This window comes from Lithobates pipiens, unplaced genomic scaffold (assembly GCF_037356315.1).
Source record: "Lithobates pipiens isolate NorthernLeopardFrog02 unplaced genomic scaffold, aLitPip1_a1.2 Scaffold_28, whole genome shotgun sequence".
Lineage (NCBI taxonomy): Eukaryota > Metazoa > Chordata > Amphibia > Anura > Ranidae > Lithobates > Lithobates pipiens.
The window spans coordinates 62,472,165-62,544,253 of record NW_027507789.1 but is presented as its reverse complement, the minus strand read 5'-3'; the positions used below and the strand labels follow the sequence as shown (position 1 = coordinate 62,544,253).

General features: G+C 44.9%; 1 long non-coding RNA gene across 1 annotated transcript; it reads right to left on the bottom strand.

The window, feature by feature from the left end:
- Nucleotides 1-12,501: 12,501 nt before the first annotated feature.
- LOC143935431 (uncharacterized) lies at nucleotides 12,502-60,078 on the bottom strand. Its single transcript, XR_013263521.1, has 3 exons — nucleotides 60,055-60,078; nucleotides 16,447-16,496; nucleotides 12,502-12,742 (listed from the first exon to the last, which is right to left on the bottom strand). It is a non-coding gene; the product is annotated as an uncharacterized LOC143935431 (long non-coding RNA).
- Between the last annotated feature and the right edge of the window lie 12,011 nt (nucleotides 60,079-72,089).

Below are 72,089 nucleotides of genomic sequence, written 5' to 3'. Positions count from 1 at the left end.
CGTCTGAAAAAATCAGACGGATTTTGTGGTCGGAATTTCCGACCGTGTGTACAAGGGCTTAGTGTGTTTGGATGCCTTTGAAAATGAATGGCACCGCAATGTATTAACAAATGCATGGCACATTTCTGTAAGCCCTTGTACACACGGTCGGACATTCCGACGGAAAATGTCCGATCGGACTGTGTTGTCGGATATTCAGACCATGTGTGGGCTCCATCGGACTGTTTCCGTCGGAATATCCGACCGACAAAGTTTTAGAGCTGGGCTATAAAATTTTCCAACAACATTGTATAGAATTCTGATCGGACAAAGTGCCACGCATGCCCAGATCAAATTCCTAGACCAAAGCTATTGGCTACTAGCCTGAACGTAGTCCCGTTGTAATGTCATCACGTTACGAACGATCGGATTTTCCGACAACTTTGTCAGACCATGTGTATGCAACACAAGTTTCGGACAAAATCCGTCAGACAAAATCCGACGGATTTTGTTGTCGGAATGTCCGACCATGTGTACAAGGGCTTACATTCACATTAATGCATTGAAGACCCTTTGTGCTTTTTTGTAGCTTTTTAAAAAAAAAAAAATTGTTATTAGTGTACTGTCACTTTACAGAAAGAGGCAAACTAATGAGGCTAATGAAAAACTGTCTTTTGGCACAAAAACAGGTCCAACGTAGTTTAAAGACCATTGCACCTTTAACCCCTTGAAGTCACTGTAAAGTTTATTATATATATTGCTTTAATTAAAATAACAAACATGTTATACTTACCTGCTAAATCAGCTAGAGCGGTCCTGAATCTCTTTTTGGGTCCCCTGCCAGTGCTCTAGGTTCCTCCTCTTCTCAGTGCACCACCATAGCAAGCTGTTTCCTATGGTTGCACACCTGTGGCATTGGGCAGCTCTGCCCTAATCCCCCTGCCAATAGCAGCAGGAGCCAATGGCTCCCGCTACTCTCACTGAGCCCTGTGAGGAGAATAAGAGAGGCTGCACTTGGGCACAGCAATGGATTTAGATAGAACTCAAGTAACTATAAAGGAGTGTGCACGGGCGATATATTCAAGGGTACATTTTTTATAACCTTAATGCCAGGGAACGCAAGATCACGTAGTTAGAACAACTTTACAGATTTTAAATATATGACATATGCCATAAAAGAACTTCAACAAAGTTTCTAGGGCTTATCTACATTCCGCCCTCTCCCCCACTAATACTACTGGCTAATACCAGCTGTCTAGCTGACATCCAGGAATTGCTATATAATACAAAGTTATTGTAAAATTACAATATAGTCTGCAAATGTCTGCATGGAACTCTTATACGAAAAAAAAATGTATGCCTATTTTTTTTAACCCTTTGCTAACTCTAATAAACACCCTCCATCTCTTGGTTTGTGAGTTTTTTTTTAGAAATCATAGTTATTGTTTTTGCATTATGCTAGGGCATTGTTTTTATAAAGGTTTGCTCACAACTTTCACCAAGGATCCTCACATTTTATCAATTGAATCTAATTACAGGGGGTCCCCTACTTACAAACATCCGACTTACAAGCGACTCCTACTTACAAACGGAGGGAGATAACAGGAAGTAAGAGGAAGTCTACCTCTAGGAAGGGAAATTCTCTCCTGTAAGCCCTTGTACACACGGTCGGACATTCCGACAACAAAATCATGTGGCATACACGCGGTCAGACAACGTTGCCGGTAAATCTGATCGTTCAGAACATGGTGATGTTTGTTCATTATGACGGGACTACGTTCAGGCTAGTAGCCAATAGCTTTGGTCTCGTAATTTAATTTGAGCATGCGTGGCACTTTGTCCGATCGGACTGATCACGTTGTCGGAGAATTTTATATCCAGCTCTCAAACTTTGTTGGTCGGACATTCCGCCGGAAAAAGTCAAATGTAGCCCACATGTTGTCAGATTATCCGACAACATGGTCCGATTGGACCTTTTTCCGTCGGAATTTCCAACTGTGTGTACAAGGGTTAATATGGGGAAAAAGGTGTCTCCACTGATGCTTTATCACCAATCCTTGTTTCACTAACAGCCCAAAATTTTCGAAATCCAGTTATCATTGGGACAGAAAGTGAGGTGAAATCTTCTGTACAGGGGCACAGACAGCTAAACAAATGTTACAGGGGTGATAATCCTTCCTTATGTTATCCAAAAAGCTTAAAAATAGATTTTTTGGCTGGAGCTACACTTAAAAAATGTACCTGTTCTGACTTACAAACAGATTCAACTTAAGAACAAACCTACAGTCCCTATCTTGTTGTAACCCGGGGACCCCCTGTACAACAATGGGAGAAATCTTTGGGAATATTCTGTGAAAACATTTATAAATTGATCCTTTAATCATTATCATAAGGAAAGCTCAGGTGAGCCCATGGTTGTTATACATAGGTCATACACGGGAGGAAGGAATCGGCCTGATCTTCCACAATGATCAACCCAACTACAAACTCAGTAGGCTTATCATCATGCAAGAGTGCATTTTATTTTTCCCTTGTTTTCAGTAGTCTTTTGATGCTGTGTATTTATCCTTATTTAGTACTTCCCTGCCATAAATTCAAAGCTCCTTACATTGCATAAATGACTGAGTTGTAGATTTTGTCAATGTGATGAAATGAATTTAATTGCTGCCAAATGCCTGGCTGAGCAGATGTGTTTGAGACTTCTTTTGAACACTTCCAGAGAGGGTGTCTCTCAACTCCTGCCACACAGAAATTTCTATAGAGCCACTCGAGCTAAGGATAAGAGGATCACAGTATCACATAGATTCTGCAGTCCTGTGGGTCTCACTTGTAGCCATTTAGGTGCCATGTGCACTGGGTGTTTAATACCAGCTCTGGCATTTCGTTGTTCGTAGAGGGCACAGTTTAGCACTGATTCTGGCAGACTCTACGTGAGGCTGACAGCTGCAGTGGCTGAACGTTGCACCTAGTGCTAGGAACATTTTGGACAGTATGCACTCATGGAAGAATGCCTGGAACACAAGAAGTCTGCGTTCTTGGCATCCGTCCCTGGACACATATTACCCTAAACACTTGTACCACTAGGTGCATTGTCCAGCCACAGCAGCTGTAAGCCTCTCATAGATCTTGATGGGCTGCCAGTAGTGGGGCATGTCAGTGCACCTGTGCTTCCTGCCTGCAGATAACTGCCCAATGTGCATGTGGCAGGTGTAGAAAGTTAAATGTCTATTTTTACATTGCCTTTTATTCTAAACTTATTGGGTTGACATTTAATTAATATTCTTCTTTCCAGTGGAAGGTAGCAATATTTTTTTTTTCTTCTACGTAGGGAAGGGTTAGACGCTTGGTCAAATACTGCCTGTGTTCCCATCTGGGGAGATCCACTCTCTGTTTTTCCTGGTGATAATTGCTGCTGAGATTGACAGAAAGAAAAAAATCATAATTTTGAGCTGTATCCAAAAAAGAAATAGATGGGAAATCTTTCAATGGAAACAGAAATTCCAGCGACAACTGTCTAATGCCGCGTACACACGGTCGGAGAATCCGTCGGAATGCGTCTTATTGGACCGTGTCTTCAGATAATCCAACTGTGTGTGGTATGCATCGGACTGATTCCGTCCGAATCTTCGTCGGACCCAATTTTCAACATGTTGGAAATATTTCCCGACCAACTGGGCTGGTCGGACGTAATCCGATCATGTGTAGAGAATTTTGATCGGACCAAGTGCCACGCATGCTCAGATCAAATTCCTACATCAAAGCTATTGGCTACTAGCCTGAATCTAGTCCCATCGTAACAAAATTACGTCATCACGTTCTGAAAGATCGGATTTTTCGACAACTTAGTCCAAACGTGTGTATGCAACAGTTTCGGGCACAATCCGTCGGACTAAATCCGACGGGCAAAATCCGACGGATTTGGTTGTGGAAATCTCCGACCGTGTGTACAGGGGCTAAAACGGGATTTTCCTCACCTTTGAGAGATTCCCTCTCACTTCCTGTTCCTGCATGATAAAGGGAGATGAGAGTCCAAAAAACCTAAAAGGGTTTTTTGCAAAATAGTAGATTTGTATTTTTCAACCTTTGCATTCTCTCCAAATGGACTATTTTAAAAGCCATAAACCTAACTCACTGCCATTTCTTCATATGTATAATTTCTCCCATATTTAGCCATGGTTCACGCTGACAGCGGAAATCTCGCACAATTTCATTCCCGCATATCAGGCCCGACTTCGGGGGCGTTTTCAGAGACATCTCTGTGGGTTGCTGTATAGATGTCTATGGAAATCGCACCCTGAAGTTGCTAAAAGCAGTACAGAAACCACTTTTGGGAATCGGTGCAGTGCCACAAACGCGGCGTTGCACCGATTTGGACGGTGGCATTGACATGTCAAATCGCATGCCAAATCGCTCCAATGTGAACCAGGGCTCACAGGTTTCTTTTTAGGTATGTTTTCTTTATTGATGCAAACAAGTACACTTTAAAGTTTTATTAAAGCTTTACTTTTTTTCTAAAAATTCACCTGCTAAATGATGAACAGCTGCAGGAGGCTGTACAATATGTTACACAGTAAGCCCCCATTCACATTGGAGCGATTTGACATGTGAAATCGCAGACATTGTCCAAATCAATCAATTGCAAAGTCAGCATCGCACCGATTTCCAAAAGTAGTTCCTGCACTTCGGGAGGGGGCGATTTCAATAGACATCTGTGCACAGATGTCTTTAAAATCGCCCCCTGAACTCACAATGAAATGCAGGTTTGAAATTGTGTGAGTTCAGTTGAACTCGCACGATTTCAAACCCTTCTCCAATGTGAACGTACCCTTAAGCCCCATAAACACTCTCAGATTTTCTGTTGAGTTTTTCCTTCAGATTTACCAAAACCATGTAAGGCCTGCCTGATTGCATACAAATTGAAACTTCTAAGGTTTGACCTCATATTATATGGTTTTGGTAAATCTGAAGGAAAGGTCTGTATGGTGCTTAAATGTGCTCTCTGACTTGAAAATCAGCACCAGTGGACCGTGAAAATTGAAAGTATTTGGTCACAAATTTGAACAAAATAATAAATAGGGAAGTGTTGCCCTGGTCAGGGCCGCTGATAGAAATCATGGGGCCCCGTACAGCCTACCTGATGGGGCCCCCTTCAGTTCCACCCTTGGCCCTGCCCCTGGTCCCTCCTTTAGCCCCACCCCTGGCCCCTCCCCAGACCTCGCCTTTGTGCAGGCTTGTCTACAAGTGATATTTATTTTCTTGTGGTGGTATTTGGTCACCTCTGTGGTTTTTACTTTAAAAAAAAACAAAAAAATAAAAACTATTTAAAAAAAAAAACACATATACATATATATATATATATATATATATATATATATACATATATATATACATATATATATATATATATATATATATATATATATATATACACACACACACACACACACTATATATATATATATATATATATATATATATATATATATATATATATATATGTATAGATGCTGCTGCAGTAGTATTAGTAGATCTCGAATCCCACCCCCCCCCAAGCAAGCACACACCTGTGTTAGCCTGGCCCCAGGAGTCACTTCTTCCCTGATCCTGCTGCTGCCTAGAGTGCCGGTGTCCATAAACTACTCCAGTCAGATGCCAGCTGCTTCTTTTTTTTCTTCTGCCACTGGCAGCCCCGCTCGCTTCACTGCTTCAGAGCAGAGGGAGAGCAATCACTCTGTGGCGCCAGGAAACGACATGCTGGCCGGGACTTGAGCCAGCATGAGGAGCATTGGAGAAATAGAACAAATAGTCCCTCCCCCTGTCGCCACCTGCAGATATTGAGCTCAAAATAAAAAAAATAAAAAACTCAAAAAGTAACCGGGGGGGAAGGGGAGGATGACTCCGACAGACAATGTTTGGTCATGGTGGCTGGAGGATTTTTTTTTTTTCACATTAATTAGTTCTGTGGACAGGTTTCCCGGGCCCCCCCTGCTGGCCAGGCCCGGTACAACAGGGCCAGTTGTACTGGCCTATCAGCGGCCCTGGCCCTGGTTATTGGGAATACATTTTTGTAGGTTGAGCATTTAAAGTGGTTGTAAACCCTTACAAACCACTTTAATCTACAGGTAAGCCTAGATTAAGGCTTACCTGTAGGTCCAAGAAATATTTCCTAAACCTACACGGTTTAGGAGATATTTGCAAAAAGACAGGCACTGCTGTCTACGGCGCATGCGCTGTAGGCAATGGCGCGCAGGTACACTGAGCATGCCGCTACTAACTGCGATTAGCCATCAGTGGCAGCTCCCGTGTACATGCGCGGGAGTGACGTCATCGCGGCTCCGGCCAATCACAGCGCCGGAGCCACGATACCCGGAAAGAAGAGGGATGCTCCGTGGAAGAGGGGACAGCGGTGACATCGCTGGCTCCTGCGTCAGGTAAGTGACACATAATGGACTACTATGCGATGTATTGTAGCCCATCAGGGTTTACTTCCTCTTTAATACTACTTCTGCATGACACGCCTTCCTTGACAAAGCCATGTAAACCAGGCCACCAGTAGGTATCATAGGACCCCGTATAGCCTACCTGACAGGGCCTACATCTCTTCAATGACCTACTCACAGGCCCAGTACAACAGTCCTGCCTTTCCCATTTATTGGTGACCCAACATGGCCCTAAAAAACCCATCAGCCTAACACCTCTTAACTCATTTACTGCATATATGAAATAACACATACAACTATAATGAAAACAACAAAACTGAACTTCCTACCAGATAACTAAAAATTTTATATATTGCAGCTTTCCATTACTTAAAGCGGAGGTCCACCCTAAAATGGACCTCCGCTCATCGGAATCCCCCCCCCCTCCGGCGCCACAATCGGCACCTTTCAGGGGGGAGGGGGGTGCAGTTACCTGGATAATCCAGGTAACTGCACCCACTTCCGGGCTAGCTCTCTGCGGAATGAGCGTAGGTTACGCCCCCGTTCCGCAAGCGCCCGCCCCCTTCAGCAAGTGCCCCGCTGCCTGCTGGGAAACACACAGCTCCCAGAGGCAGCGGGGACCGTCCGGATTGCGCCGCGCGGCTCGCGCATGCGCAGTAGGGAACCGGGAAATGAAGCCGAAAGGCTCCATTTCCTGATTCCCATACCCAAGATGGCGGCGGGACCCGGCAGCCGAGCGAGCGATCGGCTTCGGGTGCCGACATCGCGGGCGCGCTGGACAGGTAAGTGTCACTATTTAAAAGTCAGCAGCTGCAGTATTTGTAGCTGTTGGCTTTTAAAAAAAAAACAAAAAAACGCGGAGTCCCGGTGGACTCCCGCTTTAATACAGCTACATTAGGTTCAGGCGAAATAGGTCTTCTTCCCATCCAAAAAAAAATACTATTGATGCTGCCAGAACACCAATGTCCATGTAACTTCATATACATTAAAGTGAAAACTGTTTTTTTTTCTTTGGGCTTTCTCAGCTATTTTCTGTGAACTACAATTCCCCCTTCAACTTTTGCATTAGACATGAGGCGAAGAATAGAGTTTTGTTGTCCAAACTATGAGAGGAGTCTAAGGTAACAAACGCTGCTCCTGAAAGAGTAACTCCACTTTTGTTAACAAAATATTTCTTTCTGCGGGATCAATATACATTGAAAGGATCTTAGAAGACATTGTTGCAGTTTCATACCTATTGATTTTCTGAAGAAATTGTTGTTTGTGCAGAGTGAATCTGTAGGGGAGTGGTTTTATAATTATCAATCAGCTGTTTCACCTGCAGGGCTTTACTAAAGAAAGATGCAGGGTCTGCATCCCTTTAGACATGATTTCCCTTTTCGGAGTATCTCACCAAAAAGGATATTTCTGTTGCAGAGAATGCCCAGAATTTGAATTGTATCTTTGTGCAGACTTCTGGGAAAATTAATAAGCCAATCACTCAATCAGAAAATGAGATATCTGGGGGGAATTCTGTACATCATCTGTGTACAGAACACCTCTAGGTAGCCATACTGCATTGCATTTTACAGATAATGGAAATGCAATTTTTCCAAAACATTCAATTACTTCCTGCTGTCTAACATTTTCTTGGCAGTTACCAAAAAATCTTTTTACGCTATGTTTTGTACGTAAAGTGGACATTTAGTAATTTTTTCATCTTTCCATCTGTTAAATCTTCTGTTATAACATTGGATAGTAAAACATTTTTGTTCTGCCAGTAAATACCTTATACAGCCCACTTCCTCTTCCTTGTCTGGTCATTAGCCTAGGCTTATGCACAGCTCTCTCTCACTCTGGTGAGAGTTTGCCAGGAAGGGAGGGGGAATGAGTCATAAGAAGGCCAATGAGAGATGCAGAGCTGGAGGTGTGTCTGTGTAAATCCAGGAAGTGAACAGGCAGCAGCATCAGCTGCCCACAGTTAAAATGGATGCAACCAGACTTAGTGGAGGGAGATTTCTGCAGCATATTTGGCAATTACAGAATCACAGTATATATAAAATAATATGCAAAGTGGTTGGAGAGAAACTTCCGAATGGCAAAGATGTTTTTATTACAAATTATGTGAGCAGACTGTAAAAAAGTCCAGGAAAGCCACGGGGAAGTCACTGTGCGTCGGGGCGGACGGGGTCACCCGGGAACGTCACCGCGTGGCCCGCCCTCAGTTATAAAAGAACTGTCACCTGCGCGGACGTGTCATAGGCGGCTTTGTTTTGGTTTTTTTCTATTTCAGTCCGTCGGCGGAGAGAGAGAAGAAGATGAATGGTCTTCGTGGGACATTTTTATCTTTTAATTTTTTTAATAAAGGACTTGTCCCAAGTTGTGTCTTGTCTTTTGTACCATTTTGACACTTTTTTTGTGAAATTGTAGGGGTACAAATGTTTTTCATCATGCACATGTCTATTTCATATTAAATTTTAAATTAACCACTTCAGCCCCGGAAGAATTGGCTGCTCAATGACCAGGCCATTTTTTGCGATATGGCACTGCGTCTCTTTATCTGAAAATTGCGTGGTCGTGCGACGCTGTATGCAAACACAATTGATGTCCCTTTTTACTACAAAATAGAACTTTCTTTTGGTGATATTTGATCATCTCTGTTTTTTTATTTTTTGCGCTATAAACAACAAAAGAGAGACAATTTTGAAAAAAAATATTTTGTAATTTTTGATGTAATAAATAGCCCCCCTTTTTTTTTTAAAGCTATTTTTTTCCTCAGTTTAGGTCGAAATGTATTCTAAATATTTTTGGTAATAAAAATTGCAAAAAGCTTATATTGATTGGTTTTCGCAAAAGTTATAGAGTCTACAAAATAGGGGATAGATTTATGGCATTTTTATTATTTTTTTCTTTTTACTAGTAATGGCGGCGATCTGCAATTTTTATCGAGATTGCGTCATTATGGCGGACACATCAGACACTTTTGACACATTTTTGGGTCAATTGACAATTATACAGCGATCAGCGCTATAAAAATGCACTAATTACTGTATAAATGTCACTGCCAGGGAAGGGGTTAACACTAGGGGCAATCAAAAAGGTTAACTGTGTTCCCTATGTGTGTTTTAACCGTGGGGGATGGGACTGACTACAAGCGGTCCCCTAGTTACAAACATCCGACTTACAAACGATTCCTACTTACAAACAAAGGGAGACAACAGGAAGTGAGAGGAATTCTACCCTTAGAGCCGGTTCACACAGGGGCGACTCAGATCTGACTTCAAGTCGCCCCAAGTCACCTCAGGTCGCACAACATGTAGAAATCAATGTAAGTGAATGAGAGCTGTCTAAGGGCCGGTTCACACTGCGGGCGACTGCGATCCGACTTCAGGTCGGTCTAGGTTGCCTCAAGTCGCCTCCAGGTCGCGCTGCATTAAAAACAATGATAGTCAATGGAGCTGTCTTAATATACACTACTGCAGTAGCTCCGACTTTTAAAAAAGGTTCCTGTACTACTTGGAAACGACTTCTAGGCGACTTGTACCCATTCATGTCAATGTAAGTCGCCTCTCCTGTTCATCTGTAGGCTACTTGCAGGCTACTTGACAGGAAGTCACCCAGCCCCCACTGCAGGCAGCCCCTCCTTTCCATACACATTAGTTTAGTTTTCCTGGTTATCTTGAACTCACACAGACCAAGAGCTCAGTCCTGCAAAATGTCTGCTATGAACAGGAGAGAACCAGTGGACAATGAGTCCCTCATACGCTTTGTTCGGGAGAGAAGGTGTCTGTATGCCAAGTCTGTATGGCAAGTGACGTGGAAAGTGGACAATGACATACAGCATATGTACTTGCCTTGTGATCGACATCCGTGTATACTTGAAAAACTTGTCATCAAAACTACGCAAGTTCTCATACATAGCCCAGAACTGCCCTCTGTTATGTCGATTGGCAATGATTGGATGGATCCAGTAGCGACGTCTTCTTCCCATCCTCCTCCTCCGCTTCATTTCTTCTTCTTCCTCTTCCATCAGTACTGCCAAACCAGCTGTTAGGACAGCTGACATAAGGTAACGCACAGAGAGCATTTTGGACACAGAACAACTGGCAAAAACAGGAACAAGGAAGAAGACAGGAACAGGAATGATGTCACAAGGGGTGAAAGCTCACTTGTACAGTTCCCTGTCCTGGAGGCGACTTGTAAGTCGCCCCAAGTCGCGCTGTTAAGTCGGATACAAGTCGTATCCGACTTGGCTTCACAAGTAGTGTCGCCTCGTGTCGCCCCCTGTGTGAACCAGCCCTTAATGCACACTACTGAAGTCGCTCCGACTTCAGAAAAGGTTCCTGTACTACTTTAATCCGACTTGTAGGCGACTGGTTGATTGATTTCAATGGAGGTCGCCTCCAAGTCGGATCTCCGTCTATACGGAGGTGACTCTCAGAGAATCAGCTCTCAAAAGGAGTTCCCCCCTGAGAGCTCATTCTCTGATTGGCCACGGCAAGTCGCCTGGCCTGGGGCGACTTAAAGTAGTGTTGTAAGTCGTGTCCAAGTCACATCCAAGTCGCGTCCAAGTCGCGTCCAAGTCACGTCCAAGTCACGTCCAAGTCACGTCCAAGTCACGTCCAAGTCACGTCCAAGTTGCCTCCGAAAGTCGTGTTGCCCCTGTGTGAACCGAGCCTTAGGAAGGGAAATTCACTCCTGTAATGCCACGTACACACAATTGGAATTTTGGTCAGAAAAAGCTCTGATGGTTTTCCCAACGGAATTCCGACGGGATTTTGCTCAAGCTGTCTTGCATACACACGGTCAAACCAAATTCCAACCGTCAAAAACGCTGTGACATACAACACGTACGATGGGACTAGAAAAAGAAAGTTCAATACCCAGTAGCCAATAGCTTCCATCTCCTAGTTTAATCTGAGCATGCGTGAGTTTTTGTGCATCGGAATTGCATACACACGATCAGAATTTCCAATAGAAAGTTTTCCCGTTTGAAAAATTGAGAACATGCTTTCAACATGCTCAACATGCTCTCAAATTTTTGCTGGCAGGAATTTGGCGTACACATGGTCACATTTTCTGATGAAAAGCTCTCATCAGTCTTTTGCTGGCCCGAAATTATGATCGTGTGTACGCGGGATAAGAGTTATTATGGGAAAAGGGTACCTCCACTGATGCTTTATCTCCAAAGCTTGTTTCCACCACAACACAACATTTTCAAAATCCAATTGTCATAGGGACAGAAAGTGAGGTGAAATCTTCTGAACAAGGGCACAGACAGCAAAACAAACATTACAGGGGTGTCAACCCTTCCCTATACTATCCAAAAAGCTTAAAATAGATTTTTACGTTTTAGCTACACTTAAAAAATTGACCTGTTTCGACTTTCAAACAGATTCAACTTAAGAACAAGCCTACAGACCTTATCTTGTTTGTAACCTGAGGACCGCCTGTATAGAAGATGAGAGATTTTGGTTCCCAGCTTGTGGGAACGCACAATCTCTCTCTCCTCACAGAACTGGGATGTGCGTGTTTAGACACACACGTCCCTGTTCTGCCTCTCGTGATCGCGATCGCTCGTGGCCGGCGGTAATCTTGACTGCCGGTCATGAGCATCGGCACCCCCTCTATGCAGCAGGCGTGCGCGCGCGCCCGCTTGAAGGGACTGACGTACAGCTATGATGGCTCACGGGATCAAGCCGACCTGCCGCAGTATAATGACGGCGGCTGGTCGGCAAATGGTTAGATATATACCTTATGTAAAAATAAATAAGTTCTTCATCACTAAAATTGTTAAATCTTTTCAGGCGTCCTGTGAAAATTTTAAGATCTATTTGGTGGGCCACAAGACAAAAAAGTTTGAGAAACACTGCGCTTAATAGTTAATCTAAAGGATATTGAATAAGAAAATGATATAATGTATGGCCAGCATAAGTGTTGGATTGTTGTTGTGGTAACGTCATGGTAATGTATCTGTTTATTTCTGTATGGACACTTGCTGGTATTGTTTTCCATTTGTTATAATGCTGTGTACAAACCACTGATAGGTTATTCACATGAGCAGGTCTCCTCACGTGATTAATCAAGAAATCCACACAAGTAGTTTTAATGCATGCAAAATCCTTTAATCTCTGTGCAGACAAAGCCATCTGCTACTTGTCACCTGGGTGAGGGACCTTTGTCCTTGGCGCCTCTCATGTGCCTGTTTGCCACAAGGATTTTCCAGCGTCATACTGAGATCTGATCACCGATCCCCTCTGCGCTCCTCCTGCATCAGGCTGGGATTCACGAATGTCAGAAATTAGTCCTCAATGGGTGTTTAGGTAACAGTCCAGGTAATTGCACTGTAGAAGGAATGTAAGGTTACACACTGAACTGTGTTTATTGCTTCTAGGGCACAATTTTACAAGCCTATAACAAAGTTACTTGTCAATAATTAATGGACTTGTTAATACTCAAGTTTTAAAGGCCTGAAATGCCACCCTTCCATTCACTTATCCACATTCACATGTCAGAGCAGGTGTATATTGAAATGTGCATTCATATTTATGTAAAATATCTGCCCCTTGTGAAGTGGCAATAGTATTTTTTTTTTTTTATAAAAAAATGTAATTCCAGGGAAGATCTGGTGCTGGATGGAGTGACCATTTGCCTTACATATACAGTATTCAAGTGGTTACTGCTGATAATTAAGCTGAAAAAGACAAGTTAGAAATTTCTAACCAATTGAATGGTGTCAGTATGATGTTAAAGCCCCTGATGCTGATTTAGTAATTAGTGAGTAATGATGGACTCGGGCGTGTTCGCATCGTACCCGCCAGGAAGCCGTCACTGCACACTGTCAATCATAGGCAGCAGGTGTATGCAAAGCTGGGGGCCGGGAAATGCCTCACTGCCTTGTGTGTGTCTGCAGTGTGCAGTGACGGCTTCCTGGCGGGTACGATCCAAATACGCCTGAGCCCATTAGTGAGAAGGCTACAGGTGGAGAAGTGTCAAAGGAAGCTACGTTGCTGAGCCAGCAGTGTCAGCTGCATGGTTGTACGTCATGGAGGCTAACGTTTGTAAATCATAAGATTGATTTGCAGAATCTATCTTGTTTATGTTGTCTTGATACAGAAGGGTGAGTGAGTGTTATCATCTTAGGACTGGTTATGTTACGGCAGTAACACCAAGTGAAAATAAAAGAAAGTAAGCTTGAAAAAATAAAACTAATGTAGCCACAACATCTAAGGATGGGTAAGCTACAATGTATTACATTTTTTGTTTTTTGTTTTTAGATACGTTTTTATTCCTGTAAATTACTGGACTTAAAGGATAAGTTCACCTTTAACCACTTCAACACCACCGTATGTATGTATACGGCCTGGTATTGAAGCCCTTATAGTGGGATCATGGTTGAGGCTACAACTATGATCCCGGTATCATTTTTTCAAGCAGACAAATCTATGTAGTAAAAGTAATCCAAGCTGCTATGCAGCCTCTGGATTACTTTTACAGGTGGCGGAAAGGGGTCCCACTCCCCTACTGCCTTTACCAGGCCCTCCCATCTGATCGGGGGGAGCCCGGTAAGGATATGACCGATGGCATTGGTTTCCCCAGACACAGTGAGAGGAACTGATATTGTTCCTGCCACTGTGTGATGCCAGAAACCAGAAGCAACAACGATTAAGTCATTTCCGGTTTGTTTGTTTGTTTACAAACAGTGACCACCTTGTGAAGTAGAAGATCAAACCGGCCTTAGTTTGATCTGCTGCTATCAGGAAAGACGTCTGCATAGTACAGCTGCCGTTTCCAGACATGCACTTGTGCGCAGGCACAAAGAAAGAAAGAGCTGAACAGTTATGGGCACATATGCCAACGCCCATGTGCGAACGTATGTGCACCTGTCACCAATACTGGCGCCAAATGGCTTTTTTATAAACAGAGCTTCAGTGCTGACTAATTGCTGCTCGGTCTACAGCGTTTGTGTATGTTCTTGATTCCTATGTCTGACTTTTGATGTAGACGGCTTGCTCCCGACTTTCTTGCCTGCTACCTGCTCCAACCCCTGGCTTATCTCAGACTCCATTTCTGCCTGCTGCTCCTGTTAATCCTGCATCTGTTGCCAACCCTGCCAGTGACCCGACTACGCTGCCGCCTGCCTTTTATGGCAGATCTGCCTGCCCGTTACCGAACCGGCTCACCTGCTTCCTGTTCGTTCATCCACAGTCTATCATCTGCCAAGCCTGCCAGCATGTCTGCTGTCTCATCTGTCTGCTACCAGCCAATCCTGTGGCTCCAGTGACTGCTGTCTCACCATCAGTGGCCCTTGACCCGGAGCTGTACGAGAGGCCTTCCTCTGCATATCAGGCTCACCAACTAGGTACTTGACAGGCTCAGCTGCTTTGAAGGCCAGAGGAGAGATCTGGAATCTAATAGACCCCAGACCTCTCCATAAAGAAGAACTGCCACTTCCCATGCTATCACAAGGGATGCGATTAAATAAAATAAATAACAATATATATATATATTTTAACAGCGCCCCGTCCCCCAATGCTCATGCGCAAAGGCAAGCGCACACGTTGATCCTGCATGCATATGGAAACAGTGATCGCACCACATATCTGAGGTATCACCGTGAATGTCAGAGTGAAAACAATAATTCTAGGGCCAGACCTCCTGTGTAACTCTAAACTGGTAACCTGTAAAGGCTTTTAAACGTTGCCTATTGATACTTTGCAATTATAAAGCATGACATGTTTGGTACCTATTTTGCGTGACATAAAAAATTGCAACACCTATCATTTTATTCTCAAGGGCCTCTGCTTAAAAAATGTATAATGTTCGGGGGTTCTAAGTCATTTTCTAACAAAAAAAATGCAGATTTTTACATGTGCGATAGAATTGTCAGAATTGGTTTGGGAAGCTAGTGGTTAAGAAAAAAATAATAAATGTGCATATTTTTGCAGGAATTGCATTTTTTTCATTTTCATGTGCCTGCAGATTATTGCACCACTCGTTCAGTAGATTGTGAGTGCAAAGTTAGACTCCTGCAGACACCGTCACCAGCTTGCTTGCCTGTATCTTCATATGGGCAGACCATTGCTAAGCTGGAGGAAGTGCCAATGAACTACGAGAGCACTCATCAGCGCCCTTGAACTACAAGCTGTCTGCAGCAGTGAAATTGTAGATCATTCATTCATATATTGCTGTGAAAGAATGATGTAACTGTGTGGGTGAAAAAGTGGCAGCAGGTGCGGGGAGGAGATCCCCCACCTGCTGTTATGGGGGAAAGGGGGGGGGGGGGTGCAGAGGGGCAGGCCTGGAGCATGTTACACATTATACCATAAATTAAGGTCCTTTTTAGGATGTTAGAGAGGTCACTTGTTTTCTTCATCTAATAGCTGTAGCCAAGTGAAGGTTGCTATTTCAGAACATGTTTTAGGCCGGATTCACATATGTGCAGCCACGGTTCCCAGCACGGGGTCCGGTGTGTCCCTGTCCGATTCAGGTCTGAACTTTTGTCTAAATTTGCAACTGAACAGGAACATTTTGGAATGTGGGCAGAGGCTGTCCTGGACCTGTGTGAACTGGCTCCATTGCGAGCTGGGCAGACTCGCATGCAATGCGAATTGGATGCGGAGAAATCCAATCCAAAATGTGAACATGGCCTTAAAGTGGTTGTATACCCGCACATCTATAAAAAGAAAAACCTGCAAGGCAAAGGCATAATCAGCTAGTATGCTCATACTAGCTGATTATGAAATACTTACCTTAGATCGAAGCCCCCGTATTGCAGCCCAGTCCACACCGAGCTGAAAGCTTGCCCTCGGTGCGTGCGGTAGTCTTCAGCCAGGCATTCAGAGCGCATGCGCCTCTGGCATCAGCGGCTACATGCAAAGGGAATATCTCCTTAACCGTACAGGTTTAGGAGATATTAATCTTACCTACAGGTAAACCTTATTATAGGCTTGCCTGTAGGTAAAAATGACAAATTAGGGTATACAATGACTTTAACAAAATATGATCTCCAAGCAACCCTCAGTTATTAGGCATACTCCACACTTACCACTTCACTACTCATACTCAACATGGGGTGCAAACAGCTAATGACAAGACCTGCAGAAACACAAGGGAACACAAGTTTTTTTTTTTGTTATAACCAAGTACATTCTTATAAAAGAATCACTATGCAAGATGGGGAAGTATATTATGTTTTCAGTAAACACATATTGCCAAGCTGTTACTGCAGTATTTAGCTTAATGAGACTCTGTTAGGCCAGCCATACATGGATCAAAATTAGATCCATCTATGGACAGGCTGATTGTACCCAAGTTGACTTATCGATGGATTTGGGTACAATCAGTTTGTCGGATTGTTTTACATGCGATTTACTGCTGGTGGCTATAGCCTCTAGCACTAATTATTGTGTTCAACCAGCTGGGAAGGCTCCCTGTGACCCTCCCTTCGCACCCCTCCCCCCTGCCGACAAGACCCAATAGTGCTGCGGGAGGCATTTCCCCATTACCATGACTATGTTGATGGGGTAATCAAGTGATTTTCTTTCTCTTCTCCATGGTGGAAGGACAGAAAACCAAATCATCTATGAGCTGCTTTAGGTTCCTAAACAAATGCAAATGTCACTGCTCTGCAATACAGGTGGTAGTATACTCCCCTACCTGCAGTCTGTGCCTCCTACCTCCCTTCCATTCCAGTCTTCTTAGCATTTGACACTCACAGAAGGGAATGATGCCTTTATTCTACTACGACCCCTAATACAAAGCTAAAGTTTAGGTATGATTTTTATACCATAGTAGTATTATTCCAGCTTGGAGCAATGTAAATAATTATATCTCATACCTCACCACTCCCTGTGGAAGCTGCAAATCACTGTAGTCAAGGCTACTAAAGTGATAGCGGCAGTCTACTGGATCCACAAGATCAATTGCCGTTCTGCATAGTAACCAGGTGGTCGCTTGGCTGCCATTCAGGTTGGGTTCACATCTATGCGAATTGGATGCAGGTTTCTCCGCATCCAATTTGCATAGCAGAAGAATGCGACCGACTTTCTATAGAGCCGGTTCACATATCTCCGGGGCGGCTGCAGAGTGCACTGCACTGTGCGTCTTTGGCTCTGTTTCAGGGTCGAATTCAGGCAAAGATTCAGCCCCGATTCATCCCTGAACCGGAGAATGGGGACGCACATCATTCCTGTGCGATCCGTAGCCGGTTCCAGTGTGAATCAAGCCTTAAAGAAAGCCTTGTATTTTTTCCTATGAATACAAAGCATTCCCTTATTAGTTTGGATGGGGATCGTGACTTCGTCATGCTGTGTCTCTTCTGCAATAACACACATGTACTTGCCGGCTTGCAGTTTTCTATTGAATGTACACTGAGCTGAATGCGTTTTGCTGATTGTCGAGTATAACCCTGCTGACTTTTCAGGGGGCATGTCAGACCTCTGAAGACAGATCACTGCTTACATACAGTGAGCAAGGGTTCTTCTCTACAGCATACTGGCAGGGAGCAGGTTTTTCTACCCAGACTTTGGCTTTTTTCCCAAAGTAAATGAACTGGAAGACTTTACTCACCTGTTGTTTTGCGTTACCTAGAATCTTTTTTGTTTTTTTTAAACAAAATATTCAGTTGGGGTTTAAAGCTGAACTCCGAGTAAACAACTAAATACACAGAACTGTTTTGCCTGCCAAAGGATTTGTATTCACATCCATCTAGTCTTGAGATTTACACAGCTCTGCCCCACAGCACTGCCCTGTCTAGCAGGGAAATAGACCTGATCTTTCTCTGGTGCAAGTGCATTTTTACTTACAGGTGAACTCCTTACCCCCAGCCTGAGCTCATCTCTCTGTCACTCTGCTCTGCCCTCCTATTAGCAAGGCTCCTTGTAATGTAGCACATCAAATTGGTTCCTTGTTAAGATTCTCCCTCTGCTGTACAGACTGTACCATTGACTGCAAGTCAACTGCAAGTTCAGCTTTAAAATCATGTTTGATACAATTTATATAAAATACAACTTATGTTTTATTGTTATGTTTTATTGTATGAAACATAGATACAGGGCAGATTAGCAATTGCATAAACCCACCAACCTCTCTGATTTACAACTGTTGAGCTAAAATATCAGCTACAAAAGGAGTGTATTGTTTTTAATGTGTCAGCCAACTAACAGGCAATTGCAAAATGCACTTCTATATCAAAAAAAATTTGAAAACAGTATATACAGCAACCTTTCGAAACCTTTTTACTCTAGAAGAATCCCTAAAATAAGGTCAGGCCATGTCTCGGGGAACCCTTTCTAAAACAAATTAGTTGGGTATCTGTCAGAAACCATGAATCAGACTGAGACAGAAGTACAGTTAAATCTCACTTGTTTAATAATAATAAAAAAAGGTAAACAGAGTAAACATAGTCAAAACATAGCCAGAGTACAGGAACCGGAAGGGATAGTCAGACAAGCCAAAACGTCAGGGAGCCAGAGATGAGTGTAGTAGAACAGCAAGCAGGATCTGAAGCCAGAAGGAATGTCAACCATGCAAGTCTTTAACAGGAACACAGGAGAGCGTCTCTAGAGATGTGACCAAGGCGAAGGCAGAGACCATCTGGACTGGACTGCTTAAGTAGGCAGGACTGATGAGCAGGATATCATCAATAGGTGAGTCACTGTGGAGAGATAGGAGCTGGCATTTAGCCAACAGCTAAGCGGACAGTTCAGAGAAGGAAGGGCTGAACCCAGCCCTGACAGTATCAGTGAGAAAAATGCCCCTTACATTTGAGATCAGTAAGGAGAATTCCCCTCCCTTGCATTGGTGGTCAGGAGGAAGAATTCCCCTCCCTTACATTGGTGGTCAGAATGCCACCCTTAAAGACACCTAGAACGATCATTGGTGTCAGGCTGATGGGGGTCAATCATACACAGCTCAAAGAACCCCTATCAACCTGGAGGGACCCTGGATGAGAATAGCCGATAAGGCAGAAGTATCAATAAAACATTATTTCACTATTCTATCCCCTATGATGCAAAGCACATGTATTTCTTTGTCCCGTGGTGCTAGGTGCTTCCAACGTGTAGTTATAATGTCAGTATGGGCCTCTCCTTTTTCCCCTGGCTGGTCCAACATAGCTAGAGAGGAGATGGCTGCTTCCCCAATGGCCGCTTGTCCCAACTCAAAGCACTTTCCAAAACAAGCAGCAGCAAGAGGAATGCAGAAGGATGGGAAATTGACCGGGCTCCTCTCCCTCTCTATTCCTCAAGAAACCGTTATGAAGCAGACGTCTCCACCTTGCCATAGAGGGGTGGGCTACACTATGAGGTTGGGCTGGGTGTCCCCACCAAGTACTGATTGTACATGTACTTGGTTCCATACCATAAGGGACAGAATAGTAAATAAAATGTAATGATACTTCCTGTTTAATGTGTCTTTAATAAAACTCAGGTGAGCTGGTAAGAAACAGTAACTAAATAACTAAATAGGATTCTTTGAGACTTTTGTATATTTTAAAAGGTGGCTATGCACATACAAAACCCCTTCATTTCCATTGTAAGATATTTTTATTTTTCTAACATTCCACCTAGACAATACAATGATTTTTTGTTTGTGGCCAGCTTTACAGATCTATAAAGATATTCTACTGTGATGTAAAACAGGCATTCTGATTTTATTGTATTTTAACAGGCAGGAGTAGCACTGGAGCCTTGCCAGCTTTTTTTTTATTTTTTTATTTTTTGTGTGTGATGCACTGTAAGGGAGCTTCAAATGTTTGTGAACATCAAAAATTATGAATGAAAAATTATATATATGATATTAAACATCATGGGGATCAATGTTTTCACCTAGGATTTATATATTTTTCAATTTAATCCATTTAGCAAAACACGTGAATCTTGGGAGAAATATGTGTAAATCTTTGTAAAAGAAACATTTCTAAATGTTGTCTTGGAGATCTCCCTTCACTTCCTTGCCAATGACACAGCAGAAAGTAGGACAAGATCTCTCCAAAGTTAGGGGATAGCCTCTATTAAAGCAGAACTAAACTCTCCCAATCAACAATAACTATTTTTTATCGCTATTGTGCTAGCTGTAGAAAATAGATAGGAGGGTGTATTATATTTATATTTGTTGAGTTGCTTCCTGGTTTCTGGCCTAGGCCAAGAAAATGTCATACATCCCCCAAGTCTTCATGTTTTTCTTTCTCCCTTCATCTAGAGGAGGAGCTTTCTCTGCTAAACACACCCACCTTCCCGCATGTTTGAGCTAATGGGAGATGGATTCCAGGAAGTAAATGCTACATGAATCATTTGCCCTTATTCAAGATGGGGCAGCTAAAAAATTTTAGGGGGTGTTTTTCAAAGTGATTTCTCACAAAAATAAAAGAATGAAGGCATGGTTGAATGGGTGAGTTTGCATTAAATATAAAAAATAATTAAAGTGGGATTCCGCTCTTTTTTTATTTTTTTCTTACCTGTCTCACTGGTGGGTGAGTGCTAGCTTCGATTGGCATCCACGTCCGGCGTTTATTTGACCCCCGGCGCGACGAATCTTTTCTTCAGGATGACTTATAAAAACCTACTCTGGCATTTTCCATTTTAACTGTGGGCGTCTGAAGCCCACAGGCATTTACTTCCTGGTATATGATGACGTCTGGCTCCCAGCATGCTCCGCTCCATCTTGCACATGCTCAGTGAGAGCAGTGACAAGGAAAGAAAAACTCCAGGAAGTTCCCGCCCCGTTGTCAAGGCAACGAAAACCACACAGCACAGAGAACAAAGAATGAATGAAAACGAACCCACAGAAGCAATCACTTGTTTGCTTGCTACCTCGTGTGTAATGGCAGATACAGCTGCCTGCCCACTTTAAAAATGGCAAATTCGTACACGCCCTCGTCACGTGACCGGCGTCCGAACGAAATCTCGCGAGATTTCGCAATTTCAATGTCCCCCATGGATTCTTGGGAAATTTCCCAGGGACCATTGCGAGGACGATAGCCACCCCTACTCCCACGGGAGGAGAACCCGGAAGTCAGCTGAAACATCAGAAATAAAAGGTAAGTAAATAATATTTTTTTTTTTCAGGGTTCGTTTAGGTAAGTATGCTAACTGTTGATTTTAATAACATGAACTTTCATTTTTAGGTACCAAACCACTTTAAATACCGTTTTTCAGTTTGTGGTGCTCAGATACAATTAAGTGACACCCCATACAGACTATCAGATTTTCTGCAGATTTTTTCCTTCAGATTTACCAAAACCATATAATATGATGTCAAACCTTAGGAGTTTCAATTTGTGTGCAATCAGGCAGGCCCTTGCACTACATGGTTTTGGTAAATCTGAAGACAAAAATCAACAGAAAATCTGATAGTGTGTATGGGGCTTTAGGCTGACAAACACATAGATTTCTCTTGTGCAGCCTGCGAGCTGATCAAGAGAAGTCTAATACATTTCTACTTCCAGGCCAAAACAGCAAAGGATGCAGGAATCTCCCTTGCCAGCTATTGTATTCAGAAAACAGCAGGACCTGCAGTTGTCTGAATACCCAAACAAAAACTGCCTCTCACAGGGTATTTAAGAAAAAACATCAACAAAATTATGCTTATCTATTATGAAAAAAACACTAATGGAATACTTAGGGCAGTACAATATTATAGAAATAGTGGCATCATAACTCTGTAGCACATAGGCTTTGCAGAGGGCAAAGCTGTGAACAAGATCCAGCAGTCCCCACCCACTACAGGTTGCCTTCGGAGAACTACAGGAAGGGGTGGATACAAGACCTTTCACCAGGGGTCAAGTCCTGGGGAAAAAAGTGTGGGAACTCCCACTCAACATCCACTCCCCCACCAAAAAAAAAATAATTATACGCTCATATGCACGAACACTTCAAAAGTGGTATTTTTCATCCAATTTTCGTATTGTGTGTATGAAGCTTAACTGTTGGTGCATAAAAAAATAATCCTCAATAAACATAAATACGGTAATTCTCTGAATAATCAGCATTCATTCAATTGTGCTTCCATGCAAATGTGAACATCATGTTCTGATCTTTATTGGGGAATTTTATTTTGTATATAGAGTGTTTATGTGGTGAGTTTACACTTTTCATTGAACAGAGTTTGGATAACACAGGGTTAAACGGAAAGGTCATAAATGAGCTGCACATTATCTGGACAGAATGCTTGGGGAGATAGTGATGTGTTCCTGCTTAGGAGATGTATGTTAGCTTGGGGGGCTGCAAACTCTGCAGGGCTCCAACACACACTCGCTGCTATTCCAACCCTTCACATATTTCAACATAAACTTCCCTCCTGGCATTAAACTTTGCCAGGTATTGTGCTCAGCTTACCACCTCAAACTGATGTTCCTCCCTCAGCTCACCTCTCTCCCTGCATGTCCTGTGAGCAGAATAGCTGATCTACCCGTCAGCTAGACCTAGACCTGATCTACCCATCAGCTAGCTGTGATTGACAGGGAGATCGAAGCAGAAGCTGTGGCATGCTACGCTATGTGGAATTATTTTATCTATTGCTTGTGATGAGCAAAATACAGATGGAAAGTGTCCAGTGAACAGTGATTATCTGTTTCATTGATAAACATGCAAACCTGTATGATCTGGTAAGTGGATTACCTACAGGGTTGTGACACAAGTGGTGTGGTGAAGGAGATCGTACCATATTGGGATAGTTGTTAATGCTTTCTTCCACGATGGTCTATGTTACACTCACCTTTTTTTTCTTAATGCACTTTCACTGAGTGGATCACCATTTCGTACCTTTTTTAAGTGGACTCTTAAACAAATCTATTGCTATTTTAAATGCTTGCTATTTTTGCACTAGGGCTGCTAATGTTTTAGGAATTTTTCTTTGACATATATTTGATGTACCTTGTTTTATTATAGTAGCTGCTTATTATTGTTTTACTAACATCTTTTTTGTGAGCGCGGAGGGAGAGATATTGAACATCGTTTTTTTATTTCTCATTTTTTGATATTTGCATCTAAACATGCTATGTTGTTTAACTTCAAATGTTCCAAAAAAGAAAAACCTTTTGCAATCATTTTCCTCTAAAACAGGCATGCCAAACAGTAAGTCAAAATGAGTGGAATTATTTTTATTGGTCTGGCTTTATGTCTAGTACTGACACCATACACTAAATTATATAGGGAAATGTAGCCTTTATCAACTGGAGAATGGGTGGGATTTCATTCAGTTTAAATCCCTAATGCAGAGCTAAAACATATTGAAAAAAAAATCTAAATAACCATAATCTACACATATCCACAATGTAGCTAAATTGAGAGCTGCAAGCCTCACTCTGAACTTTGCTCCTTTGTTTTCCATTTTCATGCTGTCAATGCCATCTTTTTTCCTCATAATTACCTACTCTGAAAGGTCAGGGCTTGCCCATTGAAGACACACAGTTGAATAAGCAGCCCATGACATTGAAACTAAGCAGCTCTCAAAGTGCTACGGCCCAAGTGCCTTAGTACTCACATGCTATTTCACCAATCAGTCCCTTCTATAGCGGCAACTAGAGTCACACCAGAAGAACTGAAAGAGTCTGGACCAACCAGTGAGTTTTGGAATGAAAATAAAGCTTCCTGGTGCCCTACATGACCAAATGTTTGTGGACATCTGATCATTACACCTATATGAATTTGTTAGTGCACCCATTCTATAACCATAGGCATTGATTTGGAGTTGCCCCCTTTCCCTTTATGCCTATAACAACCTTTACTATTCTAAAAAGGCCTTACAAAGATTTAGAAGTGTTTCTGTGGGAATCTGTGCCCTTTCAGTCAAAAGAGCATTTGTGAGGCTAGGTACTTATATTGGACGAGAATACCTGAAACAAAATTGGTGTAGCCAAGTCCCGGGTCCCCTTTGGTCTAATGAGAACTTCCAGAGTTAGGTTAGCTGACATCCTTCTATGTAGAGTGGGTTACGAGGCATGGTGGGTGTAATGCAAGGTAGATTCATGGGCGCCAGACACTTCTTGAATGCAAAGCGATTTATTTTATCTTAACAGAACTGTGGGAGAGAGGGTTTAGAGTCGGGGTGCCCTTTAGTAGTTGCAATGTTAATTTGGCAGACTCTGAGATTTCTATAAGTAGACAGCAATGCAGGGAAAGGCACCCAGCTGGACACCACATCTGCATGTGTAGACACGCTGTCTCCTATGGCAACAATCTTGAACAGTTCCTATAAAAGATTACAATAAACTCTTTCACTTCCTCTACAATTTCCTATTGTAGATCTTTACTCAACTGAGCTCCCAGTCTCTCTCACTAGACTTGCTGATTCCCTGCCACTGGATCTCCTGAGCTCTTCCAACCTTCTCTCTCAGTATCTTCCTCAAGCGGCACCCCCTCTTCCGTGCTGGGTCCCTAGCTTGGCATCCAAGATACTCCTCAAGCGTCAACCCACTGGCCTGCTCGTTCCCTGGCTTAGCACCCAAGGCTGCTCTGCAAGCATCACCTCCGCTGGCTGGGTCCCTGACTTGACACCTGCCAAAGTTTGCCAATTCTTTACTGTCCCCAGTTGGTGAGAATGCTGCTCTGATACTTGCTTCAGCTACTCACAGTGGTCCCTGGTAATAAGGTGGATGGTCCCTTAGTGGCGACAGCTTCCCCTCTACCTCCGACCATGACAGGTTCTCCGGCCAGCAGAACCGTCACTTCTGGATGGACTGCAAGCTGCTGCTCTCTTGCTTCTGGGTAGGCCCTCAGACAGCCTAGCAGTCAGATGTCCCTAGGATAGGCCTCAGGCTCTGGCCTAACAGCCAGGGCAGCACAACCCACAATCACCCAGACAGTCGTCCAGGTGGCACCAAAACCCAGATCACCTGACCTCACCCAAATAAATAGGCTCTCCCAACAGGTCAAGGGACCCAAGAAGATCCCTGCCCATTGGACGAGATACCATATCTATTCCTAATCTGAACTTGCAATGCCCTTGTCTTATCTAATACCGCCAGATACTCGGCCATCTAATGACAAAAGAGAGAAGTGCAGCAATTCCAGAATTAGGGGGGAATCAATCTCATTTAGGGTGGAATCAATGATCTCCTATCAATTGGCCAAGACAACTATACCTGGCAGGTAAATTTACTAGCAACCCTGCCTAAACATCAGGGTGCTACATTGGCATTCTAATTTATCCCAAAACTAGTTTGGTTGGGTTGAGATCAGGGGTTTGTGCAAGCCACTCAGGTTCTTCCATATGAAACTCATCAAACAATGGCTTTCTGCACCTGGCCTTCTCAAAACTGCTACCCCATAGTTGAAAACAGAAAATTTTACAAAATGTCTTTGTACGTTGTAAAATTAATAGTTCCCTTCACTGGAAACTGCTGAGCTCAATAATTTGTAGGGGGGCCTATATACAGTATTTTTGGCCATGTAGGGTAGGTGTGATGGTTGCATGTCCCCAAACCTTTGGCAATATAGTGTAATTATATAGTGTAATTACTATGTTCAGTCTTAGCATATAAAACATTTACACTGATGACTTCAGCTCCACTCATCGTTAAGGCCAAAAAAGAGAAATAAAAAGGATTTTGTGCAGTCCATGAATCCCTATTCTGCCATGCCTGCTTTGGGGATATGTGTAGAAACTTACAATGTCTTCTTGACAGTGTATGCTGTGCTGTCAATCGGCATAATGTACTGGAAGGGTAGAACAGGCACACTATACTAGAGGGTGTTGCAGGGTAAATGATTTGCTGTACAAAGGTGTTAAAGCTAAGAGGTAAGAATTGCTTTATATATAATGACATAGCATGACATGCACTGCCATTTTTTAATATTGCAGAACAGTATTTTTCCAGGAATGTTGGCAATCATGTAAATACAAGTAAATTTAGGCACCCAAATGTTCCTGCAATTTAGAGTTTTATAATTAGACCCCAAGTGACACAATCAATGCTTGGTGTTACCACAATGACTACATCCTGCCCATTCTTTCCATCTAGTTAATTCCAGGTAGCATATATTCAGTTTCAATGGGAACTACATGCACACTACATATTTATTACATTAAAAAACTATATGTGTTTTTTTCTGTTCCATAATTTGTGTTCACAGAGCATTTGGCCATCAATAAAGCAAGAATGTATAACCAGACAGGTTATGGTAAAGTGGCCCAAAATAAAAATAAAAACCATTTATTAAACCAGTTCAAAATACAGAAGAGTACAGGAAATGATTTGCATGGTTCCGCCTACTATTCTATAATTATGGACAAGCCCCTTGTTTTGGGGATTTGTGGCATGAAGGGTCCTGTTTAAGGAGGCTCTATTGGACTTTCTACTGTTTCTGCATATATAGTTGGTCAAGAGGCATAAAGATATGATTTGCATGGCTCTGCCCACTATCTTAAAATGAGAAATAAACCTCTTGTTTTTGGGGTTTGTGATGGAAGTGAGACATGTACATGCCTTCTGATTTAGAAGGTTCTGTGCTTCGTCAATGACACAAAGGGCCCATTTACAAAGCACTGTGGTGCACTTTAAAAATTTGCATTATGCATTGCTTGGTTTGGGATTCTGATTCAAGTGAAGCACCATTCAAATGAATGAAAAAAAGCTGGTAAGACAGCCCAATCTAGTGATCAGGCAAAGTGATGTGACTGGCCTCTCTTCCAATTACAGCATTCTCTTTACTTTCTTAAATATTAAACTCTCTCATTTTCTAGTTTAACACATTGACCCCCCCCCCCCAAAAAAAAAAACAGAAGCTAAACAATTTGTTGATTTTTTTACCCCAGTGCTTCCAGTTTACAACTTTCAATACTGCTGGCTCCTGCATTCTCAGTGGTGCTTTCCTGAACTTTCAGCCCTCACAGGAAAGAGACTAATAGTAGACAGTTTAGTCTCCAGTCAGTCTGTTAGCTTGGAGAAAGAAGGCGCAGGTGAGTGCCTTGCCATTCTAGGCTATGGGGCTGTGTGTTTCTATAAATGCACACAGTGTAAGGAGATACAAGTAGTCTCTGCATGTAAGGGTGGCTCCATAGGATGCTAGGTAGAAAAGAGCCACCCTGAAGCAGCAAACTTGGTATGTCACTAATGGCACTAGCTTAAACTGGAACATACATGAGGTTTAATAGAAAAAGAAACTGCCTACTCAGTAAGTGATTAAACACTTCTTGACCACGCTATAGCCGAATGACGGCTACAGCATGGTTGTCTAGTTCTGGGAAGGTGTAATTTGATGTCATCCCATAACCACGCCCCCACTGCAGAGCGCTCTGTAATCGGATGTGTCCAATCAAAGCTAATCACAGTGTAAACACACTTGCTGGTTATTGGCATTCTTTTCCTCACGTGCTGTCACAGCATGAAGAGAGGAGAGCCTATAACTGGCAAGTGTGATAGGGGACATCTACACTAATAATCAAGGCACTAATCATCACTGTCCTGATTATCAAAGCAGTCCCAACAGTGCCAATCAGTGCCCATGAGTGCAGCCTATCTCTGCTGCCTATTAGTGCTGCCTATCAGTGCACCCTATTAGTGCCCATCAGTGCCGCCTCATCAGTGCCCATCAGTGCAGCCTCCTTGGTGCTCATGAGCACAGCCTATCATCGCCCATCAGTGCAGCCTTGCCAGCGCACCTCAGTGAAGGAGAAAAATTACTTATTTACAACATTTTACAAAAGGAACTTAAAAAAAAAAAAAAATCTTATTTTCAAAATGTTCAGTCTTTTTTCGTTTGGTTAGCAAAAAAAAAACTAGTGGTAATTAAATACCACCAAAGCTCTATTTGTGTGAAAAAAAATGATAAAAATGTCATATGGGTACAGTGCTGCATGACCACGCAATTCTCATTTAACGTACAACAGCACTGAAAGCTGAAAATTGGCCTGGGCAGGAAGGAGATAAAAGTGGCCAGTAGGTAAGTGGTTAAATCAGCTGCTGAAAATGCTTAAAAACTGAGAGTTTAATATCACTTAGAGTAAAAAGATCTGTCTTAGACACTGTAGGCTAGTATCTGGCGTATATTTTATGAATGGGCTTTAAAATCCACTATCTGCTATCAATAGATGCTACAGTAGATGCAGATTAGTATATTAATAGATGCACGCTGCAGCACAGGCGTTTGCTCTGGAAGATGTGCCTGAATAAGCAAGGGCACCAGACTAGTCAGGAGTATTGACTGTGCTCTCCTTGCAGCTGATATTTTTCCCATTATTCACTTACAGTACCTTGAAAAAGTATTCATACCCCTTGACATTTTACACATTTTGTCATGTTACATCCAAAAATGTAAATGTATTTTATTGGAATTTTATGTGATTGACTAACATAAAGTGGCACATAACTGTGAAGTGGAAAGAAAATGATAAATGGTTTTCCAATTTTTTTACAAATAAATATCTGAAAAGTGTGTCATGCATTTGTATTCAGCCCCCTTTATTCTGATACCCCTAACTAAAATCTAGTAAATAGAGTCCACCTGTGTGTAATTTAATCTCAGTATAAATACAGCTGTTCTGTAAAGAGAACCATAGTGAACAAACAGCATCATGAAGGCCAAGGAATGCACCAGACAGGTCAGGGATAAAGTTGTGGAGAAGTTTAAAGCAGGGTTAGGTTATAAACAAATATCCCAAGCTTTGAACATATCACAGAGCACTGTTCAATCCATCATCAGAAAATAGAAAGAGTATGGCACAGTTGCAAACCTACCAAGACATGGCGGTCTACCTAAACGGGCAGGTTGGGCAAGGAGAGCATTAATCAGAGAGGCAGCCAAGAGGCCCATGGTAACTCTGGAGGAGCTGCAGAGATCCACAGCTCAGGTGGGAGAATCTGTCCACAGGACAGCTATTAATCGTGCACTCCACAAATCTGGCCTTTTTTTAAGAGTGGCAAGAAGAAAGCCATTGTTGAAAGCCATAAGAAGTCTTGTTTGCTGTTTGCGAGAAGCCATGGGGGGGACACAGCAAACATGTAGGAAGGCCAGTGTGGTGGCCTGAATTTATGGGAGGAGCCCGGAGGGTATTTAACCAGCCCGCTCGCCTGTGGTCTTTGTCGGTTTCCGGTGCGCGGCACTACGTCACTAGGCCGACTGCTCGGGTTTCGTTGCCATTCGGATAAACGTCTCTCTACTAGAAATCTCGTGGTTTTCGTTTCCCGTTCGTTTTTGTACAACGTCGCCGGCTCGACTGCCGCAGGTAAGGGTCTCGATTGACCTTCCTGTACTATTTTTGAGTGTCGTTAAAACCTGAAATATCGAATAGTTCGTTATGATCCCGGGTTGTTATCACTCAAAACGCACTATTTTCGCAGCGCCCTTCATTTCACGGGCGTCATTTCGGTAGATATTGCTTGTAGGAAAAACTGCACTGTTTTAGTAACTTGTTATGTAGTCTCGTTACCGTGTTCCACAGTCAAAATCGTTGCCAGTCGTGTCTCACGGCACAACGACTCGTACCTCTGCCATAGCTGGCTCACGTAGGTCATTTCATCATTTCACTCATTTCTGTCACGCACTGCGCTCCGATTCGAATCCAGTCGCATCCGCTAAATACGCCGATTCGTTCCGGTGTGCCCCTAGTTGCTCGGCCTCATTTCGGTACATGCTCCAGAGCCCGCTCGTTGCTAAATCGACCCGGGTCTCTGTCATGGGAGTCATTTCACCTCACCTATTACGTTCGAATCGAAACCAATCGCTTTTCTCAAAACGCACAGGTTCGATCGACGTGTCCCAGTTGCGTTGGCCTCATTTCGGTACATGCTCTAGAGCCCGTTCGTTGACGGTCGCAGGTTGCGTCCTCTCCGATTCGTAGCTCTATCATGGGAAGCATTTCATTGTCACGTAGTACGTTCAGTTCGAATCCGGTCGCATCCCCGTGCACCAATTCGTCCCGGCGTGCCCCAGGTATTTTTCGGCCTCATTTCAGTACATGCTCCAGAGTCTTGTTCGTTGTCAGTCGCAGGTTTCGGCGCACCGATTCGTGCCTCTGTCATGGGAAATCATTTCACTGTCACGTATCACGTTCCGATACGAATCCAGTCGCATCTACGATGCACCAATTCGTCTCGGCGTGCCCCAGGTATTTTTCGGCCTCATTTCAGTACATGCTCCAGAGTCCCGTTCGTTGTCAGTCGCAGGTTGCGGCGCACCGATTCGTGCCTCTGTCATGGGAAATCATTTCACTGTCACGTATCACGTTTCCGATACGAATCCAGTCGCATCTACCATGCACCAATTCATCTCGGCGTGCCCCAGGTATTCTTCGGCCTCATTTCAGTACATGCTTCAAAGTCCCGTTCGTTGTCAGTCGCAATCGCGGCACGACCGGTTCGGGCCTCTGTCATGGCAAACTTTTGTCACTCATTTCATTTGTCACTTACCACGCTCCGATTCGAATCTAGTCGCATCCGTGATGCACCGATTCGTTTCGATGTGCCCCAGTTGGTTACGGCCTCATTTCAGTACATGCTCCAGAGTCAGGATTCATTATTGGTTGCAGGTTTCGGTTCTCTGATCCATGACTCTGTCATGGGAAATCATTTTCACTGTCACGTATCACGCTCCGATACGAATCCAGTCGCATCGTGCACTAATTCGTCTCAGCGCGCCCCAGGTATTTCAGCCACATTTCAGTACATGCTTCAGAGCATGCACGATTAACGGATAGTCGCAACAGCGGCATGATCGATTCGTGCCTCTGTCATGGCAAAAAAATAATTTCACCGCCACGTACCGCGCTCCGTTTCGAATCCAGTTGCATACATGCACCGATTCGTTACGGTGTGCCCCAGTGCTTTAGCCTCATTTCAGTGCATGCTCCAGAGTCCGGTTCATCGTCAGTCACAGTCACGGCAGTCGTTACAAGTACGCACACAAGCGTAGACTTCTTGCAATCATTGCAAACACGCATTCAAGCGTAGACTTCTTGCAATCGTTGCAAGCACGCTTCCAAGCATAGACTTTTTGCAATCGTTGCAAGCACACAGTCAAGCATGGACATCTTGCAGTTGGTACAAGTACGCATACAAGCGTACACTTTTTGCAATTGTTGCGAACACGCATCCAAGCGTAGACTTCTTGCAGTCATTGCAAGCACGCATCCAAGTGTAGACTTCTTGCAATCATTGCAAGCACGCATCCAAACATAGACTTCTTGCAATCGTTGCAAGCACGCATTCAAGCATGGACGTCTTACAGTCGTTGCAAGTACGCATACAAGCGTTGACTTCTTGCAATCGTTGCAAGCACGAATCCAAGCATAGACTTCTTGCAAATCGTTGCAAGCACGCATTAGGCATAAACTTCTTGCAATCGTTGCAAGTTCGCATACAACCATAGACTTCTTGCAATCATTGCAAACACGCATCCAAGTGTAGACTTCTTGCAGTCATTGCTAGCACGCATCCAAGCGTAGACTTCTTGCAATCGTTGCAGGCACGCATCCAAAACATAGACTTCTTGCAATCGTTGCAAGCACACATTCGGGCATAGACCTCTTGCAATCATTGCAAGCACACATTTGAGCATAAGACCTCTTGCAATCATTGCAAGCAGATGTCCAGGCACAAACTTATTGCAATCATTGCTAGCAGGCAGTTCTGGCTGGCTCAATAGATTGCTTTAGGAAAAGCCTGGATACCGTATATACTCGAGTATAAGCCGAGATTTTCAGCCTCTTTTTTGAGGCTGAAAGTGCCCCCCTCGGCTTATACTCGAGTCATCGCCGTCTGACTGCTCGATCAGCGTATCGAGCAGACAGACGGCGGACATACTACAATTCGAAAGCCGCGCCTCCGCCTCCGCCTCCGCCTGTGATAGGCGGAACACTGAATTTCCCAGCAGCCTGTGTTCCGCCTATCACGGACATCGTCTCATCCTCGTACGAGGATGAGACGATGTCCGTGATAGGCGGAACACAGGCTGCTGGGAAATTCAGTGTTCCGCCTATCACAGGCGGAGGCGGAGGCGGAGGCGCGGCTTTCGAATTTTAGAATGGGCGCCGACGAAGAGCGGCGATCCTGGCAAGGCACGGGACGGAGGCAAGGCAAGGCACGGCACGGGACGGGACGGAGGCAAGGCACGACACGGGACGGAGGCAAGGAGGCAAGGCACGGCACGGGACGGAGGCAAGGCACGGCACGGGACGGAGGCAAGGAGGCAAGGCACGGGACGGAGGCTCGGGACACAGGCTCGGGACACAGGTAGGCTGGACACACACACATGGACACACACACACAGGGATGGATGGATGGAGACACACACACACAGGGATGGATGGATGGATGGAGACACACACACACAGGGATGGATGGATGGATGGAGACACACACACACAGGGATGGATGGATGGATGGATGGAGACACACACACACAGGGATGGATGGATGGATGGAGACACACACACACAGGGATGGATGGATGGATGGACACACACACACACAGGGATGGATGGATGGATGGACACACACACACACAGGGATGGATGGATGGATGGACACACACACACACACAGGGATGGACGGACACACAGGGATGGACGGACACACAGGGACGGACACACACACAGGGATGGACAGGCATGTCTCACCCTCGGCTTATACACGAGTCAATACGTTTGCCAGTTTTTTTGGGGGTAAATTGGGGGCCTCGGCTTATATTCGGGTCGGCCTATACTCGAGTATATACGGTACTTTCCTAAATGTACGTTATAACGGGGTACTTATATTTATAGGTAAAGTTGATCCAGGGAAAATCCGATTGCCTCTCGAGGGATCAGGAAGGAATTTTTTCCCTGTTGTAGCAAATTGGGCTATGCTCTGCTGGGGTTTTTTGCCTTCCTCTGGATCAGCTGTGGGTGTAGAATTGGGTGTGTCGGGTTGTGTGGTATTTTATTTGTTTGATTTATGGTTAGGACTGGATGCACTTCTGTCTTTTCCGACCTGGCTGTATCTTACCATAACTCCTTGCAATCGTTGCAGGCACGCATCCTGGCATAACTCCTTGCAATCATTGCAGGCACGCATCCTGGCATAACTTCTTGCAATCGTTGCAGGCACGCATCCTAGCATAACATCTTGCAATCATGGCAAGCACGCATCCTGGTGACTCCTTGCAATCGTTGCAGGCACGCATCCTAGCATAACATCTTGCAATCGTTGCAAGCACGTATCCTAGCATAACATCTTGCAATCGTTGCAAGCACGCATCTTGGCATAGCATCTGGCAATCGTTGCAAGCACGCATCCAAACACATGTTCAAGCACAACTCCTGCAGTCTTCGCAAAGCACATGCGGTAACACGAATTTCTCAGTCACTACCAACCCATCTCCAGTGACAAACTCCCGCGCAATTGTCGCAAGGACACGTTTAAACACTACTTTTGCAATCATGCCAAGGCTTGCGACTTAGCATAACTTCTTGCAATCATTCTTTTGCAAGCACATTCTCAGTGGCACACAAACTGGCTACACGTTGTTTTCAGCAGCACTTAATTGACCACTTGTCTCCTGTGGCTTTTCTTACAAGCCACTCACCGTTTCCTGTCTGTCTGTCTCTCCCTTAGGACAGTTGAGTTCAACTTCCGTCCTGCACCAGGATCATGTTGACACACGCAACTGGTAGTGATGGACGAACTTCCGACGGGACGTTTCGCGAACGCGAAACGCGAACGGACACAAACGTTCGCGAAAACGACCGTTCGCCGCGGGCTCCATTGACTTCAATGGGAGGCGAATTTCGCAAACCTTTAGGTCGAATTTGCGGCCACGGGGTAATTATTAGGGGGTAGCACGTAGTCCCACCACCTGGACAATAGCATAATACATGTATGAGGTGAATTTGGGATCGATAACTACAAGCATTTTTTTTTTATTTGGGAAATTGTTCTGACAATTCAGGACTATGGAGCTAATGAAGGCAATGGAGGAGAGGGAAGGTCAGGGACCAGGGTAGGCAAACAAGAGGGTGCAGGAGATACAGAGCACTGACAGCAGCACCGTAATACAGAGCACTGACATCAGCACCGTGACATACAGCGCTGACAGCAGCTCCGTGACATACAGCGCTGACAGCAGCTCCGTGACATACAGCGCTGACAGCAGCTCCGTGACATACAGCGCTGACAGCAGCTCCGTGACATACAGCGCTGACAGCAGCTCCGTGACATACAGCGCTGACAGCAGCACCGTGACATACAGCGCTGACAGCAGCTCCGTGACATACAGCGCTGACAGCAGCTCCGTGACATACAGCGCTGACAGCAGCTCCGTGACATACAGCACTGACAGCAGCTCCGTGACATACAGCGCTGACAGCAGCTCCGTGACATACAGCGCTGACAGCAGCACCGTGACATACAGCGCTGACAGCAGCTCCGTGACATACAGCGCTGACAGCAGCTCCGTGACATACAGCGCTGACAGCAGCTCCGTGACATACAGCGCTGACAGCAGCTCCGTGACATACAGCGCTGACAGCAGCTCCGTGACATACAGCGCTGACAGCAGCTCCGTGACATACAGCGCTGACAGCAGCTCCGTGACATACAGCGCTGACAGCAGCTCCGTGACATACAGCGCTGACAGCAGCTCCGTGACATACAGCGCTGACAGCAGCTCCGTGACATACAGCGCTGACAGCAGCACCGTAAGCAGCCCCAGGAGGAAGTCAGCACAGCACAGGGATGGTGTGATCCCCTCATAATAAGAACCCCCAGGAGGAAGTCAGCACAGCACAGGGATGGTGGGAGCCCCTCATAATAAGAACACCCAGGAGGAAGTCAGCACAGCACAGGGATGGTGGGAACCCCTCATAATAAGCAGCCCCAGTAGAAATATGACACCGCTCAACCTCTTCAAAGAGGAGGGTAGGGGCATATAGTACGGTGTGCTTTTTTGGGTCAGGGAAGTGAGCCAAATGAATTAAGAAGGTCTGTGTGCTTGATTCCAAAAATTGTTTATAGACATATACATGGTCTACTGATCACATGTGTTGAATTCCTCCGAGATCCATGCCTCATTCATTTTTAGAAATGTGAGGTAGTTAACACTGTGGTGAGCTAGGCGAGTACGCTTATCGGTCACAATCCCCCCTGCTGCGCTGAACGTCCTTTCGGACAGGACACTGGATGAGGGGCAAGCCAACAGTTCGATTGCAAATTGGGCAAGCTCTGGCCAGAGGTCAAGCCTGCCCACCCAGTAGTCTAGGGGTTCATCACTCCTCAGAGCGTCCACATCGGCCGTTAACCCAATGTAGTCGGACACCTGACGGTCTAGGCGTTCCCTGATGCTGGATCCGGATGACACCTGTCGATGGGTCGGCTGAAAGAATGACCTCATATCCGAAGTCACCAACACATCTTCAAACCGGCCTCTTCTTGCAGGCGCTGTTGGATTGGTACCCGCAAATCCTTCTCTGGGAGTGGGAATTGCTCCTCTGCCAGCGCACGCAAAAGCAGAATGCAGCATTTCTCGAAGCAAGGCCTGGAAGTGCTGCATTCTGACAGCCCTCTGCGACGGCGGTAACATTTCCGCCATTTTGTGTTTGTACCGGGGGTCTAAGTACGTTGCCACCCAGTACTGGTCCTTGACCCTCATGCTTTTTATACGGGGGTCCCTATTAAAACACTGGAGCATGAAGGCCCCCATTTGCACTAAAGTGGAAGCGGTGTGGTGGCCTGGCTCCTGCTCATCATCCAGGATAATGTCGTCCTCTTCATTCTCCTCTCCCCATCCTCGCACAACAGGGATCCCAGAAAGGTTTAAAGCATGCTCTTCTTGCTCCTGCTCATCCGCCCCGGCACCATCCTCCTCTGACTCCTCATCAGACTCCTGTTGTTGACTTGTCTCAGATAGAGTAGCCCCCCCTGGGAATTCATCCAGCATTGCGACTTCCTCATCTTCCCGCTCCTGCTCCTCCACAGCCTGATCAATGACACGACGCAATGCACGCTCCAGAAAGAAGGCATAAGGTACCATGTCACTGATGGCGCCATGGCTGCGACTGACCAGTTTGGTGATCTCCTCAAATGGCCGCAGAAGTCTGCATGTGTCGCGCATGAGCAGCCACTGGCGCGGTGAAAAAAAACCCAGCTCCCCAGAACCGTTTCTTTCGCAGAGTTCATACAGGTAGACGTTAACTGCACGTTTCTGCTGGAGCAGCCTATCAAGCATATAGAAGGTTGAGTTCCATCGCGTCGGGCAATCGCAAATAAGACGTCTGACCGGCAGATGGTGTCGCCGCTGAATGTCAGCAAGGCGAGCCATGGCCGTGTAAGATCTTCTGAAATGGGCCGAGATTTTCCTTGCCTGCCGCAAGATGTCCTGGACCCCAGGGTATTTGACAAGGAATCGCTGCACGACCAAGTTTAAGACGTGTGCCATGCACGGCACGTGCGTGATTTTGCCCTGTTTCAATGCGCTAAGCAGATTGGCACCGTTGTCACACACCACTTTACCAACTGTCAAATTGAGCGGTGTTAGCCACTCATCTGCCTGTGAACGCAAAGCTGAAAGGAGTGCCGGGCCAGTGTGGCTCTTTGCTTCCAGGCACAACAGACGCAGCACGGCATGGCAACGTCTCACCTGGCATGTGGAATAGGTTCTGGGGAGCTTGGGCGGTGCAGTGGAAGAGACGCTAGCAGCGGAAAAGGAGGAGGCAGCTGAGGAGGAGAGGGAGGAGGATGGAGTAGGAGGAGGAGAAGAAGAGTCAGGCCTGCATGCAATCCGTGGCGGTAAAACCAAATCTACACGGGTGCCACGGGTTACATGCTTGACGGCCGTCAGAAGGTTCACCCAGTGGGCAGTAAAACTGATATACCTTCCCTGCCCGTGTTTGCTAGACCACGTGTCTGTGGTCAGATGTATCTTGGCACCGACACTGTGTGCCAGAGATACATTCACTTGCCGCTGAACATGGCCATATAGCTCTGGGATGCCCTTCTCTGAGAAATACTTCCTTCCTGGGACCTTCCATTGTGGTGTTCCAATGGCCACAAATTTGCGAAAGGCCTCCGAGTCCACCAGTTTATATGGCAGTAGTTGGCGGGCTATGAGTTCTGACAAGCCAGCCGCCAACCGTTGGGCAAGAGGGTTATCCGGCGTCATCATTTTTTTACGCTCAAACATTAGGCCCACGGAAGCCTGCCTTTTTGCAGAAAAATGTGAGCTTGGCGTGATGGAAGGTGGAGTGGAGGACAATTGTGAGGAGAGAGGAGAAGGAGAAGTAGAAGACGAGGCTGGACGGTGAGAGCCTGCAGTGTGGCTTTGTGTGTTCCGTTGCTCCCACTGGGCTCGGTGATGGCTGCTCATGTGCCTTCTTAAGGCGGTCGTCCCTAGGTGAGTATTGGGCTTACCGCGACTAACGCGTTGACTGCAAAGATTGCAGATGGCAACGCTATTGTCAGCAGCGGACACGTTAAAAAAAGCCCACACTGCGGAGCCATGTGCCGGTGTCCTGGGAGCGCCAGATGTGACCGTACATGGTCGATGACTCGCTCCTGATACATTTGCAGTCTGCTTTGTCCCTGCTGTGCAATGTAAGTCATTGCTGCTTCTCCTCCCTATCTGCTGGTCCATATCTCCCTCTGAACTCCCCTCCTCTTCCTCTCTTGTGGGCACCCACGTGACATCACTAGACACGTCATCATCAACGTCACCTTCCCCACCGCTATAAGTAGAGTAGGCAGCAACACCGGGGACCAACCTCCTCCTTGGGCTGATCTGGGTACTGGCGTCAGACTGCTGAGTAGCGCTTGTTGCTACCTCCTCTTCCTGATCCAATACCAAGAGTGGCTGCGCATCAGAAATGTCCTCTTGATATGGATCGGAAAATAATTCCAGTGACTCAAGCGGAAGGTATGTGGTGGTGGTGGTGGTGGTCGTGTTGTTGGTGGTAGTGTCTTTGGGGGTGCACATAGCAGAGAGTGAAGAAGAGGGTGCAGATCGAGAGGATGAGGAGGGTGCAGAAGAGTAAGGCTGAGCGAGCCACTCAACCAAGTCTGGTGCATCCTTTAAAGTAATTGAACGCACCTTCTGCAACTTCCCACTTTGGCTCAAGCCTGTTGCTCCTGCCCTACCCCTACCACCCCTGCGGAAGGGCCTGCCTCTTCCTCTGCATGTCATTTTTTAAATGACCCTGTGACAAAACTCTTAGTCCCTATACCGCTGAAGGACTGCTGCAGTATAGGTGAGCGGTCAGCAGTGGTGCACGTCAACCCTATCTATTGTGGACCTATAGCGGTCCTTACAGAACAGCAGACTGTACCGCACTCAAGCCTATGTACCGTAGCACCCTATACCAAGTTACCAGTCCTTATAAGAACTTTTGTGGACCAAGCAGGTTGTGTATTAGTGTTTAGCAGACTGTACGTCAGTCCCTATACCGCTGAAGGACTGCTGCAGTATAGGGCAGCGGTCAGCAGTGGTGCACGTCAACCCTATCTATTGTGGACCGATAGCGGTCCTTACAGAACAGCAGACTGTACCGCACTCAAGCCTATGTACCGTAGCACCCTATACCAAGTTACCAGTCCTTATAAGAACTTTTGTGGACCAAGCAGGTTGTGTGTTAGTGTTTAGCAGACTGTGCGTCAGTCCCTATACCGCTGAAGGACTGCTGCAGTATAGGGCAGCGGTCAGCAGTAGTGCACGGCAACCCTATGTATTGTGGACCGATAGCGGTCCTTACAGAACAGCAGACTGTAACGCACTCAGGCCTATGTACCGTAGCACCCTATACCAAGTTACCAGTCCTTATAAGAACTTTTGTGGACCAAGCAGGTTGTGTGTTAGTGATTAGCAGACTGTACGTCAGTCCCTATACCAATGAAGGACTGCTGCAGTATAGGGCAGCGGTCAGCAGTAGTGCACGGCAACCCTATGTATTGTGGACCGATAGCGGTCCTTACAGAACAGCAGACTGTAACGCACTCAGGCCTATGTACCGTAGCACCCTATACCAAGTTACCAGTCCTTATAAAAACTTTTGTGGACCAAGCAGGTTGTGTGTTAGTGTTTAGCAGACTGTGCGTCAGTCCCTATACCGCTGAAGGACTGCTGCAGTATAGGGCAGCGGTCAGCAGTGGTGCACGTCAACCCTATCTATTGTGGACCGATAGCGGTCCTTACAGAACAGCAGACTGTACCGCACTCAAGCCTATGTACCGTAGCACCCTATACCAAGTTACCAGTCCTTATAAGAACTTTTGTGGAACAAGCAGGTTGTGTGTTAGTGATTAGCAGACTGTACGTCAGTCCCTATACCAATGAAGGACTGCTGCAGTATAGGGCAGCGGTCAGCAGTAGTGCACGGCAACCCTATGTATTGTGGACCGATAGCGGTCCTTACAGAACAGCAGACTGTACTGCACTCAGGCCTATGTACCGTAGCACCCTATACCAAGTTACCAGTCCTTATAAAAACTTTTGTGGACCAAGCAGGTTGTGTGTTAGTGTTTAGCAGACTGTGCGTCAGTCCCTATACCGCTGAAGGACTGCTGCAGTATAGGGCAGCGGTCAGCAGTAGTGCACGGCAACCCTATGTATTGTGGACCGATAGCGGTCCTTACAGAACAGCAGACTGTACTGCACTCAGGCCTATGTACCGTAGCACCCTATACCAAGTTACCAGTCCTTATAAGAACTTTTGTGGACCAAGCAGGTTGTGTGTTAGTGATTAGCAGACTGTACGTCAGTCCCTATACCAATGAAGGACTGCTGCAGTATAGGGCAGCGGTCAGCAGTAGTGCACGGCAACCCTATGTATTGTGGACCGATAGCGGTCCTTACAGAACAGCAGACTGTAACGCACTCAGGCCTATGTACCGTAGCACCCTATACCAAGTTACCAGTCCTTATAAGAACTTTTGTGGAACAAGCAGGTTGTGTGTTAGTGATTAGCAGACTGTACGTCAGTCCCTATACCAATGAAGGACTGCTGCAGTATAGGGCAGCGGTCAGCAGTAGTGCACGGCAACCCTATGTATTGTGGACCGATAGCGGTCCTTACAGAACAGCAGACTGTAACGCACTCAGGCCTATGTACCGTAGCACCCTATACCAAGTTACCAGTCCTTATAAGAACTTTTGTGGACCAAGCAGGTTGTGTGTTAGTGATTAGCAGACTGTACGTCAGTCCCTATACCAATGAAGGACTGCTGCAGTATAGGGCAGCGGTCAGCAGTAGTGCACGGCAACCCTATGTATTGTGGACCGATAGCGGTCCTTACAGAACAGCAGACTGTACTGCACTCAGGCCTATGTACCGTAGCACCCTATACCAAGTTACCAGTCCTTATAAAAACTTTTGTGGACCAAGCAGGTTGTGTGTTAGTGTTTAGCAGACTGTGCGTCAGTCCCTATACCGCTGAAGGACTGCTGCAGTATAGGGCAGCGGTCAGCAGTAGTGCACGGCAACCCTATGTATTGTGGACCGATAGCGGTCCTTACAGAACAGCAGACTGTAACGCACTCAGGCCTATGTACCGTAGCACCCTATACCAAGTTACCAGTCCTTATAAGAACTTTTGTGGACCAAGCAGGTTGTGTGTTAGTGATTAGCAGACTGTACGTCAGTCCCTATACCAATGAAGGACTGCTGCAGTATAGGGCAGCGGTCAGCAGTAGTGCACGGCAACCCTATGTATTGTGGACCGATAGCGGTCCTTACAGAACAGCAGACTGTAACGCACTCAGGCCTATGTACCGTAGCACCCTATACCAAGTTACCAGTCCTTATAAAAACTTTTGTGGACCAAGCAGGTTGTGTGTTAGTGTTTAGCAGACTGTGCGTCAGTCCCTATACCGCTGAAGGACTGCTGCAGTATAGGGCAGCGGTCAGCAGTGGTGCACGTCAACCCTATCTATTGTGGACCGATAGCGGTCCTTACAGAACAGCAGACTGTACCGCACTCAAGCCTATGTACCGTAGCACCCTATACCAAGTTACCAGTCCTTATAAGAACTTTTGTGGAACAAGCAGGTTGTGTGTTAGTGATTAGCAGACTGTACGTCAGTCCCTATACCAATGAAGGACTGCTGCAGTATAGGGCAGCGGTCAGCAGTAGTGCACGGCAACCCTATGTATTGTGGACCGATAGCGGTCCTTACAGAACAGCAGACTGTACTGCACTCAGGCCTATGTACCGTAGCACCCTATACCAAGTTACCAGTCCTTATAAAAACTTTTGTGGACCAAGCAGGTTGTGTGTTAGTGTTTAGCAGACTGTGCGTCAGTCCCTATACCGCTGAAGGACTGCTGCAGTATAGGGCAGCGGTCAGCAGTAGTGCACGGCAACCCTATGTATTGTGGACCGATAGCGGTCCTTACAGAACAGCAGACTGTACTGCACTCAGGCCTATGTACCGTAGCACCCTATACCAAGTTACCAGTCCTTATAAGAACTTTTGTGGACCAAGCAGGTTGTGTGTTAGTGATTAGCAGACTGTACGTCAGTCCCTATACCAATGAAGGACTGCTGCAGTATAGGGCAGCGGTCAGCAGTAGTGCACGGCAACCCTATGTATTGTGGACCGATAGCGGTCCTTACAGAACAGCAGACTGTAACGCACTCAGGCCTATGTACCGTAGCACCCTATACCAAGTTACCAGTCCTTATAAGAACTTTTGTGGAACAAGCAGGTTGTGTGTTAGTGATTAGCAGACTGTACGTCAGTCCCTATACCAATGAAGGACTGCTGCAGTATAGGGCAGCGGTCAGCAGTAGTGCACGGCAACCCTATGTATTGTGGACCGATAGCGGTCCTTACAGAACAGCAGACTGTAACGCACTCAGGCCTATGTACCGTAGCACCCTATACCAAGTTACCAGTCCTTATAAGAACTTTTGTGGACCAAGCAGGTTGTGTGTTAGTGATTAGCAGACTGTACGTCAGTCCCTATACCAATGAAGGACTGCTGCAGTATAGGGCAGCGGTCAGCAGTAGTGCACGGCAACCCTATGTATTGTGGACCGATAGCGGTCCTTACAGAACAGCAGACTGTACTGCACTCAGGCCTATGTACCGTAGCACCCTATACCAAGTTACCAGTCCTTATAAAAACTTTTGTGGACCAAGCAGGTTGTGTGTTAGTGTTTAGCAGACTGTGCGTCAGTCCCTATACCGCTGAAGGACTGCTGCAGTATAGGGCAGCGGTCAGCAGTAGTGCACGGCAACCCTATGTATTGTGGACCGATAGCGGTCCTTACAGAACAGCAGACTGTAACGCACTCAGGCCTATGTACCGTAGCACCCTATACCAAGTTACCAGTCCTTATAAGAACTTTTGTGGACCAAGCAGGTTGTGTGTTAGTGATTAGCAGACTGTACGTCAGTCCCTATACCAATGAAGGACTGCTGCAGTATAGGGCAGCGGTCAGCAGTAGTGCACGGCAACCCTATGTATTGTGGACCGATAGCGGTCCTTACAGAACAGCAGACTGTACCGCACCCAAGCCTATGTACCGTAGCACCCTAGACAGACCAAGTTACCAGTCCTGATAAAGAGCTTTGTGGAACAAGTGAGTTGTGAATGATTAGCAGACTGCAGCAGAAGGGCAGCAGTCAAGTATAATATTCTTTCTATATTTGGAAGAAAGAATATTATACGTGTACAAGCCTATTACCGTACCACTGATACCAGTCCTGAAAAGAACCTTTGTGGAACTAATAGTAACAGCAAGTCTTTAAAATTATCCTCACTGCCTGACACACTGCTTCCTGCCTGTCCCTATACAAATTGGCAAAAAAGAGTAGGCTGGAACGATTAGCTGGAACAGCTCTTTTGTGGACCTGATAGTAACAGCTAATGATGATGATGATGATGATGATGAAGAAAGACTAATCTGGCTGAGCTGTCCCTAAAATAGCAGCATACAGCGCTCTGTCCCTTTATCTAAACTGACAAAAGAAACTCAGGCTGCTGACCTAACACCTATACCAGTCCTGAAAAGAACTTTTGTGTACCAAATAGCTAGCGTTTTCTCTGTCCCTACTCCACACAGGATCCTTTCCCTACAGTGACAGAAGAAAGAATGTAAAATGGCCACCGGATCGGGTGTATTTATAGGTTAGGGGGAATGTCCAAGTGTCCATGAGCTGTCATGTCTCAATTGGTTGTCCTGTAACACATGATAAACGTGTCACGAAAGGTTAAAGTTCTTGTATACATTAAACACGTAAGTCCGCCGGGGCGAACGACGGAAAAAGGCGTTCGAACCCGCGGACGGCGAAAGTCGGAAATTCGCCGCGAAACGACCGCCGGGCGAACCGTTCGGCCATCACTAGCAACTGGCTTCTTCCTGTAACACGCTCAGGCTATACCTAGCCAGCGTTCAGCATTTCTTATCCTTACAGGGCCCGGAGAGCCATCTGTCTTTACGGCCCATACAGCAAGATCCCCACTACGAGGCATCCAGAGGCATCGCCCATAGCCAACGGCAAACGCTCGCCCATCACAACTGCCATCTTTAAGGACATATAAAATCCTCGCATATTCCCCAGTCTTGTCATCCAAGCGGCCATCTACCTGGCCCTTGGTGGTTTTCTATGGCCTAGCCAATTTATTGTTGGTAGCACTGGCAGCCAGGTTCTACACACACACTACCTGACGAACGTTCAAATCGGCAATACGGGCCATTCCCCAGGGTCGATCTTTATGTCACGCCTCCTGGTCCTCCTCTCACGGACACAGGACCCTTCTCAGATCCTTAATTTGGATGCCGTGGCAATAGCAGACCATCAATGTCGGAAGGTTCCTTACTGCATGGATTGGTGTAGCGATGTTTAGACCATCTTCGATGCCCCTGTCACCCCTGGTAGTGACAGATGGCACAGCCTCCACAGGCTTCGCTGCAATTTTTGGCCACCACTGGTTACAGAACCATGGCATCAGGGATACTCCTAAACCCCGGGTTTACCTGGACTTCCTCCCTCTTCAAGCTATACCCGGTCATGACAGCCTCTCGAATCTGGGGTTATGTCAGGACAGGACAGGCTGTGGCTTTCACCACTGACAACTGGGCCAAGGCTCACCTTGTTGATGAAGCCAGGTCTGGCCGCTCTCGGTTGTGTTCTTCCTGCGCAGACTGCTGCAGTTATCTTGGTGGCACCAGTTAAAGTCCATTGTATGGGCATTCCAGGCCTTCAGCAACCCCACAGGCCAAGTCCTGCATAATCGTCACTTGGCTCGCTACCAACACCATTTCATCCTCCACCTTGCAGTGTCTAAAACCCAGCAATCTGGCTCCAGGATAGACGTCCATTTCTATAGAAAAGGCAGTGCTTGGTGTCGAGTAACCATACTCGACTACCTACTGTCACTCCTACCGGAACGCGTAAACTCTAGTTCCCTATTGCCTTTTCGTGCTAACACCTGTGTACCTGCCAGTTTCCCAAACACATGGGGTTCTTCTACGCAGCCTACACCTCGACCCCGGTCCATACCGTGGTCACTCTTTAGTATTTGAGCACCCTTGGCAGCATGTTGGCATGGGTCCCAAGTCACGTCATTGAGAGACTAAGCAGTTGGAACCCTGCCTACCTCGCCCGGTACATCCCCAATCCTCGGATGGAAATGGCACAAGCATTCACCAAACTTGCTCAACTAATTAAGCTAAAACTAATAAAACTACACCCCTACCTGAATGTTTTTGCCCCCTTATTTTGGTATACCGACCATCAGACCAGGGCACACTTCAGGTCCATTTCATGTTGTTAATCTTATGGTAAAGTCTATTTGTTCATATCCGTATCGGCCATAGGGCTTTGACCATAAGTAGGAAGGCCAGTGTGGTGGCCTGAATTTATGGGAGGAGCCCGGAGGGTATTTAACCAGCCCGCTCGCCTGTGGTCTTTGTCGGTTTCCGGTGCGCGGCACTCACCCTCCCATCCCCTTTTCAGGGCATTTCTCAAATTCATTTCTCTTCACAAATATTAATTTCTAATTTAGGGTATGCCCCCTTATTTTGGTATACCGACCATCAGACCAGGGCACACTTCAGGTCCATTTCATGTTGTTAATCTTATGGTAAAGTCTATTTGTTCATATCCGTATCGGCCATAGGGCTTTGACCATAAATGCAAGAAGATGCTCTGGTCAGATGAAACAAAAATTGAACTTTTTTACCTAAAAGCAAAACACTATCTGTGGTGGAAAACACTGCACATCACCCTGAACACACCATCCCCACCGTGAAAAATTGTGGTGGCAGCATCACGCTGTGGTGGAGCTTTTCTTCAGCAGGGACAGGGAAGCTGGTCTAAGTTGATAGCGAGATGGATGTAGCCAAATACAGGGCCATCTTAGAAGAAAACTTCTTAAAGTCTGCAAAAAACTTGAGACTGGGGCGGAGGTTCACCTTCCAGCAGGACAACGACCCTAAACATGCAGCCAGAGCTACAATGGAATGGTTTAGATCAAAGCATATTCATGTGTTAGAATGGCCCAGTCAAAGTCCAGACCTAAATCCAATTGAGAATCTGTGGCAAGACTTGTAAATTCCTGTCCATAGTCGCTCTCCATTCAATCTGACAGAGCTTGAGCTATTTTGCAAAGAAGAATGGGCAAAAATGTCACCATCATCTAGATGTGCAAAGTGCAAACCCAAAAAAGACTTACAGCTGTAGATGTAGGGAAAGATGGTTCTTGCCTATTGACTCAGGGGGCTGAATACAAATGCACACCACACCAAATTTTGAAAACCAGTTATTATTTTCCTTCCACTTCACAGTAATGTGCTACTTTGTGTTGGTCTAGCTCATAAAATCCCAATAAAATAAATTTACATTTTTAGTTACTGTACTATGCCTTGTTCTGCACTGTGGCTCTATGTGGAGGTGACCATCTTGCTAGAGGGTTTTGCTTTCACATTTCATAGCCCCATTCAGTAAAAAGTAGTGACAGTCAGGGGCAGAAGTGTGCTACATGCGCTCTGAGTTTGAGAGCACATGTCACATGACATGTAAAAATAAATGTTTCTCTATGAGAGCCGCCTTATATGGTCCAACTTGTGTAGGTCTGTTTTTGAGCCGAAAAAACGAAGGACAAGTTTGATCATTTTCTGCCAAACTAATGATAAATTGAAAGGTTAATGTGTTTCCCATCCAAACTGTTTGCACTAGGTATATATAAAAAACAAAAACAAAAAATGCAATCATTTATGTCCACTGAACTATTTATTGGTCATTACATGATGGCACTATAGTTTGCACTCACGGCCGAATGGTTGGTTTTTTTCAAAAATGTGTTCGGCCGATTTATCGCAAAGTGTATGGCCAAAATAATTCACTTCAAAAGTGTGTTGAAGCCCATCAAAGTCAAGTCAAAGTCACCTGGCAAAGTCACGCGACTTTCATTTTGGAGCAGTGTGAGCCCGGCCTTAGCCCTGGTTCACATTGATATGATTTGACAGCAATGGCACCACCCTAATCGGTGTGACGCTACATTGCGGCACCCCACCGATTTCAAAAAGTAGTTTCTGTACTACTTTTTGCAATTTCGGGCTGTGACTTACCCGAAGAAACCTGCACAGATGTCTCTGAAATCAAGGCCGAAATCGGGACTGACATGCGGGAGTGAAATTGTGTGAGTTCAGCTGAACTCACATGGCTTCATTCCCGAAGCACAGTGTGAACCTGGGCTTAAAGTGGTTGTAAACCCTTTACAACTACTTTTTACTACAGGCAAGCCTATAATTAGACTTAGCTGTGGCTACACTGAATATCTCCTAAACCTGCACAGTTTAGGCGGGAGCTTTTTTTCAGCGGGAACCCGGGGGAACGCAGTTCGGGCACCTCCAGCACTGAATGTATGTACTGGCAAGGGGTGCTGGAAGGTCTACTGTTGCTGGGGTATCCATTGTCATTGGTGGGGATCTGTTTTTGTGTGGTGGGTCTATTGTTGCTGGGTAAGTCTACTGTTGCTGGTGGTGAGGTCTATTGTTGCTGGGTGGGATCTACTGTTGAGGGAGAGGTCTATTGTTGCTGGCTGCTGGATGGTCTATTGTTGCTGGGGTGGTATTTTGTTGTGGGGGGTCCATTGTTGCTGGGGGAAAGTCATTTATTGTGTGGGGAATCTGTTGTTGCTGAGGGGGGGGGTCCTTTGTTTCTGGCTGGAGTCTATTGTTGCTGGGGTGGGGTGGTCTATTGTTGCTCATTGCAAGAGATCTGTTTTACTATCTTTCTTGTTTTCATTAACACATTTCATAGAAATTACTGAGCAGCACAAAATACTTGGTTCTATATTCTCTGTACTGGAAGGTGGTAGAACCAAGGGATGGTGCTCAGAGACGGGTAGGGGGCAGAGAGGAAGGGTAACTGGGAAGGGTGGAGTTCCTCTACCTATTCCCTGAGTAAAAAAGCCCTGGATTTAGGAGATATCCCTGTATTTGCATGTGCCAACATCATCAGCACATGCGCACTTAAGCAAACTGAAGCAACAGCACGTACGCGCCGTTGCTTCAGTTAGACTGTGGCGTTAGCGGCGGATCCCACGTGCATGCTGGGAGTGACGTCATCGCGGCTCCGGCCAATCACAGCGCCGGAGCCGCGATATCCAGGAGTAACCCCCGGGAGCGATGAACGAGGGGCTTCGATCTCAGGTAAGTAATTCATAATGAGCTAGTATGCTATGTCTTGCAGGTGTTTATTTGTTGTTAAGGTTTACAACCACTTTAGTCTCACTTTGGAAACATACAGCTATGAAACTGTATGCACAGGAGTGCCTAGGCACACTCACATAGCAGAAATTCTCAATTTAAAGAGTAAGTAAACCCTGATGAGTTTACTTCCTCTTTCATTCTCTGCAAAGGTAAAGCATAATGGACTACTATGCATCACATAATAGTCCATTATGTGTCACTTACCTGACACAGGAGCCAGCGAAGTCACTGCTGTCCCCTGTAGTCCGGCGCATCCATCTTCTTAGTGGGTCTCGCTGCTCCGCCGCATGCGCACGGGAGCAGCCACTCGCAGCATATCGCCGTTGACCGATGCGTGCTCAGTGCGCCTGCGCGCCGCTCTCTACGGCGCATGCGCCGTAGACAGCAGTGCCTGTCTTTCGGCAAATATCTCCTAAACCGTGTAGGTTTAGGAGATATTTCTTGGACCTACAGGTAAGCCTTAATCTAGGCTTACATGTAGGTCATAGTTGGTTGTAAGGGTTTACAACCACTTTAACAAAACAGGATGCTGCTTGAGCACAATAAAAATGTATAAATATAAACCGGGTCTAAGCAGCTTCTTTATTTTTGTCATTCCTATGTATATACAGACAGACATTTTGTTGATTACTGGGACTTATGTGGTAGAACAGCTGCACAGTGAAGAAGCCCTGTGTCTCTTTATGCATATATGACTAAATATGTATGAAAGAAAACAGTTGTCATTACTTGTAGGACACCAAAAGTGTGTGGTCTCAGTTCATATGTGAATTTGGATTTAGACTATAGTGCGGGTGACCATATACAGGATATTCATTCCCCCACACATATGGCCGTGTGTACACATCTGATGTAAATCTCTGGACATACAGCCCCCTTCCTCTTTGCAGTGAAGATTTATGCTGTGTATTTGTAATCTGCTGTAGCACACAGCTCCCTGCTGCTCCCCATCTCCCAGCATGCTCTGCCTCCACAGGCAATACGCTCTGGAGCTCAGCCTCAGCGTGACTGGACTGCAGAGTTCCTTTCCCCATCTCCACACCTCCCCCCTACAAGGCTTTGTTGTGTAGAGGGGGAGGAGGGGGCCTTTCGTCCCCTTCCTGTCACACACCTGATGTACACGGCTGACAATGGCTCCAGCGCACAGCATTTCTATCAATAAAAGTTACAGTTCAGTAACTGAAATATGGCACATTTTCCAGGAGTTGCAGTAACAACATGCTGGAAGCAGTCTGAGAATCCTGGGGACATTCACAGAATCACTGTAATCTCGCCCTGCATCTCTCAATAGCCGTCCTGTAATGACAGAGGCAGGCTTCACCATTCTATGACACAATGATTTGCAGGCCACAACTTGAGCGCCCAATATTTTTATCTCTTAGCTATTTTCCTGGTTGTGGAAATTAGTGATTGCTCACACACAGGCCTTTCTGTGGTACCGCCTGTTGTAGCTTGTGCTAAACTGCATGAAGAGCAGTCCTCATAGAGGCTACACTGGCACATACAAGCTCTGTCTTGTAAATCCCAAGTAAATGGCGCTTACTTTACTGCAGCACCGTGTATCCTAAACAAAGGCCATTTTTATAAAACAAAAAATATACTGTTTGCACCTTGTTTCATCCTTTGTTGTATATCGACATTGTTAATCTGCAGCAGCCTTTTCCTGTCCCAATGCTAGGGTTGCCACCTGTCCGGGTGATTCACCCAGACAGTTTGGGTTTGGAATCATGCGTCTGGGTTTCAGACTGACTGAAACCCAGATACATTATTCAGACCGTACTATGGCTTCCCAGAAAGGTTGCTGGCTGCAGTTGTCTAAGCTGAGAGTGACTGTTTTTCTTTCTTTTACACTGCCCAAAGCCAGCATTAACAACCCCCCCCCCCCCCAAACACACACACAGATGGGAGAGGAGAGTGGGCTCAATCTGCATCTCTTCCTTCCGCCCCTACCCTTCTGTGTCTGCCCACACTCCAATCCCGGTGCTGTGCCCCAGAAAAGGAAAGTGGGGGCCGGAAATTATACATCTGGGTGAGAGGTGGTGACTGTCAACGCGTGAATGAGCTCACCATCCATCCCTGTCGGTGACTGAAGTCTCCCCCTTCTCTCTCCTGCCTTTGATTGAGTGCACTAAGGTAAATCAGGGTTTTCAGAGCACCCCTTACATTAGAGTTCCCCTTTACACCAGAGGCCACAGCAGGGTTTCTCAACCAGGGTTCCATGGAGCCCTGGGGTTCCTCAATAGGTTTGCTAGGGGTTCCTTGAGCAAGGAGCACTTTCTGCTCTCAGATAAGTTCCCACTGACACCATTGATCTTTTAAGCTATCTATAAGAGGGTAGCTCTTCCCAATGACCTCAAGTGTGAGGAACATTCTTCCCACTGGCTATCACACCAATGTATCAAAAGTTGGAGATATAGTCATTTTTAGCAGAGGTTCCCCAAGACCAGAAAGTTATTTTGAGGGTTCCTCTGTGTTGAAAAGGTTGAGAAACTCAGGCCCACAGTGTTCCCCCTTACATCAGAGTTCTCTCTGTACATCAGAGTTCTCAGTGCCTCCGCTTAAATCAGAGGTGCCAGAGCATCCTTTGTGTTAGAGTCCCCAGAGTTCTTCCTTACATCAGAGTCCACAGAGTCCCTCCTTACAGTGAAAAGGAACTCAGTGAATTCAGATGTAAAAAGATAACTCTGTAGACTCTGATGTAAAGGGGAACTCTTGTGATTAACTTCATATTATTAGAAATGTTATTCAATAGCAAAATACATGTATAGTTTATACTATAAAACAATATTGCTGTGTTCCGCAAAATTGTTTGGGTTTGACTTGAAAAAAAAGTGGCAACCCTACTCCATACATTGGCTCCTGAGAAGGCTGCATGGCATTTCTCAGGAGTTTCCTGATTTTGAAACAGTAGTCCACCCTGTGCTTTGTGCATTGCATTGCCAGCTTGCAGTCTCCATTGTGAGATAGGGAGACATTACAGGGAGGCAGTATTGTCACCCTACAACAGGAAGTACCTGCATAAGTACCTTCATGGAAGAATCACCAAGTGTTAAAGCTGCAGATTTAAAAAGAAAATTACTTTAACATGTTTCAGTTTATATGAGATTTTAGCAATTGGGTATACATATTTGCAACCTCTGTTTTAATAAAGTGTGCCTAATGTATCTAAATAATCTGAAAGGAAACTGTCTGAATTGGTTCAGCCAGCAATGAGATTACAGAAATCATTTTTCAGGGGCAGTGTTTCAGTTTCTGGAATCGGATTGATTGCTGTGGGTAGATGCAGACATATTTTACTTTGATACTGTACATTTGATCTCATGTTTCTATGGCATTTCACTGTGCAGTCCCTTAGATCTGTGTTAGCTTAGGGATACCCTACTGAGCTTTTGAAAGGAAAATACTTGCCTAGTCTTCTCAGTCTGATCATTGTGAACACAATGTCATCATGCTGCACAGAAACTGTTTTCCAATAAAATGATAAAGCTAGCCCATACACAAGCTCCCTACACAAACTGTAAGTATTTTTGTAAATTCCTACAATCAGACATACTGCCATTGTTACGTAAACTGGATGTCAAGGCTAACACAAATACAAAATACAAAAATATGGAAAAGTGTGTAAGTGACTGCGCAAGGGAAAAAGAAAATTAGATTGAATGTTCAAAAAGATAGCAGATGGCGATCACACAACAAAACAATCTTGTAAAAACAATAAAGACCAAAGATTGTCATTCTAATATAAATATATATAGTGAGTAGGGATGAGCTTCGTGTTCGAGTCGAACGTACGTTCGACTCGAACATTGGCCGTTCGGCCGTTCGGCGAATTCCGAACGTTTTGGCCGTTCGCGTCAAAATTCGAGTGACGCGCGCGCGGACCACAATGCACTGCGTTGGCGCAGTGCATTGCTGCCCGATGATTGGCCAAGCATGCACTGTGACCCCGCATGCTTGGCCAATCGCAGCGCCGGCAGCGAGGAGAGCCATGATTGGCCACAGGCATCCTGCCTGTGGCCAATCATAGCTCAGGCTGTGTAGTGCACGCCCCACACTATATAAGGCCGCCTTTAAGGCGGCCTCCTGTAGTGTGTTACTTTGCATCTGAAGCAGTGGGTGTTCTGTGTACCTTCAACACAGTACACACCAATCGTTTTTGGCTGATTTCCTATCTTGCTGCTGTGTAGTGGTTGTTGTCTGTGCCCTGACTGCAGTATACACCACTATATTCACCTCACCTATATAGCTAGTGATCTAGCTTTAACCACTTAACAACTGCCCATTGCCGATTAACGGCTTCAGGGCGGTTGTTTAACTCAGAGAGGCCGTTAATTAACGGCCTCCCAGAATTCTGCTCTCGCGTGCCCCGAGGTGTGCGCACTCGAGAGCATCCGTGACCGCCGGGTCCATAGGACCCGGCGCATCACGGTAAACGGCCGCTCATAGCGGCCGTTTACCACGTGATTGCTCCGTCAAATGACGGAGTGATCACTTGGAAACAAACCGGCGTCATGTTATGACGCCTGTTCCTACCTCCCCTTTCTGTACCGATCGGTACAGCGGAGGGGAAAGAGATCGGTGTCAGCAGCGATGTGGGCTGCATCTGCAGTGCCCACATCGCTGCTCACCGAATTTAACCCCTCAATTCCCTGCCAATACTCTGCAATACCAGTGCATACTCTGCAGTACCCTGCCATTACTCTGCAGTACCCCGCCATTACTCTGCAGTACCCCGCCATTACTCTGCAGTACCCCGCCATTACTCTGCAGTGCAGTACCCCGCCATTACTCTGCAGTGCAGTACCCCGCCATTACTCTGCAGTGCAGTACCCTGCCATTACTCTGCAGTGCAGTACCCTGCCATTACTCTGTAGTACCCCGCCATTACTCTGCAGTGCAGTACCCCGCCATTACTCTGCAGTGCAGTACCCTGCCATTACTCTGCAGTGCAGTACCCCGCCATTACTCTGCAGTACCCCGCCATTACTCTGCAGTGCAGTACCCCGCCATTACTCTGCAGTGCAGTACCCCGCCATTACTCTGCAGTGCAGTACCCTGCCATTACTCTGCAGTGCAGTACCCTGCTATTACTCTGTAGTACCCCGCCAATACCCCGCCAATACTCTGTAATACCCTGCCATAAATTGCCATACCCAGCCATACTCAGAGATACCCAGCCATACTCGGTGATACCCTGAAATACCCAGCCATAGACGCCCCCCACCCCTCACCGCCCTCCGGTGCTTCTACCAACTCGCCAGTACGATCAAAGCCAGAATCTTTTTTTTATTTTTTATTTCAGGCTTCCCAGCCTAGAGGTGAGATGTGGGGTCATATTGACCCCCCAGATTTCACTGTAAAGAGGACCTGTCACCCCATATTCCTATTACAAGGGATGTTTACATTTCTTGTAATAGGAATAAAAGTGATCAAAAATATATTTTTGGGAAAAAAAATGTCAAACTAAAATAAATAAAGTAAAATGAACAATAAAAAAATAAAATAAAAATTAAAGCGCCCATGTCCCCATGTGCTCGCATGTGCCACACATGTGAGGTATCGCCGAGAATGTTAGAGCGAGAGCAATAATTCTAGTCCTAGACCTCCTCTGCAACTCAAAACATGTAACCAGTAAAAAAATATTTAAAGCGTCGCCTATGGGGATTTTTTAAGTAGCGACGTTTGGCGCCATTCCACGGGCATGTGCAATTTTGAAGAGTGACATGTTTGATATCTATTTACTCAGCATAACTTCATCTTTCACTTTATGCAAACATTGGGCTAACAAGTGGTTAATAATAGAGCTTGCAGTCAGTAGTGTTAGGAGTGCGTGCTGTCTGCGTGCTCTGTACCCAGTACATACCGCTATAATATAGGGCAGGCCCCTACTTTCAAACATCCAACTTACAAACATCTTCTACTTGCAAACGCAAGAAGACAGCTACACTTTAAAAATGTACCAGTTGAAAATTACATACAGATTCAACTTAACACAACAAACCTACACAGTCCCTGTCTTGTTTGCACCGCCTGTATACTGCTGTTCTGAGTATATAGGGCCTGGGGGCCACACGCATTTCCTTTTTTTAATATGGGTACGGGGTTCCCCTTAATATGCGTACAAGACCCAAGTAGGCTGGTAATGGGCAGGGAGGGCTACCCATGCCATGTTTCTCAATGATTTTCAACCATATTGCAGGAACCAGATATAACATTAAAACCGCAAGCAGTTTTAAATGGTGTTATTTCCGTTTAATGTCATTTTGTGCAGGGACTGTTCTAAACACGGGAAACACGTGGCACTTCACAGGCATACTACAGACACCCCGCAGGCACCATATTTAAAGGAATATTTCACTTTTTTTTTTTCACTTTAATCGTCATTAAAATCAGTGCTCCCGCCAAAACGGTAGTTTTTAAAACTTTTTTTTGCAGTGACCCATGTCCCCTGAGGCAGGAGGCAGGTCGCCAAACCCTTTTTAGGACACTATCTTGCATATTAGCCGTTAAAATGAGCACTTTCCAATTCGAACGTTCGAGTCCCATAGACTTCAATGGGGTTCTAACGTTCGTACCGAACGCGGGGGTCGTTCGCAAGTTCTGGTGCGAACCGAACCGGGGGGTGTTCGGCTCATCCCTAATAGTGAGTATATATATATATATATATATATATATATATATATATATATATATATATATATACTGTGAGGGGGTTCGCTCGGTAGCGGGTGTGTGTGACCCCCTGGATGGGTTCACAACACAAAGTCAGGCACAGCAGACAGCGGTGTAGGTGCAAAAAATAAAAGATCCGGTTTATTTAGGCTACATGCAGTGATACATATAACAGCCAAACAAAATAAAACAAGAAAATAAATCCTGGTCAACTTGACCTCTAACTACACACGTAGACTCCCTGTCTAACAACTGGGTGCAGCCTTGTGCTGCCCCAGTCCCTTTCTCTATTGTAGGGGTTTGCCACACAGGCGTTAACTCACCGCACAGAACAGATCTCAGACTCCCCAGTCTACACACACAAAACTGGTTCCAGGATGGAGCATCTCCCTATGCATGCTGGGGTTTTTTGTAGAGGTCTTAATGAGCCCACTTACTACAGCTGGGCTCATTAACTCTTCCCCTCTAATTGTAAAAGTCTGCATAAAGCCTGAATCTAGGACACACATATTTCCCATCCTGAATACAACCAGGTGATTTTACCTGCGTGCTGCCACAATATATATATATATATATCATAGATTGTAAGCTCTAACGAGCAGGTCCCTCTGATCCCCTTGTCTTGAATTGTATTGTATTGTAATGTCTACCCCAATGTTGTAAAGCGCTGCGTAAACTGTCGGCGCTATATAAATCCTGTATAATAATAATAATATATGTAATAATCAGCCCACAAAGGAATCGCATATAGCAATGACATTGATCAATCCACTTAGGAAACCAAAATAAGTGAAAATATCCTTGATATTGATGTTTTAACGGCAGGGGCGTTGCTAGGTCTACAAAAGATCTGAGGCTAATGCCCACAGCAGTGAAGTAAAGAAAGTCATATGCTATTATATATATATATTATCATTACATCAGGGTTCCCAGAGAGACCCCCTTACATCAGGGTCCCCAGAGAGCCTCCAACTTACATCAGAGGCCCCAGAGAGCCCCCCCCCCCTTGCATAAGGGTCTCCAGAGAGCCCCCCTTACATCAGGGTCCCCAGGGAGCCTCCCCTTACATCAGGGTCCCAAGAGAGCCCCTTCCTTACATCAGGGTCCCCAGGTAGATGCCCCTTCCTTACATCAGGGTCCCCAGAGAGCTCCTACTTACATTAGGGTCCCCAGAGAGCTCCTTCTCTACATCAGGGTCCCCAGAGCCTCTCCCTATACATCAGGGTCCCCGGACAACCCCCCCACTTACACCAGGGTCCCCCAGAGAGCCGCTTCCTTGCATTAGGGTCCCCAGAGAGCCCCCCACTTACATCAGGGTCCCCAGAGAGCCCCCCCACTTACATCAGGGTCCCCAGAGAGCCCCTCCTTACCTCAGAGTCCCCAGAGAGCCACTCCTTACATCAGGGTCACCAGAGAGAGGGCGGGAATAGTGAGAGTGGAACAGCAGTGATGCAGGGTGGGTGGTGAGAGATGATGTCATCTCTATGCTCTCTTGCCTGCCCAGTTCTTCCGTGCTGCCTGCCTGCTCTCCGGTGCTGTCCGCCACACTTGCGGCTTGGCTGTAGAGAGGCCACGGCGATCTCTGAGAGACTCTGGGCTATGCCACTGTTCAACGGTATTTTATGATTAAACACCCGGAGTGCACCTTCTACCATGAAACGTGGGTCAATACCATACATAGGATCCGTCCTATGGATGTAAACAAGATGGTCTGGATAACAGTTCCACTGGCCTCTCTCTCTGCGAGATGGCTAAGCTTTAAGTTCCCGGAAGCTTAGTTGGGCATGGGTTCATATCATACCTAGAATCCATTCCCTGGGTATAAACTAGGTGATAGGGATACCAATTCCAGTGGCTGTTCTCTCTATATAGTACTTTGACAGTAGTCACCACAACCAGTGTCCCAACTTAAAGATTTCCCCTCTGCTCATGCATCGGACAACTGTAATCTATTTTTCTAGAACTTGTCTCTAGCACTGGTCACCAAGTCACAATCATCCCTGCCCTCATGTTACAGGACAGCAAATGGCCGGCCACAGACAGGTCTGAGCCTTCTCCCACACAAACACACAAAAATATGCATAGATTCGTCTTGATTTGCTATGTGCAAAAGTAATTTAAAATTGATAACATAATTTTTTTTCTACTTACCATAAAAACTATTTCTTGACATCCATTGAGGGTCACAGGAATTATAAAAAAAATATGAAACAGTTTGGTTACACTTCCACATTCAGAAGGTAACAAAAAAGCAATAAGCCAGCTCCCGTAAAACCCCACCTCTGTCACGTCTATGTTTTGTGAGCAGTACATAAGGTCAGTAACAAGGACCTGTGTCCTTCAATGGACTTCAACAAAAGTATTTATGGTAAGTACAACAATATTGTTTTCTTTATCATCCATTGAGGCCTCCAGGAATTATAGAAATTCTTAAACAGTTGAGACAGGGAAAAGGACGCCTCTCCGATAAGGACTGTGAGATTGAGTGGAATCATTCTCAAGGGCAAGCTCCTACCATAGTAGGAAATCAGAGATTCTAAGGTGCAAAAACTCAGACAACCCTGAAAAAATGACTTTCAAATAACAAGAGGAAGGAAGCCACCCTCCATTTTCCTTTAAGCTGAATAGTGGGAAAAAGGAAGTGTGCAAGCACAACACTCCACCTAGTGATGGAGCACACAATTCGCTCTGCCTTAACGGTGCATTAAAATAGCAGTGGTGGGAACTTTAAAATTGTGCCCAATGACACAACAGTGAAGTATCAGTACATAGAAAAAGAGTCTGCAAAAATAACCCTTCGGTGGTCCAATCGCCAGAGGCACCCAAAGTTATAGGTATAGGAATAGGTTGGAGTCATTTGCATTAATGAACATCAAGTTTCTTTATTTTACCAAACACCATGTGTTTTGTGGCTATAATGTTTTTACATAGGATTACCGTATATTTAAATGTTAACTTATCGCCATCTGTGTTGACTTTCAGGGTATTGATGTGGACCTGGCATAACAATAATTTTTTTGATGTTAAAATGTATCTAAAGCCAAATGTCTTTTTAGACATTTTGAACTGGTTCTAAAGCCTCCTTTTTTAACCTAAATTCAAAAAAAGGCTTTTCCTGCTCTGTGCTCTGGTATTGCACAGAGTGGTCCAGAATCTCCTTATCTGAGGTCCCCCACTGGTGCTCGCCGCTCCTCCTCTTCTGTGTCTGCCCCCATAGCTTGCTCCCAAGTCCCGAGCCAAGCTGTATATGTTCACAGACACACACAGCACAGCTCAGCTCCATCCCCCATTTCCTCCTCACTGGATTTGATTGACAGCAGCAGGAGCCAATGACTCTCGCTGCTATCAATCTGCCCTGTGGGACTAGGGAGAAAAAACAGCACTGGTGCAAACAGACACAGCGCTTCATTGAGAAAGGACTTAAGTACGTATTTAAGGAGGTGTGGGGAGCGAACAATTACTGAAAGGCTTTTTATCGTAATGCAAGTAATGCATTAAGGTAAAAAACGTGTAACTTTAGAACCACTTTAAAGAAAGAAATGGTTAAAATCGAATTTTTGCCATTTGTTTTCCATTCCAGAGATTTCCCTTCACTTCTTGTCCTGTAGACAAAGCAGGAAGTAAGTGGATAGCTCTACAAAGTGAAGAATTTCCTTCTAAGCCCTTGTACACACGGTCGGACATTCCGACAACCAAATCCGTCGGATTTTGTCTGACGGATTTTGTCCGAAACTGGTATTGCATACACATGGTCGGACAAAGTTGTCGGAAAATCTGATAGTTCAGAACATGATGACGTTATTTCGTTACGACGGGACTACGTTCAGGCTAGTAGCCAATAGCTATGGTCTAGGAATTCAATCTGAGCATGCATGGCACCTTGCCCGATCGGAATTCTCTACAAACGATCAGACAAAGTCTGATCGGACCATGTTGTCGGAAAATTTTATAGCCCAGCTTTAAAACTTTGTCGGTCGGATATTCCAACGGAAACAGTCCGATTGAGCCCACACACGGTCGGATTATCCGACAACACGGTCCTATCGAACATTTTCCATCAGAATGTCCTACCGTGTGTACAAGGGCTTAGACATTTGTCACTGGAACAGGTGTCCTCATTGGACGGATTCCTCAAAATGTGGTATTTTTACTCACGTTCAGTGAGTAGATTTGTAAAGTTACTGAAAGGTCTGCTATAAGGTATTGTATGTGCAGTTAATAAAGTATAACTAAAGGCAAAACTTTTTTCTTAGTTTTGGATAGAGTGGAGAGGGATTAGAACACCTGCCAGTTTTTATTGCTGTCTGTGCCCCCTATTAAGGAGGTTCACCCTTTCTAAAGTGAAAGTAAGAGAAATTACCCAAATTTTGAGTTGTGCCCAGAAAAGTAATCTTCCAATGGGTACACTAGCTCTGGTGACCTGAGGGTCCCCAATGAATTCTCTTGATTTACAGGGATTTCCTCTCACTTCCTGTCTGGCTATGGGGCAGAAAGTGAAGGTAAATCTCCACAATGGGACACAGATGGGAAAAAAATTGGACAGGAGTTATAACCCTTCCTTGCTTTATCCAAAATTAAAAGAAATGTTTTGCCTATAGTTCTATCATAATCTATAAGCACAGTATTTGTAAATAGGCATATATAAATTGTGCACTGTTGCTTTATAAAAATGTAAACATTTTCTAAGTACACAGCAAATAGCTTTGCAGTAGCCAACCAAAATCAAGGTTAGAGCAGCCTCGACTGCGCAGGCTAATAATAGAAGATTTCTGATTGGTTACTATGGATTACTGTTCTTTTTTGCTCTCACTTGTGCATTATTAACTGTACATGGTTTCATGTGTTTCCAAGGATAGGTTTTTTTCATATTGGATCCTTTTGGGACACTTTTGAAAAGCATGGAGATTCATAACAAAGCAGCAAAAAATTAATAAACTTAACAGACAAACTCGAATGTCTATGTACATTTACTTGTATTGGCCATACACATACATAACACAAAGTGACAATTTGATATGACAATAATTTAAATGAAAGAGTCAACTCTTTCAAAAAATTATTACTTAAAATTAATGATTTGATCAGTAAATCACCATCTCAATTCAAAAGTAAAAATCAGCCTTGGTGGAAAATCTAACTGAATTCAACCAAATCAATCTTTATCTATGTTATTTGAACAATTTATCATTTACAATTTTAAATCGATCACACATTTACCATTGCATGATAGGTTAACAAACCTATCCGGCCACTGGTTGATCTCTAATGAAAGACTATGATAAAACATTCCCATTGCATTTTTTTTATATCAGGTACCTTTTATCCACTTCAAAGACAATTTTCTGACATGGTTCTTACCTTCATAGATTCCTGATAAGTGTATGTCTTCCAATCAGTGTCACGCTGTAACCCTGCATACAACACAGCAGAAGGACCTGGATTATTTCCTAAGTGTACATAATATAACTGGGTACTAACATTTATAGGTAAAGTTGATCCGGGGAAAATACGATTGCCTCTCGGGGGATCAGGAAGGAAATTTTTTCCCCTGCTTTAGCAAACTGGGTCATGCTCTGCTGGGGTTTTTTCCTTCCTCTGGATCAACTGTGGGTATAGAATTGGGTATATGGGATTGTATGATATTTTTTTTTGTGGTTGAACTAGATGGACTTGTGTCTTTTTTCTACCTGACTAACTATGTAACTATGTAGCATGTTACATCATTTCAGATGTCATGCTGAATCATAGCAGGTCTCTCAAACTTTGTACCCTCCCGTTTTGGTTTTCACTAAGAGTCCTTGGCACAAAATGGGTAACCACTCGCATGTCTTTTTGGTTTGTTTTGGTCTATTAAATATATCATTAAAAGCATTTTATTATATCTGTTTGATAAGTGCAAGTATTTCCTATTGATGTTTCCAGAAATCTTGTCAGCTGGTCACTTCCTGTGCTCTCTGCCTCTACTGGTACCAATTGTGTTGTACTGGCTAATTCTGAAGACTAGAAAACCATGCCCCACTATGTTATCGGCAAGAGAAGAGGGGCAGAGTTTGTAGTCCTGCTTTGTTTCTGTTGTCCTGATACAGAAAGGTAAGGCCTCATGCTCATGGACACATTCAAGGCATACAATATAAAACTGTCTTTTTCCATGCCTGCCGAGCCCAGATGCTGCATACAGCTACCCTTAGACATGAATGGCTGTGCCTGGCTTTACATAGGTGCATTTTGCATTCACTATTCATTCCAAAAAAACGAATACAGCAACCGCATCTAAAGACCTGTAAGCTTAAAGATTTTATTATTCAAAGGATTTTATTGACTAAAAAAAAAAATCGTAGAAGAGTGATGGAGCAGAAAAAAGACCAGAGTCTTTTTTTTTTTTTTTTTAATATAGATGCATGCCTGGATCCACTTACTGTTTACTGACTCACTCCAACTACCCTCCAACTACTCTTTTGGTAAAATAATATTTTCTAAGATCAGTTTTGAAATTTCCTCCTAGCTTGAGGTCTAGTTTTTAATTGTACTTTCATATTTTTAAATCCACTTAAAAAAATTATTTAAAAAATCCAGACAAATCAAAAACTTATTTAGAGCTGTCACCCTCTTACACATATTCAGTGCTCCTGAGAGCTCTCCTAGAGGACCTACCAGTTTGGATTCTTGGTCTAATGATTGTTACAGAACACTGTACAGAGAACTATATAAAAGTAAGGATCTCTAGAGACCCATTAGACGTCTCCTGGAAGGATAAACAATGAGCAAGAATGGCTAGAGGGAAGTTGGGAAGCCTCCTTATATTAGAACTAATACTGCGTACACACGAGCGGAATGTCCATCAGAAAAAGTCAGACAGAATCTTTTCATTGTATATTCCGATAGTGTGTATGCTTATTCAGACTTTTTTTTACAGAGATTCTGAGGGACCTAGAAATAGAACATGTTTTAAATATTTCCGAAGGAACCAATTCCTATCGGGAAAACCACTCGTCTGTAAGCTGTTCCGAAGCAAGTACGAGATGGAGGCTATTGGCTACTGGCTATTGAACTTCCTTTTTCTAGTCCCGTCGTAGGTGTTGTACGTCACCGCGTTCTTAACGATTGGACTTTGGTGTGGTCGTGTGTACGCAAGACAGTTTCAGCGTAACTCCGTAAAACTCCGTAAAACTCCGTAAAACCTTTGGAGTTTATTCCGAAGGGAAAACCAGTTGTGTGTACGCGGCATAAGGGTAATTTTCATCGGCTCTGTTTTCACCCAGAATTTTCTTCTTTTTCTCTCGCTAACACTCCTCATCCAATGATGTTTTTCAAACTGCAAGCCACTGAGCCACTGGAAAAAAATAAACCTGTTTTTCATCATTTAGATTAAGGAAGGGCCAGATTGTCTGTTTGTTATTGCTGGCTTTCACCTCACAGAGGGGATTTCCCCTCACCTTTATCCATATGATTACAGTACAAGACGCAATGAAAACTTTACAGGGATTCTAATCATTCTGAACATTAGTACAAAAAAAGTGATGGCTCTTACGACCATTGGAGAGATTTTTCTATTTCGTTTTTGTCCCTCAAGACAGCAAAAACCCTTCTCTACTCTAACCAAAACAAATACGTATTGTCTGGTGTTGGGCTTCTTAGGGTACTAATACATGCAACAATCTATGGTATACTTCAACTTGATGTAAATTGTTTATCTTGTTTGTGTGTAACTGATGACCTCAAGACAGCAAACTTAAAAAATAAAAGTATTAAAATTGGGTAAACCTAGACATTGTTTGTACATACTCTGGTAAAAACTCAGATAAAAACTGCTTTATGGACTTCTACAGACCATACACAATGCTAGATATCATCATGATCATATAACAAAATACCAATAAAGCTAGCATATGTCCTAATTTAATACACAATTTAAAATCACATACAATTTTATTTTATTTTATGATAATGATGAAATCTAGTATTGTGCATGGTCTGTAGGAGACGGGTTTTATTTGTTTTGGGAAGTATTATTACCAAGGACTCCAGACTATGAGTGGGTTGAACAACATTCAAATAGAGACATTTTGACTAATTTACATATGTGTAAGATGTCTATATAACAGTGGATATACTGTACAAGTCAGGTGACAAAATATTCTACAGTCAAGCAACCTGTCTATGGCCAGTTTCAGATACATCATAATACTAGCCATGTGTTCTTTGAAATTATTGTAAAATGCTAGCAAATAATGTTGTTGAACTCACCCGCCTGGTGATGCTGATGCCACATGCAGCCCTCGAGTTGGGTTATCATCAGCTACTTCAGCAAGTCTGAAAAATATCAATATATTAATCTTAAATACCCATAGCAAAAATGTAATTTAAAAACAAAAAGAAAGTATGAAAAAGACCTAAAATATAATCAAGATGCCAAGGGATAATGTTCATGACTTAAAGGATATTTTGAGAGCAACACAGTATCCACCTTTGTCAGATAATAGTGGTTTTGGGGGTAAAACCTGGTAAAATTTGGTACATGGCGTACTTAAACTATAATTATAGAGCAAAACTTTTTTTTAGATTTGCATAGAAGAGTAAGGGGTTAAAATTCCATTAAAGTTTTAATTGCTGTCTGTGTCCCCATTTGAGGACATTTGCTCACTCTAATTGTCCTCATCACCAGAAAGGAAAGTGAAGGTACATTTTGAGTTGCCATCAAATTAGGAATAGTGGAAAAATCTTCCAATGGGACACTTATTCCCTTGACAACTGTCTGAAAGAGGATATCCTTCACATTGGAAAGACCTTCTCTGACTTTCTGTTGAGTCTTCAGAATGGGAAGTAAAGGGAAATCTCCCTAATGAGACACAGATTGCAAACAGGGACAGGGTTTTAACCCTATCCAACTCTACCCAAAATGAAAAAAAAAAAGGACTTTAGATACAGTATGCTTTAAAAACATGCAAAAGATGCAATACTAAAGGAGCACTGATACAGAAGGCATGTCACCCAGCAAGTTTGCAAATATTCAGCACAGCAGGGTAGCTATTAGATTATTTAGATGCTAGCTTGCTGCCAGTATAGAATGCTGGGTGCCAGTTTCTCAGAATACGTACGGCTGCACTTTGTTGAAGAAATGCCGTCGCAGTAGCATAGCAAGCGTACTGATCACCAACATCGTGGTACACATTCTGCCAGGAGCATCACCAGCATGGCACAGGAGGAGTGAGGAAATTACTGCATGACATTCACGAAGAGGACCAGTGGAGAGATAAGAGTGGCAGAGCTCCAGGTGTTTTGCCTGAGAATCCACGAGCTGAGCCTTGTGGGCAGGCAGAGATTCCTGCCACCCTCTGTCCCTTTGTGCACCTGTCAGTGGTTTTTAGATAGGATTATGGATCAGCAGAGATTAGAGGCCTTCAGCATGTACACTGACCTCCATAGTGGCGTGAGTCACTTGTTGTCAGAAGACATGCTAATGTAAATATTCTGATATATTCTGATTATCAGCATCTGACATCCTGATAATCAGCGGTCTTGTACACTTAGCCATGTAAATTAGTTAATATGTGCTGAGTTAAATTCAGGCTGGTATAAAGATAAAGGTAATTTTGAGTTGAAAATGTTTGTCTTAAAAAGATTGCTGCAAGATCATTCCAATGATTACGAACATTACTGTTTGTGAAATATTTTTCTTGATCTTCCAATCTCCCACAGCTTTGGTAAGCAAAGTCAAATATCTATAGATATTATACAGTTAGTGTAGGTAGTCTAATTTCATAGATCAGGCAGAGATCTTGAAGGATTTTTGTCTGTTGTATATGTATCCATAGAGTGTGATGGCTGTACAATGGTTATATAGTTCGCAATCTTGATTTGAAGCATTGGAGTCCTGGGTTCAGTCCACACCAGGCTTACTGTTTCTATCATGTTTAACAGCTGGCATTTGCACATTCCTGTAAAATTATGAGCCGCTCCTCCTGAGCAATGCCTCCTATAAGGCAGGTTTTCTCAACCAGGGTTCCATGGAAACCTAGGGTACCTCCTGTGGTTGCTAGGGGTTTCTTGAGCAATGAGAAATGTCTGCCTCTTTTTTTCAAATATTTTATTTTCATTGGAAAAGGTATGCCCAAGACAGTTAGACAGTAGTACAAACATAGTACAAACCATAGCAGTACACCAGTGTACATAATGTAGATAAAATATACTGTCCAACTGAACAACAACAAGCGCCAGCAGGACTTTATAATGTATATGTCAAATATGCTTTCAACATTCCTTCCCAGAGACTTAAAGAACTAGAGGAAGATCCCTGATAAACTGGTAACCACGGGATAAGTCAAAGGACAACCTTTACCATTTTTTCCCCCTAAAAGAACAAAGTATTTTCTGCCTTTTAGATAAGTTCCCACAGTCACAATTGATCTTTATAGCTGTCTTTAGGGCAGCTTTTTTCAACTAGGATGCCCAAGCACCCTGGGGTGCCTTGAGGTTTCTTCAGGGGTGCCTTGGCAAAATGCCTAAAAATTGCCCAAAAATTGTATACAAGTTGGCGTGTGGATGAATCCTGCCTTTTAGTTACACAAAGCCAAAGGTTTTTCATTGTACACCATTACAACCCTAGCTGCCAATGTCCTAACGACCAATGGCATCATCAAATGATATGAAGGATATCAGTTGCCTGCACATCATCCCTGTATCCCCCTCTCCTGCCCCTCTCCATAATTTTCAAAGGGTGCCTCAAGATTGTCCATAATTTTAAAGGGTTCCTTGACTGATAAAAGGTTGAGAAACATTGCTGTAGGGGTAATTCTTCTCAATGACCCCCAGTGTAAAGAGCATTCTTCCCAATAACCATCATACTAATGTATCGTGAGTTGTAGATATGGTAATTATTAATAGGGGCTCCCTGAGACCTGAAAGCTATTTCAAGGATTCCTCTGTGTTGAAAAGGTTGGGAAAAGCTGTTATAAGTCTTATAGCTAGTTGGGGGGCCTATAGGAGCAAGAAGGGTCTTGGAGACACTACACACCAGCCAAATGCCTGCCCTCTCTATCCCTTATATACAGTTTTGAATATAAAAATAACCCAAAGCTATTCAAGTTTTATTAAAGGATAGACTGACAAGGTTATCTGGGAGCTTGTGGTTGCTTGCTTTTGAGCTGTAGTAACAGTCTACAACATGTGCATTTACTCATGTAGATTTATTTTCTGAAGCCAATTTCAAACCATTTGTTGATTCTTAAGTATTTCACACCCACTACAAATCATCCTGATCACTCCTCAGTAATCTTTTCATCATCTACCCACACACTCTTCCAAGGATCCACATTATTTGTGTAAATTGGGAATTTGCTTGTTCTACACACCATGGGTTTGTCTGTAATCCTCATCACCGCAGTAGGAAACTTAATAAAAAAAATATGGGGATTGTAAACTGAGTAAAATAAATTACTTGCTGTATTTTTGGCATGAAATACATTTACTGTCATACTGTTTGTTTTCTTGTTCCACATACTGAGTGTCTCTCAACATTTCATAGACATATTCCACATATTCCAAGCTGTAATGACTGTATAGATTACGCAACATCAGGTCTTAAATCTACAGAACGGGTAGACAGACGTTGCAATTCCCAGTCAATCATATGTAACTAGGCACTCAGCAATAATATGTTACTTCTTTATAGACATGTGCATTCGTTTTCGTCCGAATGCATTTTCGTCCGAATTTCAGGTATTTTCGTTATCGTTTTGACAAACAAAAATGAAAGATCTGTCATAAATAAATGCTTTATTTTCGTTTTCATTTTGACATAGTTCGATACAGATAGGAGATTCAACGTGACTCTAACAATAACAATCTGTGTTTATTGAACTTGACTTGAGTCTCAAGACTCAGGTCTGGCATGGATTTTAAGGGGAACCCCACGCTGAAAAAAAATGGCGTGGGAGTCCCCCTCAAAATCCATACCAGACTTATCCGAGCTAGCAACCTGGCAGGCCACAGGAAAAGAGGGGGGACGAGAGAGCTCCCCCCTCCTGAACTGTACTGGGCCACATGACCTCAACATTGGGAGGGGGCTTTGAGGTAGCCCCTCAAAGCACCTTGTCCCCATGTTGATGAGGACAAGGGACTCATATCCACAACCCTGGCCGATGGTTGCGGGGGTCTGCGGGCGGGGGGCTTATCAGAATCTGCAAGCCCCCTTTAACAAGGGGACCCCAGATCCCAGCCTCCCCCCCTGTGTGAAATGGTAAGGGGGTACAAAAGTACCCCTACCATTTCACCAAAAAAGTGACAAAGTGTTAAAAATTACAGGAGACGGTCTTTGACAATTCCTTTATTAAAGTCTTCTTTCATCTTCTTTCTTTGGGTCTTCTTCCTTCTTCTTTTTTTCATCCTTTGGTTTCTTCCTCCATCTTCTTCTTCCTCCGATCCACTTCTTCCTGGTCCAGTGTTCTCGTCCGGCATCTTCCTCCACTGCGTCTCTTCTTGGTTCACGCTGTATGACGCTTCTCTTCTTCTGACAGTTCTTTTATAACAGAGGGTGGGGGCCACCTGGTGACTCCGCCCCTCCAACGCATGGCCCCACCCTCCGTTATAAAAGAACTGTCAGAAGAAGAGAAGCGTCACACAGCGGGAGCCTCCCATTGTGCGGAGCGGCTGGTGAACCAAGAAGAGACGCTGTGGAGGAAGATGCCGGACGAGAACACCGGAACAAGAAGAAGCAGATCGGAGGAAGAAGAGGATCGGAGAAAGAAGAAGATGGAGGAAGAAACCAAAGGATGAAGAAAAGAAGAAGGAAGAAGACCAGAAGAAAGAAGATGAAAGAAGACTTTAATAAAGGAATTGTCAAAGACCGTCTCCTGTCATTTTTAACACTTTGTCACTTTTTTGGTGAAATGGTAGGGGTACTTTTGTACCCCCTTACCATTTCACACAGGGGGGGAGGCTGGGATCTGGGGTCCCCTTGTTAAAGGGGGCTTGCAGATTCTGATAAGCCCCCCGCCCGCAGACCCCCGCAACCATCGGCCAGGGTTGTGGGTATGAGTCCCTTGTCCTCATCAACATGGGGACAAGGTGCTTTGAGGGGCTACCTCAAAGCCCCCTCCCAATGTTGAGGTCATGTGGCCCAGTACAGTTCAGGAGGGGGGAGCTCTCTCGTCCCCCCTCTTTTCCTGTGGCCTGCCAGGTTGCGTGCTCGGATAAGTCTGGTATGGATTTTGAGGGGGACTCCCACGCCATTTTTTTTTTACATCATCGGCTGCATGCGCTCTCTAGGTACGGCATACAGTGCCGGATCTTTAGAGCCCATACACGGGAGTGACGTCATCTCAGCTCTGGGCAATCACGTAGCTGGAGCTTGCAAACCCGGGAGACAGAGAGAGGGAACATGTCAGCCCTGTCAGTGGTGACTTTACAGCATTGGAGGGCTTCATTCCAAGGTGAGTATTTCATAATGTGCCATTGCCTTACATGTGTTTTTTTTTTAACATCGGCGGTTTGTACTACAGACACATTGTATTGAAAGTTTTTTTGCTCCCATTGTTATATATACATAATAAAATGTGCTGTAAATCTAGTCATTACTCATGCCTACAAAAACCCTGTATCAAGATCTAGGGCCAGAGGAAGAGGAACTTCCAAATAGTTGTCAATTCTTTCAAGCCACAGGGACCACAGTTTGTGAAATTTCTATGGGAAGCCCTTATCAGTGTAAAACAAGTAAATTTTTCAAATGAAAGAACATACTGCATTTTCCAAAACCATTCCTCACTTGGTACTCACCTCCTAGCAATTAGTGTATGCGTAGTGAAGAATGCTCTGATAACAAATGTATTGGTTTAAAGTAAATGTATCGGAATAGTCAACTATACTAGTAAAAGGATTACCGCATAAAGAGTGACCAAATACTGCATTCATTGTAGAGATGTCCAGTAACAGAACTGTTTTGAACTACGACACAAGAGGTCTATTACATTTCCTGCATCACTCCCACATTTTCTGCAGGCAGAATCAATGCGAAGCCTGTTATTAAACAGAAACTGAAGTGTGCAATATGTTGTATGTACAACATAGCTCCCAACTGTCCCTGATTTTGAGAAATGTCCCTCAATACCTCTTTCCCCCTCATTTGTCCCTCATTTTGGTCTAATCTATATAGTTGTATATTTTATCTTTCAAAAAGTGTTTCCCAGTGCCAAACTTTTAATACAAATTCAAAATGGCTGCATTTGTAAAATTTAAAAGCCAGTATAAAGAAATATTAGTGGTAAAAGAAAGCCCTTGTGGATTTAAGTAACCTTTTTTTGGGGGTTAATTCTCCTTGGGGGGGAGGCAGTGGCGATTAGAGATGGACGAACTTCCGACGGGACGTTTCGCGAACGCGGCCAAAAAGTTCACAAACCGCAAAGTTCGCGGCGGGCCCAATGACTTCAATGGCAGGCGAACCTTAAAAACCTACAGGTCATATTTTCAGCCACAAAATACTTACTAGCTGTGCACACATAGTCCCACCACATGGCCACTGACATAACAAAAGTATGAAGTGAATCTGGGATCGACAACGACTGTGAAATTTTGACAATTCAGGTCTCAGGAGCGCATGAAGGCAATGGAGGAGAGGAAAGGTCAGGGTAGGCTATGAAGAGGGTGCAGGAGATGATCACCAGCACCGTGATAGAGAGCACTGACACCAGCACCGTGATAGAGAGCACTGACACCAGCACCGTGATAGAGAGCACTGACACCAGCACTGAGATAGAGAGCACTAACACCAGCACTGAGATAGAGAGCACTGACAACAGCACCGTGATAGAGAGCACTGACACCAGCACTGAGATAGAGAGCACTAACACCAGCACTGAGATAGAGAGCACTAACACCAGCACTGAGATAGAGAGCACTGACACCAGCACCGTGATAGAGAGCACTGAGACCACACCAGCACCGAGATAGAGAGCACTGACACCACACCAGCACAGTGATAGAGAGCACTGAGACAACACCAGCACCGAGACAGAGAGAGAGAGCACTGACACCAGCACCGAGATAGAGAGCACTGACAGCAGCACTGATACCAGCAACTCGCTGCGTTACCCAAAAATATGACACGGCTCAACCTTTTCAAACAGGAGGGTACGGGCATTTAGTACGGTGTGCTTTTTTTGTACAAGGAAGTGAGCCAAAGGTAGAAAAAAGGTCCGTGTGCTTGATTAAATAAATCGTTTATAGAGTTATGCATATACATAGTCTACTGGTCACATGTGTTGAATTCCTCCGAGATCCATGCCTCATTCATTTTTAGAAATGTGAGGTAGCCAACACTGTCGTGAGCTAGGCGAGTGCGCTTATCGGTCACGATCCCCCCTGCTGCGCTGAACGTCCTTTCGGACAGGACACTGGACGATGGGCAAGCCAACAGTTCCATTGCAAATTGGGCAAGCTCTGACCAGAGGTCAAGCCTGCCCACCCAGTAGTCCAGGGGTTCATCACTCCTCAGAGTGTCCACATCGGCCGTTAACCCGATGTAGTCGGACACCTGTCGGTCTTGGCGTTACCCTGATGCTGGATCCGGATGAGACCTGTCGATGGGTCGGCTGAAAGAATGACCTCATATCAGAAGTCACCAACACATCTTCAAACCGCCCTCTTCTTGCAGGCGCTGTTGGATTGGTACCCGCAACTATTTCTCTGGGAGTGGGTTTTCCTCCTCTGCCAGCGCACGCAAAAGCAGAATGCAGCATTTCTCGAAGCAAGGCCTGGAAGTGCTCCATTCTGACAGCCCTCTGTGATGGTGGTAACATTTTTGCCATTTTGTGTTTGCACCGGGGGGTCTAGGTACGTTGCCACCCAGTACTGGTCCTTGACCCTTATGCTTTTTATACGGGGGTCCCTGTTAAAACACTGGAGCATGAAGGCCCCCATTTGCACTAAGCTGGAAGCGGTGTAGTGGCCTCGCTCCTGCTCATCAGCCAGGATAATGTCGTCCTCCTCGTTCTCCTCTCCCCATCCACGCACAACAGGGATCCCAGAAAGGTTTAAAGCATGCTCTTCTTGCTCCTCCTCATCCGCCTCGGCACCATCCTCCTCTGACTCCTCTTCAGACTCCTGTTGTTGACTTGTCTCAGATAGAGTAGCCCCCCCCGGGAATTCATCCAGCATTGTGAATTCCTCATCTTCCTGCCCCTGCTCCTCCATGGCTTGATCAATGACACAACGCAATGCACGCTCCATAAAGAAGGCATAAGGTACCATGTCACTGATGGCGCCATGGCTGTGACTGACCAGTTTGGTGATCTCATCAAATGGCCGCAGAAGTCTGCATGCGTCGTGCATTAGAAAGCCACTGGCACGGTGAAAAAAAAACAAGCTCCCAGAACCTGTTCTGCCGCAGAGTTCGTACAGGTAGACGTTAACTGCACGTTTCTGCTGGAGCAGCCTATCAAGCACATAGAAGGTTGAGTTCCATCGCGTCGGGCAATCGCAAATAAGACGTCTGACCGGCAGATTGTGTCGCCGCTGAATGTCAGCAAGGCGAGCCATGGCTGAAATGGGCCGATATTTTCCTTGTCTGCCGCAAGATGTGCTGGACCCCAGGGTATTTGACAACGAATCGCTGCGCAACCAAGTTTACAATGTGTGCCATGCATGGCACGTGCATAATTTTGCCCTGTTTCAGTGCGCTAAGCAGATTGGCACCGTTGTCACACACTACTTTACCAACTGTCAAATTAAGCGGTGTTAGCCACTGATCTGCCTGTGAACGCAAAGCTGAAAGGAGTGCAGGGCCAGTGTGGCTCTTGGCTTCCAGGCACAACAGACACAGCACAGCATGGCAACGTCTCACCTGGCATGTCGAATAGGTTCTGGGGAGCTTGGGCGGCGCAGCGGAAGAGACGCTAGCAGCGGAAAAGGAGGAGTCAGCCGAGGAGGAGAGGAAGGAGGATAGAGTAGGAGGAGGAGAACAAGAGCCAGGCCTGCATGCAATCCGTGGCGGTAAAACCAAATCTACACAGGTGCCACGGGTTACATGCTTGACGGCCGTCAGAAGGTTCACCCAGTGGGCAGTAAAAGTGATATACCTTCCCTGCCCGTGTTTGCTAGACCACGTGTCTGTGGTCAGATGTATCTTGGCACCGACACTGTGTGCCAGAGATTCATTCACTTACCGCTGAACATGGCCATATAGCTCTGGGATGCCCTTCTGTGAGAAATACTTCCTTCCTGGGACCTTCCATTGTGGTGTTCCAATGGCCACAAATTTTCGAAAGGCCTCCGAGTCCACCAGTTTATATGGCAGTAGTTGGCGGGCTATCAGTTCTGACAAGCCAGCCCTCAACCGTTCGGCAAGAGGGTTATCCGGCGTCATCATTTTTTTACGCTCAAACATTTGGCCCACGGAAGCCTGC